Source organism: Magnolia sinica, chromosome 10 (assembly GCF_029962835.1).
Source record: "Magnolia sinica isolate HGM2019 chromosome 10, MsV1, whole genome shotgun sequence".
In the NCBI taxonomy this organism is placed as follows: Eukaryota; Viridiplantae; Streptophyta; class Magnoliopsida; order Magnoliales; family Magnoliaceae; genus Magnolia; species Magnolia sinica.
Genome location: NC_080582.1, coordinates 25063835 through 25135923, shown reverse-complemented (window position 1 = coordinate 25135923; position 72089 = coordinate 25063835). Strand labels below are relative to the sequence as shown.

Below are 72089 nucleotides of genomic sequence, written 5' to 3'. Positions count from 1 at the left end.
CTCATAGGGAGATGAATTGAGAGAAGGAGAAAATCAAATGCAAAACAAACTAAGTAATAAAAACTAATCTGATGATTTGATTTTGGAATTTTTGAATCAATGTAATTCAACTGAATTAAAACAACACCCAAGCTTCAAAGTTCCACACATAGGTTAATGTTCAAAAATCATGATAACTTGGATAACACAACTACGATCTGAGCACTATGGTCAGCCTAATCGGAAAATAAAATAGTTTAAATATTTTAAATAAATGATATAAAAGATTAGAAATAACATGGATTTGCACCATTGATATATATTCTTAAGCACCAATGATTTTAAGAATTTAACATCAATAAGATAATGAAAATCAAAGAAATATAACAGGTTAAGAACATCTCCTATCTAGGAAATCTGATTGATCTAGGGTAAGCCTATCCATCAATGTGGATCTCATATGATGGAAATATATGGATCTCACAAGAGGATAAAAAATAAAACCTAAACAATAGATAACATGCATAAACCATTCTTCTCATCATTAAAACAATCAGTCATCATAACTTAAAGAATTATTAAACCCATGTGTTTCCTTTCTAGCTTGGACTAGAGGGAACTTAGAAAAACATAACTAGAATAAAAAAGAAAGCAACAAGAAGAAATAAATGCAAATAGAAAAGATCTAAAAGGAAAAAATAACTTATAAAATTAAAAACCCTAAATATTGCTCTTAAATGCTTTTAATGATGCCTAGTAATGCCCCAGGAAGCCCTATTTATAAGTAGAGAAGTCTAATTTTCATACAAAGTTGGAAAACTCTAGAAACTGCCTCGAATATACGCAGTTTCCCAAAATAGACCTCTCGCTGCACAGTTGTTTAAAATAGATTTTACGCTACGCAGTTTTCCAAAATAAACTTCAGAGTTTCAAAATACACTTTTTCAAGACGATTTCAGGATTCTTCACTTCAAATCTTCGATTCTCTTCATTCCTCACTTGATTTTCTTAGATCATTGGCATGTGAATTCTTTAATCTTAGTCTCCTAAGATCCATCCCTTGCCTTGGTGATTCTTGAGCATCAAATTCATGCTTTTAACACCCTTTTTCAATCTAAGTACTTAAATTCACCTTGCACACATATATGAGTAAAGTAGAATATTAAGCTGATTCATGTTCATAAAACCAAGATATAAATGAGGGAAATTATATAATATTTGAGTCTTAAGAATATGTCTAAGAGGTGAAGCTTGTAGCATGATGGGATGTTTCTATTGTTTTGATTCATGTTTATGTTGAACTCCATGGATTCTAATTTGATATTTAAGGAATACTTTCAGTTTTTAATGGTTTATTGTGACTCAAATTACAGTAGATCTACAATAACTTTGAGTATCTTCTTTTCCTAATTTGAGATTGTGAAATTAACAAGTCCTATTGATCACTATCGTCCCTTGGGCATGGTAGGGTGATGGAATCCTTCCTAATCTTCACAATTCTCCTACTTTGAGATTATGGGATTGGTAAATCCTGTTGTTTGTCATTGTCTCCTGGGCATAGTTTGGTGATGGAATCCCTGCCAATTATCATAGTTCTCCTTCATTGAGAATTAGGTCAATGGAAGTTCAAATTTGGCTTTATTGATATATCTTCCAATTAGTTAGGATAGGACTCCAATTCCAATTGTGTTACTTGAATCAAGCAAGATGGCTCCCTGATCACTACAAGTGGATCCTTGACACCCTAGTTCCCACCTTTAAATTTTTAGTTTTAATTACTATATTCACAATTACTCTCTCAAATACTTCAGAATTAGTTTCACATATTCTTCTAGTTCTACTTCTAGTTAATTTCAGAAACGTACAAGTTTCAGTCCCTGTGAATTCGACCTCGGTCTTATCGAGATTATTACTACATCACGACCTTACATTTGGGGTTGTGAACAGGGAGAACCCACACTCCTAAGCCAAGAGACAAATGAGGTGTCCAAATGGAAGATATGTAGGCAGACTCCCCCACACAAGGTGTGTAAGCTGATGTAGGATAATGATCAGAAGGCACAAGTACACTCACATCCCCACACTGTAGATGATGTCTACCATGAATCAGGTAAGATTAACTCTATCGGTCCCCTGTGGATCAACATTCATGGAAAATATAGAATGGAGAAGACGAAACTAACTCGACATGGTATATGATCTCAATGCATTGTTGTGAATTGACGGCTCATCCCTTCCGCTACACAAGAATTTGGTCATCATGTTACGATATAAGTATTGATCCACACTTTTCAAGATATGTCCTTTGATAACTTTAATGTGATGCTAATGGGCATGTGATGTGTATTACCAAACTCAAGTATAAACCGTTTTACTAATTCTTTTATATACTTTGATCCACACTTTTTCCAGATATGTCCATGGATAACTTTAATGTGGTGCTCATAGGCATGTGATGTGTATGACCAGACTCAAGTATGAACAATTTTACTAATTCCTTTGTATAATTGGTTTGGCTTACAAAAATGTCATTCTCAAGCTACTTGACTTGTAATCCTAAAAATAAATTCAGTTCTCCCACCATGCTCATTTCAAATTTAGATTGCATCAAGTGGGCAAACTAATGAGCCATTTCCTCATATGTGGAACCAAATATTATTTCATCCACATAAATATATGAAATGAGTGTGGAATCCCCGGTCTTTTGAACAAAGAGTGTTTTGTCCACACTCCCTCTAATGAACTTGTGGTTAATCAAGAATTGAATTAACCATTCATAGCATGCATGTGGGGCTTGTTTGAGACTATAAAGTACTTTCCCCAATTTGTACACTTGATGAGGGTATTTGAGATCAATAAATCCCTTTAATTGTTCTAAGTATACTTCTTCTGCAAGTACACCATTTAAGAATGCACTTTTTTACATCTATCTAAAATAGTTTAAACTATAAAGAACAAGCTATGGATATAAAAATTCAAATAGACTCAAGTCACGATACATGGGGAAAATGTTTCATCAAAATCAATTCCCTCAATCTGAGAGAAGCCCTATGCAACTAGTATAGCTTTTTTTTTCTCAATACATTGCCAGATTCATTGGATTTGTTCTTCTATATCCATTTGTTATATTTGTATTTTGTGGCCTAGGAAATAGCTGTCATACATCATTTCTCTAAAATTGTTGTAGCTCCTCTTACATAGATAATATCCAATATTTATCATGTAGAGCTTTTACAACATTTTCTAGTTCAATCTCAGAGGTGAAGAAGAGATGGCTATTTATGGTTTCAAGTTGCCTTCTAGTTTTCATGCTGGCATTAGAATCTCCAATGATTGGATTGAGAGGATGATCCTTGATAATCGGAAGGTCAACCAATTGAGACACTCGTGGAGAAGCAGGTCTTTTATTAGATTTACCTGTTTCGCTCGGACCCATCTCTTCATCTATATCCATCTCAAGACTAAATTTGTCATGTGGTTGATCATCAACAACCACATTGACTGATTCTTGTATAGCGAAGGTCCTAAGATTGTAAACCCTATATGTTTTTAAAGCGTATCCTATAAATATTCCATTGTCGCTCTTAGGGTTAAATTTTCCTAAAAATTTTTGGTCTCTAAGGATGTAGCATTTACTAGTGAAGACCCTGAAATACTTAACACTCGATGGCTTTTCATGTCATAACTCATATGTTGTTTTATCCAGCCCCTGCTCTTAACTAGGCCCTATTGATAATGTAGTAGACTGTATTAGCAAATTCAGCTTAGAAACTCTTGGATAAGTCTTTACTGTTTAACATTATTGAGGCAATTTCTTGAAGCAACCTATTTTTAATTTGTGTAACTCCATTTTGTTGTGGAGTTTTGGGTGTTGAGAATTCATGTCGAATTCCAAATTCATCATAATTTTTTTTTTAATTGGTCATTCTCAAATTCTCCATTGTAATATTGGGCCCATTGTGATGTTTGTAGGAAATACACTCCATCCGTCCATTTTGGAAGATCATGTTAAGACATGAGACAAAAAATTAGACAGATTTGAAACTTAAGTGGGCCACACAACTAGAAACAATGGAAATGGGTTATTTACCATTCAAACCTTTTTAATCTCCACTGTGATTTTTATATGCAATTCAAAACATTTATAAAGTGACCCAAATGCTCATAAAGTCTTTACCACATGGGAAGGCAAAAGGAATAAAATATTAGCCTGATCTAAAGCATTTGCAACCATGGGGGTACCATGGGCATATGATCTCTACTGTTTTTTGTTGTGTGGCTTACTTGAGCTTTGGAACTACCTCATTTTTAGGCTCATGTCATAAAATGATTTGGCAAAACATGTGAGCAGTGTGGATTTCTCACAAACACCAAAGTGGGCCCCATAATGTTTACCTTATCCAAATCCCTCCTATCATCGTGCCCTAGGCTCCGCACAAAAGGTAGTTAGGGGCAATTTCATCCCAATTTCTTTAAAAAGGTATCGAGGGTCTAACTAGGTCATTTGTTTAAACGTTCCAATATTTGGGGCATTTAGCAATATCACAATGCTAGTTTGGTCAAAATCACTTTATAAAATGGACATTAGAATGTAGTAGTCAGCCATAGTTTGGAAGAGGATTTTGACCAAACTAGCATTCTGGTATTGCCAAACACCCCAAATATTGAAAGGGTTAAACAAATGCCCTAGCTAGCCCCCAAATACCTTTTTTAAAAAAAATGGGATGAAATTGCCCCTAAGTACTTTTTGGGTTAAGCCTAGCACATGACGATGGGAGGGATTCGAATGAGACAAACACTTTAGGGCCCATTATGGTGTTTATGAGAAATCCACACCACTCACATCTTTTTCCAACTCATTTTATGACATGAGCCCAAAAATGATGTAGATCAAAAGTGGGCCACATAATAGAAAACAATGGAGATTGTATGCTCATGGTTGAAACATTCATGGGGCCGTAAAAGCTTCGAATTATGCTAATATTTTATTGTTTCAGTCCATCCCTAGGGTAATGACTTTACGAGCATTTAGGCCACTTTATGAATGGTTTGGATTGCATATAAATATTATAGTGGAGTTTATAAATGATTGAATGGTAGTCAACCACTTTCCACTATTTCTATTCATGTGGCCCACTTGAGTTTCAAAATAGTCTAACTTTTTTTGTCTCATGTCTTAACATGATATTCCAAAATGAATGAATGGAGTGGATTTCCCACAAACATTATGGCCGACCCAACATAGCTTCCGGTGGCAAGAACTGCCTGCAAAAGGCTTTTCTCTCAAAATCTGCGTCAATATGATGTGACATGATGCAGATTAGGTAGCAAGACCTACCTAAAGATGGATGGTCCTGTGAGGCCCACTGTGATATATATGTTATCCACAATGTCCATCCATTTTGAAAGATCATTTTAGGGCATGAGGCATAACAAGGGCTTAACTAGACCACACCACAGAAAGAAGTGAGATTGAAAACTTCTTCGGGGCCATAGAATTTTTGGATATAACTCATTCTTTGCCCCTAATGTCAAATTAAATTCTGAATCGAATGGATGGAGTGGATTTGACACATATCCCATGGTGGATTTACAACCCTTAATACATGACAACCTGGACTCTTAACACATCACAACCTCGACCCTTAACATATTGTAACCATTACATTGTAAGGCAATACATTATAAAATATAAATTATATCTCCTTCATTGTCTTCCACATGACAACCACAACCATCCATCTCTACCTCAAATTCCTTGCAACAATCATCTCTCTCCACGATAACAACCATGGCCATCTTTCTCTATTCACGACCAAAAGTATTTTTCATCTCTAAGAAAATACTATTTTGTAATAAAATAAAATAAAAAATTCATTCAAAATGTTTTCCACCTATTAATGACTTCCATATCTAAGAAATGTGGTCATCAAAGCAAAAAACAACACTCATTTTTAGAGTCGTAAAAGTTATTGGTGATGCCTATGTGCCAGAGAAGTTGATGGTGGTGACCATATGCCAGAAAATGTAGTTGTAGGGTGTGGTGGTGGGTCCCCAAAAGATATGCTTGAAAAGGAAGAAGAAGAGTTATAGGAAAATAACAAAGGAAGAAAAAGAAGGTCCGTACGAGCACTAGCCTTTAAGCAAGGGCAATTTCATCCAAAATTATTTTTAAAATGTGTTAGGGGGCTAGTTAGGGCATTTGTTTGAACCTTCCAAATTTTTTTGTCATTTGGCATTCCCACAATGCTACTTTGGTCAAAATCCCATTCGAAGGCGGATTGCATGTTGTTGTGTGTTGACGTCACCAACTTCGGTGGGCCCACCATGATGTATTTGTTATATCTACACAATCCATCATTTTGCAACATCATTTTAGGGTATGAGCCAAAAAAATTAGGTAGTTTTAAAGCTCAGGTGGACCATACCACAGAAGAGCAGGGAAAATTGACCATCTACCATTGATAACTTCTTGGGGCCATAGAAGTTTTAGATTAAGTTGATATTTGTGTTTTCCCTTCATTAACATCTATGTGACCTTATCATAGGTTGGATGGCAAATAAACATCATGGTGAGGCCTAGGAAGATTTCAATGGTGGACATCATTGCCAAAATTGCGTTTTGTGGTGGGGTACACTTAAGCTTTCGATTTGGCTTTTTTTTTTGGGGGGCCCATTCCCTAAAATAATGTTGTAAAATCATAAGATCAATGTGATATAACACATACATCATGTTGGAGCCCAGAAAACTTGGTGATGCCAACAAACCACTAAGGTTGGCAAACGATGCAATTTGCTTTGACACAAGTGATGATAAGGTCCATTTATTAGATACTTGGGATATTTTTATTGGGATTTCCACTGCCAAAGTAATTTGTATAGACATTTTAATATATAATGCCTTGACTAATCCACATAGAAACAATAAATAAGCGAGGACTTCAGGCCACCACACATGTGGAAAAAGTCATGTGTGAGGGTCATTCTCCTCTTCTCCTCTTACTCTCCAACTCTTTTATTTCTCATTCTCTTACTCATCTACTTCACCTTTTTCTTCTTCGACTCTGTTCATTATTGTAGCATTTTATGAGTAAATTCATCGGAGTAAGAGGATCACGTTATTCATGTGATAACATCTCTTCTCCCTTTCAATCCCTCTCCTAGTTTTAGAAACTGAGAACTCTTCACTCTTAATTAATTTCTTTGCAGGCTCAAGAATTACAGGGCCATGTGACTTGTGCACGGCTTCCAAACTAATCAACGGATTGCTCCACTATGATGATAGATAAACAAAAAATAACGCTAATCCAATAATTAGATGGCAATTTAAATATTTTTTGTGGCAAACATTTCTTTTAATGGTGTATCTCACCTTATGATTGGATCGTCCAGATTTATGGTTCATTTGGTTATCACGATGTGTTCTATATTGGCATGTTTGGCATCATCTGAGTTTTTCATTGTTGGAACTCGGTTCATTTTCTATCACGTGCGGTGTGTGCAGTCATGCTACAATTAATATAGTGGCTCAATTCAAACAGATCAACTTTGACCCTATGTGCTGAAATAAGCAGATACATCTAGTATGAACATATATGACAAGATTCTGAGAAGATCGGTTACCTACTCAGTCACTTGCAGAATTTTATAATGATGAGGCAATAATCAATTGGAGAGTGGGGTTCTTCCTCCAAAGATGAGTTGCATTTTGTCTTTCATAAGAAAGAACTTATTAGAATACCAATGCAATTAAACAAAAGTAAAAAAAAAATCACAATCATACACTTGGAGTGGCTAAAAGAATGCGACTCTTGAAAGAACTATGTGATATTAGATAAAGGACAAATCCAACATATATGCATATATTTGAATTACAATTAAAAAATATAACTAAGAATTACTGCTAATAGATTATCGCTACTCTTAAGATAACTTGAGATAAGGTAAATTGATAGATTTTGTCACGCCTCGTACTTCGAATACAAACTGTGCACCATTAGACCCGAGTTACGATTCATGACTCATACACTAAGTGTATATAAATCCATCTATCATATAGTTATTTAAAGGCATAATTATATGTATTTTAGATTGTCATCACAATAATAATCACACACTTAACCGTCATATTCTATTTAACAATACTTCACTCAAAACATTCAAATTCATATGATGAATTCTCAAAAACAATCTAACTCCACCCATCTGGGACTTAATTTAACTAAAATAATAAATCATCACCTAATAATGTTATAACTATAAACATAATTCAAATCAAATAGTTAACATGAATGAAAACTAAACTTCTTAAAATAAATCTTGAAAATCCCTTTAGTCATCTAATGCCGCGAGCCTGTCTTTCGCTAAGTACGGCTATTAGTCCTGAGTTTCAACCACCAACCCGGCCTCATCTTCTGTCATTTGATTAAGTTGTCATGCATCATCTGTCTTTATACTGTTGTTTAATCCACAAAATTAGATGGTCAGGCTAGTGAGTAAACCCAACACGATTTATTCATAACACAATATACGATAGTACAAACAAAAGGGTATGAATAATGAGTATGAATGAAGAGATGTCATGATATGCATGTCAAGTGGGATGATCGTTCACTTGCTTAGGTTAGATATCCATTAACTTGTAATCGTACAGTTAAAAATCTACATTGGTAGGAATGAGTAACTTGCACCCTATAGACATCCACCTGGGTAGTTATGGGTCATACATTCATCTGTTGTGATTGATGTCTTAAATCTGTTTTCGGTATGCTCGACCGGTCGAGGGAGCTGCTCGACTAGCCGATGCACGCTCGACTCAAAGTCCAGTGAGCACATGTTTTGGGTGTCTGGGATGCTTGACCAGTCGAGGGTTAGGCTCGACCGGTCGAGGGTGACCTTCGACCAGTCAAGGACCTGGCTCGACTAGTCGAGCGTTATGCAACCGATGTGCAGACTGTGTAAATTTGAGGCCGTTTTCGAACTTTTCCAAGGTTGGTGCGTAAGTGGAGTTGCCTAAACTATAAATAGGGGTCCCTATGGCTATTCAAAGGTATTCTAAGGTTTTCTAAAGGGGTTCCAAGGGTTCCTAAAAGGGTTTTAGGGTTTCCAAAGGGTGTAGGAAGGGTGAGATTCGAGATTGTTCGAATCAGGTAAGTCCTCTCTCTTGTAATTTCTATTTCATAGTAGATTTCTGTCACTTTGTACCGTGGTTTTTTCCCACAAGGGTTTTCCACGTTAAATCTTTGTGTTCTCTTGTGTGTTCTTAGTGCCATTGGATTACTATATTAGATCTAGATTTGTGTGATTCTGCAGCTCAAATCCCCAACAAGTGGTATCAAAGAAATCGTTGGGGCACAAATCTGAATCTGAGGGATTAGTAACAATGGAAAGCACTAGGTATGAGATTGAGAAGTACTCAAGGAAAAATAATTTTGAGTTATGGAAGATTAAGATGATCAGTTCCTTAATCAAGCAAGGCGAAGATGGTGCTCTTGAGGAGCGAAAGTCTACTATGACTGATGATGAAAGGAATACTCTTGATAAGAAGGCTTTATCATCGATCCGTTTATGTCTTACGGATGAGGTTCTCTACAAGGTTATGAGGGAGAAAACTGTGGCTAAGTTATGGGCGAAGATAGAGGATGTCTATGAGAAAAAATCCTTTGAAAATCACCTACACTTGAAGAGGCAGTGGTATAACTTCAAGATGACGGAGGGTGGAGATTTGGAGGCTCACATCAGCAACTTTAATAAATTAGTTTGCAAATTACTGGATATGGAGAAAGTGATGAAAGATAAAGAACAAGCATATATGTTGTTGAATTCTCTTCCGGAGTCGTATGAGTCATTTAAGGACAACGTGCTCCACGAATAAAATCTTGAGTGTCGACACCGTTATCTCAGCCCTTCAAGGGAAGCCTATGAGAAAGCTTAATATCGACATAGGGATATCTCCTGAGGCACTGCTTACAAGGGGTAGGAATTCTGAACAAGGTACAGGTTCTTCAGGTTCTAGGTCCAAATCCAAGGGTAAGGGTAAAGGAAAGGTAAAGTGCTAGAATTGTGGGATGGAAGGACATGTGAAGAAGGATTGTGAAAATCCTAAATCTAAGAGAGAAGAATCTAAGGCTTCGTACAGGGAGGCCAATGCTGCCACGTCAGATGGATCGAGTGGATGTGATGGTGATGTTTTGTCTATGTCTACGATCAGACGGCCATACGATGATCGTAAGGATGAGTGGATTTAGACATAGGGACATCTTTTCACATGACTCCTCATCGGAGTTATTTCGCCAGTTACTGGGAGTGTGATGGTGGACAGGTGTTTATGGGGAATGATAGTGCCTAGAATGTTGTGGCTATTGGTACGGTGCGTATCAAGATGTTTGATGGGACAGAGCATACCCTGACAGGGGTGAGGCACGTTCCTAACATGAAAAAGAGCCTGATTTCTCTCAGCGCACTCGAGGCTATAGGGTGTGGGTTCACAAGCATTGATGGTATTCTTAAAGTATCTAAGAGGACACAGGTAATCATGAAAGTGCAACGACTCGATAATGTTTACATGTTAATCATGAGCACTTCAAAAGGTGGAGTTGCAGTGGCTGTAGCGGATTCTCCTCTGCATGTGTGTGGCATGCTGGGCATGGCCACATAAGCGGGCAGGGCATGAAGGCTGAGACGCACGGACAGGGATACAGAGCAGGTGGAGCAGCCACGTGTGAGAAGAATCACACGGCATGATCGTAGGATATCGGTGAGGTACATGGATGACTCCAATATCGGAGGAGGGTCCTTCTATTCTGATGGCTCTAGGTGAGCCTAGTGCTGAGAAGTGGAAGGTAACTATGGGCGATATGATGGACTCGTTGTACCAGATCAACACATGAGATCTAGTGGAACTTCCAGTAGGTCGGGAAGCAATTCGATGCAGGTAGATCTTCAGGAGGATACAGCATAGATACAAAGCGAGCTTGGTAGCGAAGGGTTATGCTCAGAAAGAAGGGATTGGCTTCTCAGAGATATTCACACTGATGGTATAGCAGGTGTCTATTAGATCCGTGATTGGCACTGGTTGGCAAATGTGATCTTGAGTTAGAAGGATGGATGTGGAGTCTGCACTTCTGTATGAAAAATTAGAAAAGTAGATCTACATGAAGCAACCAGAGCGGTTCGAAGTTTAAAGGGGATAAGAAAAAAGTTTGGAGGACGTCGTGGTAGGACCTATCACCTAGGCAATGGTTTGATTCCTTTATGGTGGGTCAAGTATTGTATGTTGATGACATGTATATCGCCAATTATGACATGTTTGATATCAATATACTGAAGACTCAATTAAGTGGGACATTCAGGATGAAGGATCGGGGGGGCTACAAAGATGGTTCTCAACATTGAGACTAGAAGAGGAGTAGGCTTTAGTTATCTCAGGTAGAATACCTTGGGTAGGTATTGATCAAGTATGTGATGGACCAGGCAAAACCGGAGAGCATTCCCTACGCGTCTCTCCTCAAATTTTTCCTCAGGACATGTCCCAAAACAGATGAGGAAAAGTAGGATATATCTCATGAGCCTTATTTGAATACGGTTAGCAGTGTATGTCATGGTTTAGATTAGACCGGTCATTTCACAAGCTATCAGTGTTGTCAGCAAGTAACCGACAAGCAATATTGGATAGCGATGAGATGGTAAGAAGACTACGTCTTTACTTTTAGGAAGACAAGAGCAAAGGTTATTGGGCACGTGGATTCTGATCCGGCAGACATGCTCATGTAGAACCTTCCTGCAGAGAAGTTCAAGTTATGTGCAACATCTCTAGGCTTGGCGATGGCGAAAAAGAAGGACGGAGTATGCACAAGAAGCTATGATGTGGTGCAGAGATAAGAGAAGATGTCAAGAAGCTACATGGCTGAAGATTGAAGACATGGTGAAGATTGTTGTGATTGATATCTTAAATCTGTTTTTGGTATGCTTGACTTGTCTTGACTTGTCGAGTGGGCTGCTCGACTAGTCGAGGCATGCTCGATTCAAAGTCCAGCAAGCACATGTTTTAGGTGTCCGGGATGCTCAACCAATTGAGGATTTGGCTCGACCGATTGAGGACCTGGCTCGATTAGTCGAGGGTTATGCAGCAGGTGCGCGGACTGTGTAAATTTGAGGTGATTTCCGGACTTTTCTAAGGTTTGTGCGTAAGCGGAGTTGCCTAAAATATAAATAGGGGGTCCCTAGGGCTATTCTAAGGTATTCTAAGGCTTTTAAAGGGGTTCCAAGGGTTCCTAAAAGGGTTTTAGGGTTTCCAAAGGGTATAACAAGGGTGAGATTTGAGGTTGTTCGAATCGGGTAAGTCCTCTCTCTTGTAATTTCTATTTCATAGTGGATTTCTGTCGCTTTATGCCGTGGTTTTTTCCTGCAAGGGTTTTCTACGTTAAATCTTTGTGTTCTCTTGTGTGTTCTTGGTGCCATTAGATTGCTATCCTAGATCTAGATCTGCGTGATTCCATCGCTCAAATCCCCAACATCGTCTACTCCATGAGTAGGCTTCCACTTGCATGGCTTATAACAACGAATCTACCAGTCACAACCATCCTGGGAGATCTCCCAAGAATCAAAGGCAAAAGGTGTAGATGCAGTTATCTAGAGCGAGCCTTTAGGAATCAACTCAAGAGTACTATGGATGCATGCATGCTCTATGTCTATGCATTGACATATATAGTCACATATGCATCTCTCAATTTGAGAGGAAACAATGAATCAATGCTTGTAATAAGGCACATGTTCACATATTCAGTTGGAAATCACATTTTAAGAATAAACTTAGCATGATAATACAACATTACGATAAATCATATCATTTATGACAATTATAGAAATAATTACAATCATATCAAACATACATCCACATTATCTATCTAAATTGTACATGTATGATACATGTTGGGATTCACTCACCTATTCGAGATAGCTAAGGTCGAATCATTTAGTCAATTGAACGCTTTGTAAATTTATACCTCAATCCCTATAAAGATGGTTTAACATACTCAAATTCAATCATAACATCCCAAATTCAATCATAACATCCCAACATGTGAGGTCCACCTTTGACCCAAGCAAGATGATTCAACATAAATTCTAAACTTAAAATTTAAAAAGCAACAGGGATTGTCAATTGATGGAGCCTAGTTGAGAACCCCTTATCGATCTTTTGATCGATCGATAAAATTCCAAATTAACTTTTTTAAGTCTCTAAACACCTTTGGCAACCATCGATCGATCGAACCTTGCTCGTTGATCGATCGAGCATGATCGAATTAAATTAGTTTGCTCGTTAGACTAATTGATCATCCTCAATTGAAAGATTTCGATCGATCGATATCTCCCGAAGATACCCTCGATCGATCAGACCTCGAGTTCGATTAGTCGAACAAGCTTACAAATTTTAGAATTTGATTGGTGGAAAAAAAGCTACCTCCTTTAATCGATCGAACATTGATTTCGATCGATCGACCGAATTCGGATAGATTCAATTACACAATCCGATTTTTCAAAAAAAAAAAAAAAAGGATTTTTCTTCTTCTTAGTTTTGATGAATTTCATTGGTTACATAATTGAGTCTACCCCATTCAATTATTTTTCTCATAATCAAATTCTCGAAAAGTAAAAGGATCGTTCAAATGTGAATATCAGATATCTACAATTGATAGTGAAAATCTATTTTTAAAAAATCTTATAAATTATACAATTTCATATATCGCTATAGAAATTCCTCAGTCGATATCACTCTAGAATTTGAGGTTCCAATATGGTATGACTTTAGGATCCTTAGGTTCGAATCTCCCAAATTGACACAATCAATTATCTCAAAGTTGATCTTCTTAATATGCAGTAACAATGCAAAATCCATTTTTCTTATTCAAAAGCTCCTTCATAAATTAAAACTATGAACATAGGGTTAAGCCACCATGTCTATTAGTTAGATATATAGTTTTTATATAGAAATTTAAAGGCTGGTAGAGGTTCTCCTTTTGCAGGGCTTCCTTGTCTCTTCTCTTAGGTTTGAGATTTTCTACAGGAATTTTCTGTAGATCTTCCCTTTAAATAGTGTAGATTTTACCTTTAAATAGAGTGGAAGCCTTTATTCTAGAAGATTCCACAAAGTATTTTTACTAAATAGGCTAAGTGCTTGGTTTTTATTAATAACAAAAAGTCAAATGTTAATTTATTTTAATCGAGGTCTTAAGTGGCATACAAAAATTAGGGTCATTACAAATTTGGTTTGATTATGTTGGGTTGTCTTTTAGATCCATAGATTTCCTCTCTTATTTATAGATCTTTACCATGCGGCTTATTCTTTCAAATGATTCTCTCATTACTCAAGCAGTTATAATAGTCGAAGAGCATCCCTTTAGATCATTCTCTTGTTATGTTTCTTTTTGTGCGACTGTTTCTCTTATGTCAGCTAGACTTTTTGTCTCTCTATCGCCTTCTGCATCTTAGACTGCTCAACTACGTTTTTCTCTATTCACTCATTAAACTTTCAGACTCGGCCACATAATTTCACCGACCATCCAATGACATGTAGCATTGAATTTATGCCGATTATGATTATATAAAAAGTGTTCCAAATATCTTGAAAATCTTTTCATCTACCTATTGTCTCTCGTGAATATGTAACTATCATATTGGCTTTTCCCATAATGAATTGAAATAAGGTACAACATCCATAACATCCATCAGGTTAGAAATAATATTTTGGTAACTTCCACTAAAAAAATCACGTGGTTTCAATCTTCAGGTGAGTTGCAGTGTAAGAAGTGAGCCGATGGTTAAAACAGATTTCTAGCGCCATCCATTGATTTTATATACTGTGGCCCAACTATGGTGTGAAATTGCAATATATACAATATGTTGCCCATCTGATGGAAAGCTCAGATCAAGCACGTGTTCCTGTGTATGTATGAAAAGGGCTCCGGCCCGCTACTCGGAATAGGCCTGTCAACGGGCTGGGCCTATTCAGAATTTTGATTTTGCCATGCCTAAGCCCGGAGCATTGACAACCCTAATTTAGTTCAGCCCATTGATGGCCTGTATGGTTGGGTTTAGGGTTCAACCAAAGCTCGACCGGTTTACTTAAATGGGCACAGCCCATTGATAGCATGGTGCAAACCCGTTTCCAAAGGGGATCAGGCTTTTCGATGGGGGATGATCCCGTGTGGCACATTTCCACCGAACACTAGCAGGGTTACATACTAATCAGGGCCGTCCATCTAGTGAGCCCTACAATAGATGGCATGCATGTATTTGAAAAAATCAGACCTATGAAAGAATTTTGGTTTCCTATGGTTGTGTTTTGAAACTGATCAGATGGGTACAATCATGTGGTGGGCCCGAATAGATGGACGGTCCCAAATGATAAGTGACCCTGCCAAGTGGACAAATAGATGGATGGTTCTTATTTCGAATAGATGGTCTGGATTATTCTGACAAAGTGGGCCTATTAAATGGCTGTGTGAGATCCAATCCGTATCAGTTCATCCCATTACGAAGATTCTTAGTAATTTAATATAAAACGCCAAGCAAATTTTCACGTCCAATCTATCCGGCCCACTGGATGCGGAAAGATGTTCGTCGCCCATTTCCTGACACGTGGTAGATGGGGCTGAGAATCCAGACCGTCTATCAAGCGGGTCCTATCTGTATATGGCTCGCAGTCGATTATCAGACTAAACTGACCGTTAACCATTTCCATTCTATCATCGTTCTCAAGGCCACTGGCCATATGGCTAGGATGGTCCATATCATTTCATGTTCAACCCAGGGACATCTACAGATGGGACCCACTAGATAGATGGTGTGGATCTAGCATTCATGGACAACACATCAGATATTTGGCAAATAAGGCAAAAAAATTGTGAGGGACATAGACCATGGTCCACAATCAGATGAACTTGGTTGAAAAGCAAGTACAAGAAATAGGCCCACTTCCCTCATCACCTTGCAAACTGCTTTGAACTTTAGAGCCGTCGGTTTCATCGAGAGGTGAAGATGGAGGAGAGTTCATCTGTTCGATCACTTCCTTCCCTTCGCATATGATTTTAACTTTGCAGGAACCAGGAGCGTTCTTCTGTACGTATCTTGCTTTTCCACTTCCCTTCCTAAAATAGAAACAACTGAGAGGAATTAAATCTAGTACATATCCACGAGTTTTCAGTATCTGAAAAGTGGGGCATTGGTTCTGTAATCCGGACCATCGATCTGTTGAGCTGAGCTGGAACATTTTGGGGGAAGGCTTTAAGAGAAAATTACGTAAATGCATTTTTCATTTATTTTTGTCTTTGACTAGTGGGATTCTGCGCTCAGAAGTTATGTGGAACCCATTGTGATGTATGTGAGAAATCCACCCGGTCCATCCATATTGACAGCTCATTTTAGTCCAGTGGACCAAAAATGAAGAAGATCCGGCCATACGAGTGGTAAAAGTGGGAATTGAACGACCACCATTGAAACATTCTTAGGGCCAGGTCGACCCCGAGCAGATTTCAACAGTAGGCATTTCCTTCCTCACATTTTTCCTCTTGTGTGGTCCACTTGAATTTTGGATCAGTTGACGTATGATCAATAAGATGAACCGCACTGTTATGATCAAGAAATCTGATTGCCTATTGAGTTAGTAGGCTTGTATCGTACTGAGTAAACTCTTTTGGCCCACCTTGAATGTATGTAGTTTATCCACGCCGTCCATCCGTTTTTCCATCTTATTTTTTGAAGTAAGCCCAAAACTGAAGCATATCCCAGGCTCAAGTGGAACACACCACAGGAAATAGTGGAAATAATGATTTCTACCGTTGAAACCTTCCTAGGGCCCACAGTGATGTTAATTCATCATCCAACATGTTCATTAGATCACACAAACATGGATGAAAGGAAAACAAAAATATCAGCTTGATATAAAACTTATGTGGCCTCCAAAAAACTTTCAACGGTAGACATTCAATTCACATTGCTTCCTGTGGTGTGATCCACTTAAGTTTTGGGTATGCTTCATCTTTGGGTTCAAGCCATCAAATTATTTGGTAAAATGAAAGGACAGAGTGGATAAAATACATAAATCACGGTGGCCCCACAGAGTTTGCTCAATATGCTTAGTGAAATGAGTTAGTACGCAATCAGCTTGCTATCATCAGACGGACCAAAATATGGCTCATCCAAGCATGAGGTAAGCCAAATCATAAATAAATTAATTAATTAATTAATTAATTAATTAATTAATTAATTAATAATAATAATAATATACGCCGCTAAAAATATTCAAATCCATGTGCCACCAATCTAATGGTCGGATTGACTAGAATTTTGTTCATACCATCATCATGGTGGATCTTATGTTAGATAAGTGATGATATAAACTTGTCATATGGGCCCCACAATTCTCTACTTTGTTATTACTTTTCCAAAAAGAAAATTGACAGACAAGCGCAATATATGGGAATTTCCCTGGGAAAAAGCACCTCCAAAAATTTTGGTTTCTTCTTCGAGACCTTATTTATTAAATTACTGAAATATGAGTAATTTATTATAAAAATTTCAAAAATTCATGTAACAAAACCCCATGTAAGAGAAACTAGATGTCAGTGGAAGAGTATGAAGGATCAAACACAACTCGATCTTGTTTTCAAATGACAAAAGAAAACACCACAAAATATATATATATATATATATATATATATAGCGGAATGCTCACCTGCGAACCAGTTCGCATGGACTACCTACGAACTTTTATGAGAACTCTTCATATCTGATGAGTCTCGAAAATCTGAACGGTCCACGTGAAGCAGAACCTAAAAAAACTTGTTGGTACCAATTTTTACTTTGAACCAAAACTTCGGTGGGCCATAAAAAAGCAAACAGCTTCTTCCCTTGATTTGAATTTCTCTTTTCTATGGCCCACCAGAATCTTAGATCAGGGTGAAAATTCACCCCCTAAGGTTTCATGGGCTTCCGCATCTTATGGACCGTTCGGATTCGACACCCATGACACGTGTGCAAAGGTGCGCACGTGCATAGGTGCATAGGTGAGCATGCCTCTATATATATATATATATATATATCAGCAATTTTATGGAAAATTCCTCAGTCCCAAATTTATAAAGAATTATCCCCTCGATATTGCATTTTGAGAAGGAAAGTTACTAAAGTACCGTCATATATTGTTTTATTTTAAAAGTAACAAAGTCAGAAAATTTTGGAGCCTACATGTTAACATCTTACATGTTAAACACATGCACCCAACCATGATAACAGCATGCACCGAAAATCCTTTTTTAATCAATTGTGATGTTTTTTAAGTGGTGTATATTATTTTATATGGTGGGGGTCACTTTATGTTCAAGTAGACTAATTTATTTATTTTTTCTTTTGAACATCGTGGCAGATTATGTTTATTGGGCGAGTTGGATACCATAGAAATATCATTTGGGCTCATATATACATATATTTATATAGTTGTAAAATATCATTGAAGTATCAACTTAGTATATCCATAGCCTACTTTTGTTTACACATTGATAAGAGATAATTATATAAATGCTTTCCCTTTATATATAACTTATCCGGAAGATGGCCCACTATTTAGATGTTTCTGTCCCTTAATTGTAAGGTAGATGTGATGATTTGTAGGTATGCGTACCTGATATTAGATTTGGTTGTCCCCAATACTAGCTTTCGAATGTTGAGAACAGGAATGAGGTCGACAATCGCTTTCTCTATGAGATTGCTCTCGATGAGAACGGTGTCCACTTGTACCTGTCATTTTTTATTATTATCATGGACATCAGTTATATGAACATTAGATGGAGTAGATGGATTGAGTGCACCCATCACCTATAGGACAAATCCAATGAGGTGCACTGATGGGCCCAACTGCCTAATTTTCAACATGATTTGTACCATTCAACTGGTAGTCCATCATGACAATGTGGTAGCCTGAAAATAGCTTTTATCAGATTTCTTCTTCTGACCTCATTGGAACGATAAGTTAGGGACTATTGCTCTACTTTTTCTTCAAGTATTCATTGACGGCATGCTAGTCAAATGATAGAATTTTCCAATGAGATTATTTTCACGCCACGCCATCTCGTCTGCTGACCTCACTAGATGAATGGTCTTAACGGTGCTCACATCATATTGGTGTCCAACTACTCGTGGAAGCCCTCTCCGTCCAGCACCTTTACATGCAGCAGTGTGCCAGTGTAGTGCGTTTGGTGGCCCCCACTGTTTAGAAAATCACGCCGTGTTGGCTGGTTATGCATTTTGCCTCACCCAACTAGTGGACAAGCCTAGTTCGTGAGTGTGGTCATCTTCATTGTGGGGGCCACCTTATGTGGTGCTCCAATGTCCTACAAACTTACAAACTTTCAAGGTATGTTCACATGATATGTCTGAAAGGCCCATATGGGTGGTTGGGAAAGGGTTATTCAATCAATAATATTTCAAGTATTAATTGTGTGGGACCCACTCACTAATACTTGCCCACAAGTGGACCCTATTGGTCCATATCCAACAATATCAGTGGCAACTCTGAACATGCTGTGTCCCAAGATATGGAAATTATTTGATACGCTTGCAGAGTGTGATAGTTGATACACAGGCAATTTGGAAATTATAGACGCACATATGAGCTTAAGTGTGTTGGACAGACATATAAGTAGCATAATTGAAAAACTCAAATTGGGTTGACTCAAAGACTTGATATTTAGTAATTAAATTAGGAATGATATTTCACTATGAAAAAATATTTAGAATTGAATGAGTAGAAAATAGGTTTTTTTTTTAAAAAAAATAAAAAAATAAAAATAAAAATAAAAATAAAAAAAATCATATATGCATGCCGGGAGGTGGTGGACGTTGTTGCCTCATCTCATTCTTTTATCTTTTTATTTAAAAACAAATTGAACTTTGCAAGTAACTCAGTTTGAGTCATTCCGAGTTGCGTCAAGTCAACCAAGTAAAGCAGGTCAATCGACTCAAAAAGCCATGGTGAGTCTAAATCAAGTCAAGCTTGGCTACAAATTTTATAAAGCGTTCTAGATGCATAGCTCAGTGGTATATGCTCTGCATTTCCACCCTAAAATTCTACGTTAGAGTACCCATGTGGAGTGTGTGGGTGTGTGTGTGTATGAAAAAAAAAAAGTAAATAAATAACAAAAAAAATATTTTAAAAAAAAAAACACGAGTTTCATAGAGACTTGATTTCTGGCCGAGTTGAGTTAACTCTGCGAAGTTTTGAGTTAAAAGTTACTAGGTTTTAGAACTACCATAGGCCATTATACAAAAGGTAAGAATGGCTGAGCAATCCTTATATTTGACAAATAGAGTTTGTTTGTTGAATTAAGACCCTTGAATACTTTTCTTTCTTCAATTCAGTGTCCATAAACTAGCCGGTTTTGAAATCAAATCAATGTAACTTGTTTGTTTATCAGCCATCTACTTAGGATTCATGATTCGAACATTTTTACTCAAGCCGCCTGTGCCACACGCATGTAATTTCCTACGCCTACCTATCAAGCATCACACTTTGCCAGAGTATTAAAATTTTTCTCAAAAAAGTTGGGTGGGCCTAGCCTGCATGTCATAAATGGGTTAGACAATGATCACCAACGGTCTATACTTGACATACGTGTGGCCCACCTAATGAACTGACCGTCTTGATTTTTGGGCTAGGGAATGTTGAAAGTGGCCCGAATCGCCTCAACATGTAATTAGTGCTTAGAAATGTTACCTTGGAAGTAGCGCAGAGATTCAACAACTTCTGGAGCATGACTCGCCTCTTGTCTCGTTCTTGGCTCAAGTAACTCTCCACTTGTGCTGGTGTAACTTGGTTCCTGGGCATCTTTCCCACTGCTCACGTATAAAATACATAAATGGTTGAAGGGGAATTGGAAGAGTACATTCTTAGTATAGTACTAATACGTGCAGGTAGGGCAGGTAGTGTGGTCATCTAGACCGTTGATCTGATACCCCCATTGCAGATGGGCAACGCCCAAAAAATATTTAAATTTGGAAGACCTTAACCATAATCCTAGCCATCTAAACTCTATCATTTCACCCATTAAACGTGAATGTTGCAACATTTGGTTCCTCAACTGCTTATTTGAAGGGCACATTCAATGAGTAATTAGGATCACGGTTTTAAATATTGGCCGACACAAAATGCATTGGTCAATATATATCGTGTATTGGTTGTCACTGGAGTTAAATTGGCCCAAAGTGTTTGATTGCAGCCCATGGGGCCCGCCCATGGTGGGTCTAGCATAGTTACAGTGAAAACATCATCATTTGGGTATCTCTTTTTAAACTCTCTTCTCTTGAAATTCAAATTCAAATGAGGAAAATGATTATGATAAAAGAGAGAGGTTAGATTAACAGGGATAAATTCTATTGCATTTGAATTTCTCCAAATTATCTTTACTCCCTTTACAAAGGGGAGGCATTCTCTTATTAAATGCATCCCATTCATGAGATTCTCTATAAAGAAAATCTAGAGATAATAACATCCATTGTTGATTAGGCTCCTTGTAGACAATCTACATAGTTGATCGTGTCTAGTGACTATTCTAACTATAGGATTAGAGATGTGATTAGATTCTTTCTATTAACATCAAGAATTATATCCAAAAGATGAAGTAAATAATAGGTGATCTTAGAAACATGTAGCACATATTGTCAGAAAATTATAAAATTATCGGTATGCATTGTTTCTTGCCAAAGTCGTGGACCCCTAAAGGATCTAAACCATAAAGATTTTATTGCAACATTTCAAGAGTTTTGTGGCCACCTAGTGCGTAAGGTGAAATCAATGACATTCAAGCAAGTCAAGCTAAGGAGATCCTAGAAGAGACCTGCAAGCGAAAGGCTCCCAAGAGGGTATAAAGGTTGCAACAACAATCAAAAGCAGAAGCTCATGACCCCTCCTAATTTTAAGAAAGAAAAATGGAAGGAAAACCAGAAAATGTCTAATTCCATTTGCTTCATCGGTAGAATCATTAGCTATCATGTTTATTAACGTTCTAACAAAAAGACGATTCCACTATACTTTATTTGTTGGCGTTTATTTTGAAATTCTTTTCATTAATACTCAATTTAACAAGTGCATTTTGGATTCAATAGCAACATGATGTACATGAGGAGCAAGCCTATTAAAGACATGCTATGGATTGGCTTTTATCATCTTCATAATCATGTTGAACGCACAATAATCCTCCGTGATACCTATAGGTACCGGGCATGTGCTAGAGTTTAATTTATGTTTGTAGATTATCAGAAAATAAATTTATTTATTTTTTTCAAAACAAGAGTACATGAATGAGAAAGTTTAATTGTGTGTGTGTGTGTGCGCGTGTGCGTGTGTGTGTGTGTGTGATGCATTTCTTGCTTTATTTGTTGAATTTAATTAATCGATTTTATTTGAATCTATAAAATGTTATACGATGTTAGGTCATATTGAAAATGACCATATTACAAGAGTAGCTTGATGGTATACGAGGTTCCTTATACAAATTTAATATGTCATTTTATGAATATTATGTCCAAAATAACTTATAAAAAGCTATTTTCATTTTATTATACAATATATTACAACATTTGTGAACCCTTAAACATATGTTCTAGAAATGAATGTCATTATTTCGTCACTTTCATTAACAATTACTTGCGCTACGAATATGCATATTCTACTTCTTTCATTTCATACATATATGAGGCCTTTAACTATTTTCTAAAACACCAACCTGAAGTTGAAAATCAGCTAGAGAAAATAATTAAAATCCTTAGATCTAATAGAAGTGTTAAATATTGATTTGAAATGTTTAAATCATATTCCAAAACTGTTGGCATCACCCAACCATACATGATGGCTTATATTTTATATGGTTCACTACAATGGGCTATATCTAAGGGCAAAGCAGCGAATAAATGAAGTCACTATCTTCATAAAGAAATTAAAACTTAATGTAGAGAATAAACACTCACCAATTTGATGAAATACACATTAAATCATCTCCCACCTCTTATTCTACTATAAATAACCACACAATCTCCTTTCATATTGTTGTCATCACTACTGTCAGAAAGCATTCGATCTGCCATTGAAACCCCCTTAAGAGAAATCATCTTCCATCTCTTGTCTCACTCCTGCCAATATAAAAATATACATATCTCCCAAACTCTAAAGATAAAGTATCATTCATCTTATACAACATGCCTAGACTTGGAGACAAGTAAAAATATAGTTTACCCTTAGGAAAATGCCCATCACTTAAAGTTAAGATGATGAACTATAACCCTCACAGTCTCCACCTTAATGGCGCATCAATGCTTTGCCATTCTATTAATACATCCCTCTAAAACACATAACAATACCACTAACCTTCTCTCTACTAAAAACATGGATCTTCTGATTTTAACAACTAATCAACTATAATAGAACAAGCTCTTCATGACTAGGTCTTCATAAGCAAAACATCAAACCTCTCTCTCTCTCTCTCTCTCTCTCTCTCTCTCTCTCTGTGTGTGTGTGTGTGTGTGTGTGTGTGTGTGTGTGTGTGTGTATTATTTTCAAGGACTAGCTCGTCATAAGAAAATTGCCTTATGACTATACTGTCATAAGCAAAACATCACATATCTTATCAACCCCTTAATATACAATTTTACAAAAAATCGAGATAAGTTATTAGAAATCTCTTTTTTGGAAGGGATTCGGAGATTAAAAACCCATCAAGCTCTCATATCTTGAATTATCCATTCTTGTTATTTGCACATCCACCTCAAACCTACAATTGAAATCTTTGTCCTTGCTCTTCCACCAAAAATAAAAAATGCCTAAAACCATAAACACTACCATAAAGCTCTAATACTATATTTCAGAAAATGACTCAAGCTCACTATCACTTCATTTGTGTTTATAAGCCATTTTGCAAAGATACTCTTGGAGAAAACTCTTGAAATTATGGACCACACATGGAATATTTCCATCTGGCAATGCAATGATCTGATGGGATTAGGTATATGACCATCAGGGGGGGGGGCACACCATACTGGGTGTTCATAGTTTGTTATGGACATGAAGTATAATAGACAACTCTCAATAGAGTTGTGTTGGGAGATGGCTTCTCTCCTAGTAAAGGGATTGAGGAGATGTAGGCGATTGGAAGAGTTTTACAATGGGCATACTCTTTCCCACAGCCACTCCAGATTCAAATGCATTTGGTCCCCAACTCCATACACATTTTCACGCTCGTTATTCTCCCCATTAGATAATGTGCAGTCATACGTGTACAAGAGGCGGAAGACCAACGTGCAACCAATCCTCTCCATGGTCTCTCTCAACAGCCAGGACAATGGTCAATCAAGGTATGCAATCTAAATGCCTTAATACTCTAGATTAATGTTAGTATAGATTTAGGAATTCATTGTGATTTATACAACATGTGGTATTAGAGCAATATTATGCATTGATTTGGTCATTGTCTTGTATTCTAAGAGATAATTTTCAAACTTGAATGGAGGTTGTCGGATCTCAATGGCAAACAAGCAATTTAGATTGAAATTTCACGTCGTCCTTGGAATCCGACAAGCACCATGTTTAGATGGCATTTGAAATCATATGAAAAATCATTGCAGTGGCTTTTCAAACTCATATAAATCCCGATGATCAAGAGATGGCAGCCATGACCATCATATCCTACACTACCATGGTCACTACCTTGTTTATGTGACCCAACAACCATATCTAACAATTAAATTCGGATGTATTTTCCTGGCAATGTTAATTGGCTTCTCTAGTTGCTCATCCTCATTTTTTAGCATTGCCCAAAGCCATTAACGACGGAACCCATTCCATTTAGATTTAAAAAAATTAAAAATTAAAAGGTGCTGTAAAGGATTATGGTAATGATGCTAATCAACAGTTATTGAAATCCACGACCGATCACTAAAGAAGAAATATGTCTCATCGTCAATAAGCAATTGTGACCTGATGGATTTCCCTCGTCACCAACCTGATGGAAGAAGCTAACTCATAAAGGGGAATATTTGTACCATAGTCGCTGCCGGCAACCATGGCCAACAACGGAATTAACCTTTGTACATCCTCTTCTTCTTCTTCCTCTGCACCCTTCTTCCATTGATGATGGAACCCTTCCTCTATTAGCAACTGTCTTGCAGAAGGATTGTTGTGGTGGTGAGGTCTAGATCTGAGGATTTGCAATGACCAAATGGGTGATGCCAGTGCCGGTGGGAAAGAAGGGCTTAGTTGTGGGGCTAAGGTTTCCACCTGGTAGAAGATGAGGGGTGGCTAGGGTTTCAACCCTTGTTGTGTTTGAGTTTGAGGTTATGGAATTTTGGGAGTTGGTTTTGCCCTATCTAAAAAAAAACATGCGTCTATTTTTTGGGTTCATGAGTGGGTCAAGCAGCGAGTTGGGCCTATTCTAAGACTAATATTGGACCTTTTTTGTCTAATTTTAGGCTTGCAAGCTAGAACTGTTCTAAGGCTATTTTTTACCTATTTTTCGTGCTAGATTTTGGGTATTTTTTGGCATGATTTTGGCTTGTTTGGGAATTATTTATGAACCGGGTTGTGACCATGTTTTGAACCCACTTATAGTACCTTAGTGAGGCCCAATTGTAGGTATGTTTGTGTTTAATTTTAGGCACCTAATTGAGACCCCTTTAAGGACCGATTTATTGTCATTGTCTATTAATTAATATGTACAATCTTGCTTATTTTGGTTAGTATGAGTGGATGGGATATAAACGCCAATTAGTGAGGATCATCCATACATGTGCATTGTCATGATTGACAAATGATAATGTTTAAACTCATCATACTAAAATTAGAAGCGGTTAAACCTATCATGGCATATTTGAATTATTGGCATTAGCCACGTAGGCCTAATCTCATAGATACTAGCCTTAGAGCATTAGATGACATCTATGGGTGTCATGCTCATCTAAAATTTTTAAGATCCATGCATTGCTATTGGCTAGACAGACTACAGATAGTGACTCATATAGTTAAGTTCATTCGTCTCTTTGCATATGAGGCATCGAGAATATCCATTAGGGGCAATTGGATTGGGTGGGGTCCTACTTTCTTAAGCCTAGTAGATACTCTTGGTTATATATTTCACTAAATGGTTGTGGCTAAGAATACCCATTAGATCTTAAATTTAATGGCATTGTGCAACCGCCATGCATTATGAATGTTTGAAGTGCATTTGTCTCGAAACAGGTGATTTTTGACTTAAAGGAGTTCACCATCTGGCTAGAGCCAAATGGGGTGGGGTGGATGACATTAACAACATAGAATCAGATGGTTCATATTACTATAAAGGTGTTGGATTGTTTGGGCGTATGTTTTTTATATTCGACAAATATCATGTTATGAAGATCGCTCGCATGTTGCGATCCTGACTCAAAGGAAGGGGTCATGATGATGCAATAGGTTCACACCAGGATTTGATGATTAGGTCCGTCATCATGGATAATCTAGTCAACTGCCTCATTAATTAGATAAAGTTCAATATAATAAGTGTCTTTTATTTTATGCTCAAGGTTTAATGGGATAACTGTTGCAACCTTGTTTTAGTCATGAATATCATATCCATCCTCTCCCAAATTAAAGGTCTCCATACCCTTAATGGCACTAACTTCTTGGAATTGAAAGAGGCATTAGAATAACTCATAGTTATATCGAATTGGACTTAGCCCTGAACGAAGATCAACTTCTAAAACCAACTAAATCCAACCCTGCCCATGATATTACTAAATATAACAGGTGGGAAGGGATTAATAAGCTAAGTATAAAGATCATTAAACATTCAATTTCTACGTCTTTTCATAGGGGTATATCTGAGAAAGAGAACGTAAAAGAATTCATCGAAGAAATCAAAAAGTGGTTTACTAAATATGAAAAGGTAGATGTTATAACGGTTCTTCTGAACTCGTATGTCTGAAATATAATAGCAATGGAATCAGAGAGCACATCATAAACATGGCTGACCTCGCAACTAAGTTAAGGGCACTTAAGTAAAACATTCTATAAGACCTAGTGGTCTACTTAGTATTGATTTCTCTTCCTTTCTCTTTTAACATTTTAAAGTTCAATTATAACACTCTGAAAGAAAAACGAACATTGACTGAGTTGATATTCCACTATATGCAAGAGGAAAAGAGGCTTGGGAGGGAGCGACCAAAAAGTGTCCATCTCGCGTACTCATCTCATGGCAATAACCCAAAGAGAATAAAGAGAGTTCATATGAATAAAGGTAAGGGTAAATGAAAGATAACAGGCGATGGTGCAAAGTTGAATGACCAAAACCAAGTGGTCGGACCCTGCTACTTTTGCGATAATGAGGGTCACTTAAAGATATAATGTCATAGGAATAAAGCTTGACTCAAGGACAATATGAACAAAAGTAAATATAAATATTATTGTCTGATAGTTTCTGAGGTTTTAATTTATACACATCTATCATAGTGTAGATCAATTTTGGGTCATTCACTTACATCTTATATCTCATGTAGTAGCACCTCATGACCTTGAGACCTAATGACGTAGATCGCTACGTTATCAATGAATGGCTTTTAAGTAGGAGAATCGAAGTTGAAGATTTTATGTTTCTTTCAAATACATAAATTAGTTTGCATTTGAATTTTTTGAAATCTTTGCATTTATTTTTACATTGGCTTGAAAAAAAAATAGTTCATTTGTTTTTTCTTTAAATTCTAATGTTGGATTAAGGCTTTGATACTCTAATTGTTCATGAAATGTGGATGTGAATAACGACAACGTTGTTTACAAACAAGAATAAAAGTGATGGTCATAAATAGGTTTGATCCATAAAAGTGATATGCACAAAGATTTCTAGTCCGGACAGGTAATGTTATCACTTTGAAGAAGATGTAGTTATACTGACATTCAAGACATTAAAGCCAAGAGTCCATGAAAAAAGTTTGACCTAGAAAATGACATAGGAGACATCTGTCTTTAATTTCAGAGAATTCTGATATACACAGCTAATTTCAGAAATCTGATATACACAACATGAGATCCTTTCTCAAAACCACATTTGCCCTTTAATCATTTGATTAATGAGGAAACAGTGGAAGTTGGTCTCAGTGTTGTGATTAAAGGAAAAAAATGTGAGAATACATGATCGATAAATTAAGTGAATAATGAAAGGTAATAAAGATATTCAGCTCATGTGTAGTAGTGCCAGTTGGGTGGAATTGATACGATGAATAAGTTTGGTCTACACTGAATGGCTCATTAGTATAAGGTCCAAGTTTTGTTACATGGCACGAGTGTTATAGCTTGATAAGGTGCAATGTAAGTACTTACAATATCATTCATGTATTAAACGTTACAATATTATGGTATTTTAAATTAAGATAGAGAAAAAAATAGCTCATGCTATGGTTCCTTGAAAGGAAGATGATCTATAATAGTTAAGTATTTATAAATTCCAACTGATAATTGCATCATAAGGTGTACAGGGTTAATGGGAATACAGACACCAAGGTGGCATATGCATTCCAGAATATTATGATTTAATTGATGATTCAAGTTTTGATCTCTATTCATATTGAGCATGCGAAATGAACAAATAAGGTTGGTTATGATTGAGGCTAAGGAATCTCTTGATAAAGATTATTGGAGCTCTTAGAAGTCCGCATGCAGGTTTCACCTGGCATGGGATTTACGTATTCTGCACTCATGTTTTCGATATCCATGTTATTGGGAATATTGGCATATGTGATTACGTCTAGTCCTGCCTTGACAAAGCATGTGATGAATGTCGTGGTCTAGTGTCAGTAGTTCCAACAGACTAGATAAATTTAGGGTACTTAGGACCCATTAAATATCTACTAAAACTTCATGCCCATTAAGGAAATACTAGATATTACATTTCATACTTAAAAAATGCCATGAATGTCCCAAGTAGGAGAATATTGGAATTATGGGACACACATGGCATATGTCCATCTGGAAATGCAATGATAGGATTAGATCAGGTACATGACCATCAGGGTGGGGCCCACACTGTACTAGGTGTACACAGTTTACTATGGGTGTGAAATATAATAGACAACTCTTAATGGACTTGTGTTGGGAGATAGCTTCTCTCCCAGTGAAGAGGTTGAGGAGACATATGCTATTGGAAGAATCCTACAATGGGTAGATTCTTTCCCCACAACCACTTTAGATATAAAGTACATTCGGTTCTTAACTTCATACATGTTTTCACATTAGTGCTTCTCACCATTAGAGAACGTACAGTTGTAGGTGTACAGGAGTTAAAAGACATATGCAACCAATCCTCTCCAAGGTCTCTCTCAACAATCAGGACAATAGCCGATCAAGATACACAATCTAAATGCCTTAATACTCTAGATTAATGCTAGTATAGATCAAGAAATCTGATGTAATTTATACAATAAACTCTCCTTAGAGAAATGTTTTACCACTCTCCTTTTAATCTTGTTGGCATAAGTAAAAGCTATTTTGAACACCAAAAAGAAAATATCCGTCTTTTCATCTTATATAACATAGCCTAACCTGAAGAGATAAGTGAAAGACATTTTTGTGTTGTTGATGTCTCAAATCTTTCAGCAACTGGATCAGTCGATGTCATCGATAGTTGTTCGATGCCATCGATAGCTGCTCGATGCTATCGAGAAAATCTGAAATTTTCATGTTAATTGATGGACACTTTCTGGTGTAATGCTCGATGTCATCAAAGGGGTTCAATGCCATCGATGACATCAAAATCCCATTGAAGTTCCATCGAAATCTAAAAATCCATATTTAGTTTCTATAATGTTTTGGTGTTCTACTCGATGACATCGATGGTGTTTGTCTATCGATGTCATTTAAGTGTCATCAAAGGTGTCATCAAGTGAGCGTAAAATTGCGCACACACGGGATTTGTTTCTGATTTTGATTATGATTCTCATAAAGGTTATAATTATGGGTGTAAATGGGATGTGAAAGGATCAAGAGGTCTTTCTAATTCATTCCAAGGATTTCAAATGCATAGCTTTGCTTGTAAGGGAGATTCAAGACTTGTTCAAATCGGGTAATCTCTATCTCTCGTAATTTTTTGCTTTCATATTGCATTACTGTCGCTTTATTCCATGATTTTTTTCACAAGGGTTTTTCCACATTAAATTCAGTTTGTTTGTGATTGAACTTGGTTGTGCGATTAAAATATTTTTCTTGATTCATCTATGTGTGCTTCTGCAATCCTCCAAGAAGTGATATCGAAGAATAATGTTTAGACACATTAAATCTGAAAGCATAATATCAATGGCTTCTAATCCTAAGTTCGATGTTGAGAAATATTTCGAAAAAAATGTTTTTGAACTATGGAAGGTCAAGATGATTGGTCTCCTAGTTCAATAAGGATCGGATGATATACTCCTTGAGAAGTGACTGAAAACTATGATAGATGATTAATGCAACAAGATGGAAAAGAAAGCGAGAAACTCTATCTAATTGCACTTAATAGATGAGGTCTTGTACAATGTCATGAGAGAAAACTATAGTAAGTACATGAGCGAAATTAGAGGACATCTATACAAAGAAATCTCTTGAGAATTGCTTGTACTTAAAGCTTCAGTTGTTCAATCTAAAGATGGTAGAGGGGGCTGATGTTGAGGCCCACATTAATAACTTTAACAGGATTATTTATAAATTGTTAGATGTGGAAGGAACGATGAAAGATGAGGATCAGGCATGCATCCTATTGAATTCTCTCCCGTCTTCGTATGAGTCATTCAAGATGGATAAGAAAGCGAGAATCTCTATCCAAGGATTAAATGATGCACTCCTAGAGAAGTGACCGAAAACTATGATAGATGATGAATGGAACAAGATGGATAAGAAAGTGAGAACCTCTATCCAAAAATGTTTAATGTATGATGTCATCTATAATGTCATGAGATAGAAAACTATAACAAGTACATGGGTGAAATTAGAAGACATCTATGTAAAGAAATCTCTTGAGAATTGTTTGTACTTAAAGCTTCAGTTGTTCAATCTAGAGATGTCAGAGGGGGCTGATGTTGAGGATCACATTAATAACTTTAACAAGATTATTTGTAAATTGTTTGATGTAGAAGAAATGATGAAAGATGAGAATCAGGCATGCATCTTGTTGAATTCTCTCCCATCTTCGTATGAGTCATTCAAGGACTCATTGTGCACTAGTAGATTGACCATTAACGTCGATACCGTTATTTCAGTCATTCAAGGTAAGGCTATAAGAAAGAAAAGTGATGATGTGTGTGCTTATACTGATGCATTGGTTATGAGGGGACAAAATTTTGAGCGAGACAATGGGTTTTCTCAATCAAGGTCCAAATTCAAGGGCAAGGGAAAAGGAAAGTTGAAGTGTTGGAACTGTGGAATATTTGGGCATATGAAGAAGGATTGCAAAAATCCTAAGATTAAGAAAGTGAACTCAGGGGCTTTTTCCTGGGAGGCCAACATTGCAGAGCCTGATGAAGGTACGAGTGGTTATTATGTGCTGTCAATGTTCATTGCATAACACTTATATGATAATTGTAAGGATGAGTGAATTTTGGATACTAGAGCATCATATCACATGACTCCTCATCGAAATTGGTTCACCAATTATAGAGAGTACAATGGTGGTCAGGTATTTATGGGCAATGATAATGCCTGTAATGTGGTGGGTGTTGGATCAGTGCGCATCAAAATGTTTAATGGCATGGAGCATGTAAGTGCTATAGTTTATATCCCTGTCTGTTGTCAAATTTGTGGTGCCAAAATCACTGTTATATATAGCTTACATAAGTGAAGCTCTCTCAAGGATCAACATTCATAAACAAGCTAAGCTCACAACAAGCACAGCTCACAAGTACAAGGATTAATCTTGAATGCAAGAACTGCTCACAAGACAAGACTCAAGCTGCAAGACTTCAAGAAGAGTACAAGGCAGTTTTTAAAGAACTCAAGACACTTTCAAGATTGAGCTACATCAAGATTTCAACTACATCAAGACTTCAAGGCTCATACTTCAAGGTCACTAGTTCCTAATGTTTCAATGTCCTTACTTCATGGTTGAGGTTTGACTGACCTTAGGTTGACCTTAGAAGTAGGTCATTTTGGATACATAAATCGAATGTTTATTTTACATAAGTTTGGTCTATTCTTCGACTAGTCCTAGGCCTTCTTCGACTAGTCCTAGAGTTGCTTCGACCAGTCTAAGAAATTCCTCGATCAGTCGTGAGTTTGTTACAAATTTCAGATAAAATCTGTTAGGCTTCGACTAGTCCAGAACTGCTTCGACCGATCGAAGGAAAGGTGTCGATCGCATCTTCGACTCGAAAAACTTCGACTCAAAATCCACCGTTGTTTTTTTCTTCGACCCGTCGAAGGAGACCTTCGACTGTCGAAGGTGACCTACGACGATCGAAGGAGACCTTCGACCGGTCGTAGAACGGTCAAAGCTTATCGCGCCCGATTTTTCAAATATCATTATTGCTTCGACTAGTCGAAGAGCTCCTTAGAGTCGAAGACGCGATCCGCTCACCTATAAATAGTGTACTAATCTCGAAGAAATCATCGAATTAATTAATCCATTCAAGCCAATCTTCGTCGAACTTCGAGAGATAATTCGTGCTCCATCTAAGCTAAGTATGCTTATTTAATATTCTCTTTCCTTAGCCTTTATTTAATTGATTTTGTTTTTCGTTATTCCAATCTAATTTGATAAGAGGAATTGTTATTCCCTTTCTTTGGAATCAAAATCAATTAAGGCAAGCCCTACTTGGTTTAATTTAAAATCTATTAGAATTAGAACCATTGTAATTGAGTACTGGACATTGAACTTGGACATTCAATCATCTACTCGACTTAGTTCTACCGGGCTGCTACAGTAGGAGATAATCGTATTTTACATTTAATTGTAAATTCCTTTCTGTTTTGGTTTCTTTCAAGATTTGCCAGAAAAATCTTGTTATATTGGTTATCTGAGGAGAGCCAGGAAAACTCAGAAGTGAGGTTTTTTAATTGTGTAAGCCCACAGACAAAGACACAATTGTAAAGGTTTTGGGTGAACCTGGGAAAACCTATTTTGTTAGTGAACGCTAATATCCCCTGTGTGAGGATATTAGGAGTGGAGTAGCATTCTGTGTGGCTGTTGTTTAACAGTTGGTGAACACACAGGCGAACCACTATAATCCCTTGTGTTGTGGTTGAATGATTTATACTTCTGATCTTTAATTATTCTTTTGTGGGATGTATGTATGGTGGTGAATGTTGTAATCATTTAATTCAAGCATTGTGAGAATTTTGTAATAGTTTAGAATTTATTTTCTGCTATTCCTTTATCAGCTTGATATTCAATTTTCTTTAGAAGTTGTTCCAGCAAGGTTGCCCTGCCATTTTTATGGTGTATGGCTGTCCCTAGAACAATACATTTATGATTACAATTTATTTCAATTCAGTTTGTATTTATTTCTGTATTCCTCTTTAGTTTGAGATTTGATACAAAGATCTTTCTAGAAATAAGGTTGTCCTACCATAAACTCTGGTTTTTGGTTTAAGGTTGTCCTTAGAACAACATATGTATCAACCTCTCAAGATTTGAACTTTGAGGCTATTTTACTTTCTTGCATTGTGATTTATTTTGGCTATCATATTCTTTTTAATTCCGCTGTTATAAGTTTTATTTGGCATTGTCCTATTCACCCCCCTCTAGGACATATAGGTAGGCCTTTTCAAGTGGTATCAAAGCCTAATAACTCTTTTTTAATTCTTGGATTTAATTCCTGAGCTAACGATTTAAGCTATTTAAGATGTCAAATTTTGATAGCCTTTCAGTCACAAGGCCTCCACCCTTTGATGGCTCCGACTATGCCTATTGGAAAGCCAGAATGAGGATCTTCCTCAAATCAATGGATGAAAATGTGTGGCAAGCCACAGTGACTGAATGGAAACCTCCTATCATGGAAGTTACTGGGGTTGATGGTTCAAAATCTATGAAAGTCACACCATATTACCAATGGACCACTCTTCAGAAAAGTGAGAGTAGTGCAAATGCTAAAGCACTAAATGCAATTACTTGCGCACTATCACCGGATGAGTTCAAAAGAATCATTTCCTGTGATACTGCAAAGCAAGCTTGGGATATATTAGAAATGACACACGAGGGTACTACAATTGTCAAAAAATCTAAAGTCCAACTCCTCACAACCAGATTTGAAGAAATTCATATGGAGGAAAATGAAATGTTTATGGACTTTTATACTAGATTGAATGACATTGTAAACTCAATGTGGGGTCTTGGCGATAAAATCCCAGAAAGTAAAGTGTGTGCAAAAATATTACGCTCACTTCCTGAACGGTTTAATTCTAAAGTAACCGCAATCCAGGAACTTCGTGATACGGATAATATGAGGGTAGAAGAACTAGTTGGTTCTCTACAAACCCACGAGTTAAACTTTAAAGCTTCTAAAGGTAAATATATCGCACTAAAATCTTCTAAATGTAATTCAGAAGAAAATTCTGATTCAGAAGATGATATGGCTCTTTTAGCTATGAAATTTTACAAGATTTTCAAAAGCAAGAAAAGGGTTGATTTTCAAAAATCAAATGATAAAAAGAAGTTTAGACCCAAATCTAAAAAATCTTTGAAAGATAGTCAATGTTACAACTGTCAAGAATATGGGCACTTAGCAAATAGATGTCCTAAAAGGGACAAACCCAAGAAGAAGGGTATGTTGGCTACATGGGATGAATCATCTGATTCTGAAGGTTCTTCTGAATCAGAAGATTCTGAAACTGAGTCGGGCAATGAGGTTAAAGCTCGTATGACTTTAGCCAAATTCACATTTTCAGATAATGACTCAACAAGTGAAGAAAATCTGAGTAGTGAACGTGAAAATGAAGATGATCTTCAAGACGCTTACAATGCCCTATATAAGGAAAGTTGTAAAATTGCTGTCAAACTTAAACTTCAAAAAGAAAAGTTTTCTAAACTCAAAAATTATTTTGAATCACTTGTCTTAGAAAAATCACAAATTTCAGATTGTTTTGAAAAATCAAAATGCGATTTGGAATTCAAAAACTCCCTAATTATTGATTTAAAATCTGAAATTGAGAAACTTAAAATTGAAGTATCTTCTCTTCTGAGTCTAAAGGACACATGGAAATATGCCCAAGGTGATCCAAAGTTAGAGAAACTTTTATCTGGATCAAGAAAATGTGGCGATCTATCCGGGTTGGGCTATGATAAAAATCTACCTCCTAAACAAAAGTATACTCCTCCTATGTTTGTTAAAGGAGAGTCCTCAAACTCAAAAGGGAAAAGTACTTATCAAGATTTTTCTAGAAATTCAAAAACTTTTCAAAACCTAGAAGCAGCCATGTCAACTTTAATCAGAAACGAAATCCACTAGCTGAAAAGATAGTTGATTTACTCAAGGAGCTCTTAAAATCTAACTCTATAGGTCATTCCTACAAATATACACAAAAGAAGACCAACTATGTTCCTAAACCCAAAACAGTTATGAAATGGGTTCCTAAAGTTACCTGCTTGGTTGCTCACACTGCTTTCAAAGCAACAAGTCATTCAAAGTGGTACCTAGACAGTGGATGCTCCAGGCATATGACAGGTGACAAAGCTTTATTCACGGATCTGAAAGATATGACTGATGGTTCAGTCACATTTGGTGATGGTAGCAACTGCAAGATTATAGGCCAAGGTACGGTTCAACTTTTTAATCTTCCTGTGTTTAAAAATGTTTTATATGTTGAAGGCTTAAAACATAACTTGCTTAGTATATCTCAAATATGTGATAATAACTATAGTGTTCGGTTTTCTAATCAAAGCTGTGAGATACTAAACAATAAGGGTTCTGTAATATTAACTGGACGTAGAACGTCTGAAAATTGCTATATTATTAGCGAATCCAGCTTATCTAGTCAAACATGTTACATGGTCCATACAGACGAGACTGATTTATGGCACAAACGTCTTGGACATGTACATTATCGAAATTTATATAGATTGAGCAAACGAGAACTTATAAGAGGTTTACCCAAACTTCAGAAATTAGATAAAATATGTGGTGAGTGTCAGATAGGCAAACAAATAAAGAACTCACACAAAAAGGTGAATTCAAATACCACATCAAGACCACTCGAACTTCTCCACATGGATCTGATAGGACCTACAAGAACAGAAAGTCGTGGTGGAAAAAAGTATATCCTGGTAATAGTTTATGACTTTACCAAATTCACTTGGGTTGTCTTCTTAAGGGATAAATCTGAAATCCTTGAAGAAGTAAGAAAAGCTTTCAAAAGGATTCAAACTGAAAAATCTTCTCAAATCAGTAAAATTCGAAGTGATCATGGATCTGAATTTGAGAATAGCAATTTTGAGAAGTTCTGTACCGACCAAGGAATATTACATGAATTCTCTGCTCCCAAAACTCCACAATAAAATGGAATTGTAGAAAGAAAGAATAGGGTGCTTCAAGAAATGGCTAATGTCATGTTGAATAGCATGAAGCTCTCTAAAAATCTTTGGGCTGAAGCAGTCAACACAGCTTGCTATATTATTAACCGAGTCTACACTAGCAAAGATAATAATAAAACGGCTTACGAATTGTGGTTCAATAAAAAGCCTACTGTTAAATAGTTTCGAGTTTTTGGCAGCAAGTGCTATATTTTACGTGATCGTGAAAATTTGGAAAAATTCGATACGAAGAGTGATGAAGGTATTTTTCTAGGATATTCCTTAAACAGTCGAGCTTATAGGGTTCTGAACAAAAGGACTAGTGTGATTCAAGAATCCATTAATGTTGTCATTGATGATCACTTAAACACGCCAATTTCTAATTCAGATAATGATGAAGTACTAATCATTGATAAACCTGATACTTCATCGAATCAGACTGATTCTGAGTTGAGGACTGTTAAAGATCATCCAACCACACAAATTCTTGGAAACCCTCTCACCGGTGTTCGCACCCGTAGACAACTTGAGGATATATGTAATTATGTATGTTTTACATCCCAAATAGAACCATCTAACATAAAAGAAGCTCTTGCTGATGAGAACTGGATTGTTGCGATGCAAGAAGAACTCAACCAATTCGTAAGAAATGATGTTTGGTATCTCGTACCAAGACCTAAAGATAAATACATTATTGGAACAAAATGGATTTTCAAAAATAAGTCTGACGAGTGTGGAAATATAATTAAAAACAAGGCTAGACTAGTGGTACAAGGTTATACTCAAATTGAAGGGATTGATTTCGATGAAACTTTTGCACCAGTAGCACGTCTTGAATCTATCAGACTATTTATATCCATTGCATGTTTTAGAAAGATAAAGATCTATCAGATGGATGTGAAAAGTGCTTTTCTAAATGGCGATTTACATGAAAAAGTCTATGTTGAACAGCCAATGGGTTTTGAAGATTCCAAAAATACTGATTATGTATATCGGCTTAAAAAGGCACTTTATGGATTAAAACAAGCACCTAGGGTATGGTATGAGAAACTAACGAAATTTCTTTTAAGTCATAATTTTCAAATGGGATCTGTTGATAAAACTCTGTTTGTTAAAAAATATAATGATCATATCTTAATGGTACAGATTTATGTTGATGATATCATTTATGGATCAACTTATACTGACTTGACTACTGAGTTTGCAGATTTGATGAAATCACAGTTCGAAATGAGCATGGTTGGAGAATTGACTTATTTCCTTGGATTGCAAGTAAAGCAACAACCTGAAGGAATATTCATTTCTCAATCTAAGTATGCTTTGAATCTAATCAAGAGATTTGAATTTGAGAATGGCAAGAATTTCGATACTCCTATGAGTACTACCCTGAAACTCTCAAAAGACTCTAATGGTAAAAATGTTGACTCAAAACTTTATCGGAGTATGATTGGTAGTTTGTTATATTTAACTGCTAGTAGACCTGATATTTCTCTAAGTGTTGGTATTTGCGCAAGATATCAATCTGATCCAAAAGAATCTCACTTGATTGCTCCAGCGAATTATTAGATATGTCGCAAGACCGTAAATCTCGGTCTCTGGTATCCTCATGAGACCAGTGTCCAATTAGTTGGGTACTTTGACTGGGCTGGTAATCTAGATGATAGAAAATCAACCAGTGGTGGTTGTTTTTATATTGAAAATTGTCTAGTTTCCTAGTTTAGTAAGAAACAAAATTCTATATCACTTTCAACAGCTGAAGCTGAGTATATCGCAGCTGGTAATGCATGTACACAGCTTATTTGGATGCAACGAATGCTAAGTGATTATGGAATTAAACAGGATTCTATGTTATTACATTGTGATAATTCCAATGCGATAAATATTTCAAAAAATTCTATTCAGCATTCTCGTACTAAGCACATTGACATTAGATTTCATTATATAAGGGAATTAGTAGAAGAAAAAGTTAAATCTCTAGAATATATTCCTACCGAAGATCAACGAGCTGACATTTTCACAAAACCTCTCGATAAAAGCAGGTTCAAAAAGATGAAATTTGATCTTGGCATGTGCATTTTAAAATGATTATTTATGCCTACTTGTATTATAGTGCATATATTTGCTAGATTGAATTCTAATTTTTGTATAATTTGCAAGAAATATGAATTTTTGGTCATTCTTCGACCAGTCGTGAGTATACTCGACCAGTCGACCTTTGACCGGTCGTAGATATCCACGACCGGTCGTAGAACTCGGGAATCATTTAAAATTGGGAATTTTTTACTTTCTTCCTCATTTCGTTTTTCTTCTCTAAGGAGCTGTGCTTCGACTTGTCGAACCCACTGTTCATGTTCTTCAAGGTTAGTGTTTCAAATCACGTTTTTCTTGCAAATTTGTGTCTAGATTGTTTACTTTTCAAGCTTTAAGCTTTGTATTTTAGATTTCATTGAGATTTGGGATTTGGATTTTGAAAAATCTGTTTTGAGTAAACCCACTTCTCAATCCTTTGCAACTTCTTAATTCCTTGATATCCTTGTTGCAAATGGCTTCTAGAGGTAGAAAAACTACTTCCCGTGGTCCTTCTTCTTCCTCCAGATCGACCATTATCTCTAAGCGTCATCTTCTTGTTCCCAATCATGACCCATCATATGTTAGGGACATTAGATTACGTAATGTTTTTGTTGAACATCCTGTTGATGTTAATCATATTGCACCTTTTGATATCCTTCCTATGCTTGAAGCTGTAGGTTAGGTTAACTTATTACATTGGGGTGGGCCTGCATACCGGTCCATTGCCCAATCCATGTTTACATGTATTAGTGCTTTCTCACAGGATAATTTAACTTTTAAAATATCTACTAGAGAAGGGCCTTTTGACATTGATCGTCATTTAATTTCAGCCCTTATGGACATTCCTGTGAATGATGAGGGTATTCCTATCCATAACTTAACTGATAAACCCTCAATGTCTGAAAAACGCATGCTCACTAGAGACTTGTGCAACATGAATGTTCAATAGACACAAAAAGGGAATGCGCTTCCCGCAAGGTATTTGTTACCCAAATACAGAATTCTCCATAAAATTTTTGTGTCTAATCTGTATCCTCGTTCGGGTAATAAAACTGAATTGACTTCGTTTATGGTTCGTGTTATCCATGCTATTTCCAATGGTACTCAGATTTGTTTACTATCCTTAATCTGTCATTTCATTCTTCAGTTTAGACTCCATCCTGGTCAAGTGACATTCCTTTTGCCTATTTAATGATTGTATTAGCTACACATATGTTAGTCGATATGCCGATTGATGAGGCACCAATCCATCATCTGATCTTCAACAATACTAATATCAATAAGATGAAGCTGGATCTACTTCCTAAACAAGGTGGTGGTGGTGGTGGTGGTCATGAAGAAGCTGGTGTTGACATTAATATGGATGACATTTTTGAGGAACTGGATTCTGACTCAACAAATGATCCAGATTTTGAACCATCTGATGTTGATGCTCGTCTGAGTGCATTAGAGGATAAAGTTGAGAATATAAATGTAAAGATGGAAAACATGTCTGTTGCTCATGATTTACAATTCAAGTACATGCGCAAATATCGTAAGCGATTGAACAAAGGCATGCACCAACTTGATCCCTCTATTCCTGCTCCGTCATCTGGTTCTAGTTCTGACTAGTTTATATAAGACTTCTGGTCTGTAATAACTTTATAACTTAGCACTTGGTTGATTGATTTTGAGTTGGATACTATCTATGTTTTATGCTGGATATTTATTCTATGTGAAGCTATGCTGAGTATCTCTATCACTGTTTTGCTATACTCTCATAACTCCACATGTTTACTCTCATATATCCCTTTATTTAGTTCTCCTTTATTGTTGTTTCCTTTGTCATATTGTGACAAAAGGGGGGAGAATGGTTTGTTCTTAACGATGTGATTGTGAGAGGAGTAGCATTGGTTATGTTACTCAGGGGGAGTATGTTTGAACTAGTTAAATGAAACTGGTTGAATGTTGAATGTTGAATATTGAATATTGATTTGCAGGTAAGCCAGTTTATATGACCTGGTTCATAACTCTTTAACCAGTTGTTTTACTTTATGTTTATCTTGGTTATGTGTTTTGTCACTAATTTGACAAAGGGGGAGATTGTAAGTGCTATAGTTTATATCCCTGTCTGTTGTCAAATTTGTGGTGCCAAAATCACTGTTATATATAGCTTGCATAAGTGAAGCTCTCTCAAGGATCAACATTCATAAACAAGCTAAGCTCACAACAAGCACAGCTCACAAGTACAAGGATCAATCTTGAATGCAAGAACTGCTCACAAGACAAGACTCAAGCTGCAAGACTTCAAGAAGAGTACAAGGCAGTTTTTAAAGAACTCAAGACACTTTCAAGATTGAGCTACATCAAGATTTCAACTACATCAAGACTTCAAGGCTCATACTTCAAGGTCACTAGTTCCTAATGTTTCAATATCCTTACTTCATGGTTGAGGTTTGACTGACCTTAGGTTGACCTTAGAAGTAGGTCATTTTGGATACATAAATCAAATGTTTATTTTACATAAGTTTGGTCTGTTCTTCGACTAGTCTTAGGCCTTCTTCGACTAGTCCTAGAGTTGCTTCGACTAGTCTAAGAAATTCCTCGATCAGTCGTGAGTTTGTTACAAATTCATACATGTTTTCACATTAGTGCTTCTCACCATTAGAGAACGTACAGTTGTAGGTGTACAGGAGTTAAAAGACATATGCAACCAATCCTCTCCAAGGTCTCTCTCAACAATCAGGACAATAGCCGATCAAGATACACAATCTAAATGCCTTAATACTCTAGATTAATGCTAGTATAGATCAAGAAATCTGATGTAATTTATACAATAAACTCTCCTTAGAGAAATGTTTTACCACTCTCCTTTTAATCTTGTTGGCATAAGTAAAAGCTATTTTGAACACCAAAAAGAAAATATCCGTCTTTTCATCTTATATAACATAGCCTAACCTGAAGAGATAAGTGAAAGACATTTTTGTGTTGTTGATGTCTCAAATCTTTCAGCAACTGGATCAGTCGATGTCATCGATAGTTGTTCGATGCCATCGATAGCTGCTCGATGCTATCGAGAAAATCTGAAATTTTCATGTTAATTGATGGACACTTTTGGTGTAATGCTCGATGTCATCAAAGGGGTTCAATGCCATCGATGACATCAAAATCCCATTGAAGTTCCATCGAAATCTAAAAATCCATATTTAGTTTCTATAATGTTTTGGTGTTCTACTCGATGACATCGATGGTGTTTGTCTATCGATGTCATTTAAGTGTCATCAAAGGTGTCATCAAGTGAGCGTAAAATTGCGCACACGCGGGATTTGTTTCTGATTTTGATTATGATTCTCATAAAGGTTATAATTATGGGTGTAAATGGGATGTGAAAGGATCAAGAGGTCTTTCTAATTCATTCCAAGGATTTCAAATGCATAGCTTTGCTTGTAAGGGAGATTCAAGACTTGTTCAAATCGGGTAATCTCTATCTCTCGTAATTTTTTGCTTTCATATTGCATTACTGTCGCTTTATTCCATGATTTTTTTCACAAGGGTTTTTCCACATTAAATTCAGTTTGTTTGTGATTGAACTTGGTTGTGCGATTAAAATATTTTTCTTGATTCATCTATGTGTGCTTCTGCAATCCTCCAAGAAGTGATATCGAAGAATAATGTTTAGACACATTAAATCTGAAAGCATAATATCAATGGCTTCTAATCCTAAGTTCGATGTTGAGAAATATTTCGAAAAAAATGTTTTTGAACTATGGAAGGTCAAGATGATTGGTCTCCTAGTTCAATAAGGATCGGATGATATACTCCTTGAGAAGTGACTGAAAACTATGATAGATGATTAATGCAACAAGATGGAAAAGAAAGCGAGAAACTCTATCTAATTGCACTTAATAGATGAGGTCTTGTACAATGTCATGAGAGAAAACTATAGTAAGTACATGAGCGAAATTAGAGGACATCTATACAAAGAAATCTCTTGAGAATTGCTTGTACTTAAAGCTTCAGTTGTTCAATCTAAAGATGGTAGAGGGGGCTGATGTTGAGGCCCACATTAATAACTTTAACAGGATTATTTATAAATTGTTAGATGTGGAAGGAACGATGAAAGATGAGGATCAGGCATGCATCCTATTGAATTCTCTCCCGTCTTCGTATGAGTCATTCAAGATGGATAAGAAAGCGAGAATCTCTATCCAAGGATTAAATGATGCACTCCTAGAGAAGTGACCGAAAACTATGATAGATGATGAATGGAACAAGATGGATAAGAAAGTGAGAACCTCTATCCAAAAATGTTTAATGTATGATGTCATCTATAATGTCATGAGATAGAAAACTATAACAAGTACATGGGTGAAATTAGAAGACATCTATGTAAAGAAATCTCTTGAGAATTGTTTGTACTTAAAGCTTCAGTTGTTCAATCTAGAGATGTCAGAGGGGGCTGATGTTGAGGATCACATTAATAACTTTAACAAGATTATTTGTAAATTGTTTGATGTAGAAGAAATGATGAAAGATGAGAATCAGGCATGCATCTTGTTGAATTCTCTCCCATCTTCGTATGAGTCATTCAAGGACTCATTGTGCACTAGTAGATTGACCATTAACGTCGATACCGTTATTTCAGTCATTCAAGGTAAGGCTATAAGAAAGAAAAGTGATGATGTGTGTGCTTATACTGATGCATTGGTTATGAGGGGACAAAATTTTGAGCGAGACAATGGGTTTTCTCAATCAAGGTCCAAATTCAAGGGCAAGGGAAAAGGAAAGTTGAAGTGTTGGAACTGTGGAATATTTGGGCATATGAAGAAGGATTGCAAAAATCCTAAGATTAAGAAAGTGAACTCAGGGGCTTTTTCCTGGGAGGCCAACATTGCAGAGCCTGATGAAGGTACGAGTGGTTATTATGTGCTGTCAATGTTCATTGCATAACACTTATATGATAATTGTAAGGATGAGTGAATTTTGGATACTAGAGCATCATATCACATGACTCCTCATCGAAATTGGTTCACCAATTATAGAGAGTACAATGGTGGTCAGGTATTTATGGGCAATGATAATGCCTGTAATGTGGTGGGTGTTGGATCAGTGCGCATCAAAATGTTTAATGGCATGGAGCATGTAAGTGCTATAGTTCCTAATATGAGAAAGAGTTTGATATCGCTTGAAGCACTCGAGGCGCTTAGGTACAAATTCACCGGGTTTGGCATGTCCTTAAAGTTTCAAAGGGGCACTTGTTGTCATGAAGGCATAGTGAAATGAAAATCTTTACAGGTTGATCGAGAGTACTTCATTGGGTGGAGCTGCAGTGTTTGTAGCGGAATCCACATTTGTGTGTATGTGGCATGTACGATTGGGCCACATGAGTGAGTGAGGAGCAAGCAGGGCATGAATGTACTTTCTGACTATTGTTTAATTTCAACTTTTAAAGGTTTTGATTTAAGTATATATGAACATTGTATATATGGTAAACATTCAAGGTTATCTTTTAAATATGGAAAACATGTATGTAACGGTGTTCTTGATTATGTGCATTCTGATTTATGGGGGCCATCGCCCGTAGTTTCTAGTGGAGAGTCTTCATGGTTTGTCATGTTCATTAATGACTATTCCAGAATGGTATATATTTTTTTATGAAAAATAAATCCGATATTTTTAGTAACTTCAAGCAGTGGAAGGCCATGGTAGAAAAACAGTCAGGGTGAAGATTGAAGGTACTACGGATAGATAATGGCGGAGAATTCACTTATGGAGAATTTAATTGATGTTGTAAAGATGAAGGGATTGTGAGGCAAAACATAGTGCGTCACGCACTAGAGAAAAATGATGTGACCTAGTGTATGAATTGGACTCTCTTGGAAAGGGCCCGATATATGATTAGTAATGATGGGTTAGGCAAGAAACTATGAACTGAGGCCGTTAACACTGGTTGTTACTTGGTCAATTGGTCCCCTTCTACGACTATTGATTACAAGATTCTAGAAGAAGTGTGGAGTGGTCAGTGGGGTAGACTACTTGGGACTATGTGTATTTGGTTGCGATGCTTACTCTAATGTACCATCATTTGAGAGAGATAAGCATGACCAAAGAGCTAAGAAATACATCTTTGTCGGCTATAGTGGTGGTGTGAAGAGGTATAGGATATATGACTGGGTCATGCAGAAAATCATCATTAGTTGTGACATCAAATTTGACGAATGATCATTGTTCCATAAGGATGAGCACGAGGAACTGGAAAAGTTAGTGATTGACGTTCAATTAGACAAATATGAGACATACTGAGACAGAAACGCAGACAGAGGTACAAGAGTAGGTGGAACAGCCACCTGTGAGAAGAAATCCTCTACGAGATCATAGGTTACCGACGAGATACGTGATTGACTCAAATGTCGCATATGCCCTCATTACAGATAAGGGGATCTGTATACTCTTCAGGAGGCTCTTGATGAGCCGAATACCAAAACGTGAAAAGTTGCGATAGATGATGAGATAGACTCCTTATACAAGAATAAGACATGGGAGCTGGTGGAGCTTCTCATCGGTCGAAAAATTATCTGATGCAAGTGAATCTTCAAGAAGAAACATGATAGGTACAAGACAAGGTTGGTAGTAGATGGAAACGCTTAGAGGGAAGGCGTAGACTTCACTAAGATATTCGTGCTAGTTGTGAAGCAAGTATCTATCATATTTATGTTGGTGTTGGTTATCCAATACGATCTCGAGCTAGAGCAGATGGATGTAATGACTGCCTTCCTGCATGTGGAATTAGAAGAACAGATCTACATGACACAATTAGAAGGTTTCGAAATAAAATGGGCAAATAACAAGGTTTGCAGGCTAAAGAGATCGTTGTATGACCTAAAACAATCGCTTAAGAAGTGGTAAAAAAAAGTTCAATTCTTTCATGGTGAGTCAGAGGTTTACCGGGAGTGAATATGATCATTGTATCTATTTCAAGACATTGAGTGATGAAAAATTCATTATCCTGGTTTGGTATGTTGATGATATGTTGATCGCTAGTCATAGCACGTTTGAGATCGATATACTGAAGACTCAGTTATCAGGGACATTTGAGATGAAAGATCTGGGGACTGCAAGAAGGGTTCTTAGCATTGATATTCGCAGAGAGAAGGAGAGGAGCAGGCTTTGGTTATCTCAAGAGGAATACTTCAAGAAGGTACTGATAAACTATAGAATAGACAGGGCAAAGCCGGTAAGCATTTTCCATGTAGCTCATTTTAAAATTTCTTTTGAATAATGTCCTAAAACTGATTATAAAAATCATGATGTCTCGTGTGCTTTATTCGAGCGCAGTTGGTAGCTTGATATATATCATGGTCTATACGAGATCAGATATTTCACACACGGTGGGTGTTGTTAGCAGATACATGTCTAACCCTGGGAAGCAACATTGTGAGGTAGTGAAATGACTACTTTAATACATTCGAGGTACGCAGGACTACGTCTTGACATTTAAGAAATCATTGGTGAAGTTAGTAGGCCATGTAGATTTTGATTACGCTGGCAGTATGGATACTAGAAGGTTGACTTCCGGTTACTCATTTGTTCTAGTGGGTGGAGCAATCAATTGAATATCGAAGTTTTAGTCTATAGTGGCTCTTTCCACGATTGAAGCTGAGTATATGGCAGTGACGGATGCATTCAAGTAAGGTGTTTGGTTGAGAGGGATGATAAATCAGTTGAGGCTTCAGCAGGAGGCTGTGCCAGTTAATTGCAACAGCGAAAACTTGATTAATTTGGTTAAAAACCTTATTTATCACTTACATACTAAACATATTGATGTGTATTACTATTTTATCTGACAAGTACTTGAAGAATGAGGCGCAACTCTAAAGAAAATTCACACGAGTGTGAATCCGGCGGACATGCTCACTAAGGTGGTTCCCACAAAGAAGTTCAAGTTCTATACAATTTCTTTGAACTTGGCGAAGACATATGTGAAAGACGAAGTGTGCACAAGAAGTGATTGTGGAACTATGATACAAGCTGAAATTAGAGATGAGGACAAGAATGTATGAAGAATTAAGATTGAAAACATGGTGGAGATTAATGTTGATGTCTTAAATCTTTCAGTAACAGGGTCTATCAATGCCATCAATGGACCATTCGATGTCATCGACAACAGTTCAATGCCATCGATGGCTGCTTGATGCCATTGAGAAAATTCAAAAATCTCATGTTGATTGTTAGACACTTTTTACCATGGTTTTTTCCGCAAAGATTTTTCCATATTAAATTATGTTGTTTGTAATTGGACTTGGTCATGCCATTAGAGTACTTTGCTTGATTTTTCTCCATGGGCTTTCACCGTTCCCCCAATATTTTGCTCCCGCAAAAATGCACCTCCCAAAGCTAAGGTGTAAGGCGATTACCCAAAACTGATTCCACCCATGTGTGGGGTCAGCCACATGACGCAGGTCCACGCAGCAACGAGATGTGAGCTTTCCATCTAGTTGGATATAATGGTCATATATTATGCATGAAAAGTTGAAGAAGTTTCACTCATCTGGTCCACAATCCGCTTAATAATGGTTTAAGCACTTCTTTTCTAAACCGTCCACGTGCAGGTGTGAAATGACCTGATTCCTAGGTTGGAAGATCCATTGCAGGTGTGAAATGGTCCACAAACCTCTTCACAATTGACTTTGACTTCTAATTTTCTTTTACCACCATCAATTTCATGGGATCAAATGATCCATTAGAATCCAATAATCAGCATGATATTTGGTACACCGTCCATTAAAGTGGGCCACACGATTTGGATTATGTGAGTTGGCATACATCCGTCGGGTGGACAACGTGCCGCACACCCTAGCATAGCCACTAAAAGATTCGCCTTGGTAAATAACAAAAATACCCCTGCCGATAACCCGTCGTGCTACGTTGTCTCCTTCCACACATGCATTTGACCCGGACCACTCGGTTGAAAAAGATAAAACAATTAATACTCCGGCAGAGTGTGATGTATGACCCGCAGGCACTTAAAAATTAGTTAAAAATTGCAGTTTCGAATATAATTAGACATATTAAACCGTCCGTACTATGGTATAGACGTATCGTGAGCCAAAAACTAATGTTTTTTATTATCTCACTATGGTATTGGGGAACATTTATTGGACAGTTAGCAATGGTCCTATTTCCACGAACAATTGTAGAAGAATCATAAGCTAGTCTTGTTCAATCAATCGTATATTAAGATTCATACTTGTAAACAGTAGGTTACATAATCTAGTCGGTTTTATAGGAGTTTATATCTGCCACGTATACAACTTCCGAGTACCTGCGTATCAAGCGTCATACTCATCCTGAGTATGATATAACTCCCATTGAAAGGACTAATATTTTTGAGAAAAACTTGATACTCTGTCAGAATGTGATCTATGATACGCACGCACTTAAAAAGTGCTTAAATTTTGCGACTATGACATTGCTAAAACTGTTCAAATTATGGTTACCCTAGAATAAATTAACATGAACCGAAACTTAGGATTGATTTGACTATCTGAGCATCAGATTAGTGGAAATTTATTTGGACGGCTATGAATGATAAATATCCGATGGCTTACTTCCACGAGGGCCCAATACAAGAGCTCTTTGGGTTATTGGGTCATTTGAAAGTCTAAATAATATGTGAAACCTTCCAGCTTGAGCATTGTACGATGCCTCTTAGACAAGACTCTGGTGATGTTTACCAACGTTTTTCTTACATGTGGCAGACATGGACGGCTATCCACATCGACCAGATTGTGATGCATACTGTCGATCGAGCGATGCTCTAAAATCGCACTGATTGATGAATCCTAACCTTTTCAAATTGTTGTATATCAAATGAATAGTTTAAACTAAAATATAGATGGTCCAGATTCACAATAACTATTGAATTTTAGAATGGATTTGATTTGTTTTTGGGTTACGGTCCATCACAATCGGTTCAGTGATCTGGACGGTCTGGATTGACTTACAATTATGCTATGTGCATAGTCAAGGGTCAGGGGATTGGGTTACATCCCAGTCACCCGGACCAAGAGAAGGAAAGGAGGAATGCTATCAGCAGCACACAAGCCTCTCCTACTGCTGATGTGTCACACGTGCGAATCATCTCATACGTCCATCAGGCACTGGTATTCTTTTGCGTGAAAATCAGGCATATCAAGAGGGGCACACTTGTACATAACACTGGACAACCGGGATCATAGTTCTAAAATTTGCTGATTCGACTCGAAACTCAATTGAGTCAACTCGACTCGGTGAGATTTCGAGCTTAACCAAGGCACCTCAGTTGCTGAGCCGTTCATAAATCTTATTTTACATTATCAGAGTTGATCCAGTGCACTCACAGAACTGTATGTTATAGAGCTCCTGGTGGCATTGGGACACTTAATCCAATCAATCATTCTAGACCATTCATTAGGTTCAGTGCACATTTAATGGACTACCATGCAAATATCATGCCTATTTGACAAATATGAAACATTTGAGTGATGGTCTTTAATAGGGACATCACCATAATTTACACAAAAATAGGTCCGATCAACAAGTTGATTAACTATTTACACAAAATAGGGCCTATCAAGATAATTTATGCAAAAATAGGCCTACCAAGGATTGATTATGATTATATAGAATCACTTCGTCAGTTATAACCATCTCATCCACGGTTCAAAAATGAATGGCTGTAAAGAAAGAAGTCCAACTCAAAGGAGGTGGATTGGATCATCTGATCAGAATGATTTTTGTATGATAACTTTTGAAATGTATTGAACTTAATGGACTGTTAAGATTTGATTGAATAGACTATCCAAGTAAATCGATACAATTAGGAGCACAATAACTTATAGCATTTTAAGAGCAATAGAGTGTTTCTCTTATAGTACATTAATCGGGATCTTCTACTTAACATAAATAGAAATTTTTTGTTTTACCACATTCTAATTGGTCCATATCATTAATGTATGATATTGCTCAATCAAATTGCAACAAACATAAATTTTCTATCTATGGCTAGCAGAGGACTTTATATTCATGTTATAAAAATATGGATCCTCTGCTCATCACAAACATCGGGATTGGTCCAGGTCATCCTTGATATTCTAAGCAATGTTGCGTTTTCTTTTCTTTCTTTTTTTTTCCCCACGCGCACACACACCCCCCACACACTCACGCCATAGTGGAATTTCACCACCCATGGGTACTTGAACCCTTGACTCGGTGTTAAAACTCCTAACATGGCCCAATCACATTACAAAAAACAGGAAGCTGCTCTTTGTGGCAAGTAGAGGATTGGATGCATGTTATACATACAATTAATGTATTTTTATATAATTTGTGGGGAACACAAATGCACAACTCGACTCAGAGTTGAGCTGAGTCGAGTCAACTCCAAGACCCGAACATGAGTCTCTAGTTGACTTTGACTGGGCATTTACTTGCATTCGAGTCTTCGAGTTGACTCGACTCTGAGTCGAGTTGAGTACTCGGGTTTTCGAATTAGGGCCAGGAAAACAAACCATCCCCATTCAATCCACAATCATAACACACCGAGCGAATCGGAGTGAATTCCAAGCTAGTTGAACATCCCAGATATCACACACGTGTAACATGTCAGCATATAGGTCATGTATTTTCGGCACGTGCAGGTGTTACGTGTGCAAATAGCATTACCAGTGGGAAGAAAAGAGGAAGAGAACCAACTTACATGGAGTAGGAATATGGTGCACCTGAGGGAAGACATGAACAAGGTAAACGAACGTTGCCGGAGTAACGTCGTTCTTCAGCGTCCACACGAGCGCGTCCATGCTCGAGCTGCTCTTCCCGACTGCGACGTAGACATCCTCCTCCAAGACTCCTTCCACTGGTGTCGGAATTCGATACCGAGCCTCCAATGGCTCATTCGGATTTTCTTCTTCTATTTCGCTTATTATGCATGGGTTGTTGCTACTAGCAGTTCCAAACTCCATGCCCGAGCCATCATCGTAGTGGCCCGCGCGTTCCATGAATCCGTCACCGTTGGATCTTAACCCACCTCCTCTCCGATGAATTCTACCGCCACGATCTTAGAAATTGTCTTTGAGGACGGTCTTATTTCTGTGGTCGGCCTGCAAGAAAAGGTTAGACGCAGAGAAGAAACAGGCTGGGCATCTTTTATGTTGACTTTGGCAGCACTCATGACCAATTATATCTTATAGGCGTATAGTACAGTTCTTTTTTTAACAAGTGGGGCCCATTTTTAAGTGATCCAAACCGTTGATATTATGAGATCCACGACAGACTATTGATGTACTGAAAATTTACCACAGATCAGAAGGAGGCGGACAAAAAAGGTTAGGAAAGAACATGTCCTTTCATTGTTCAAAAAAGGAAAGGACAATTGTCCTACAACTGGAATCTTCCAATATAATGGATCTTATCAAGACCAGTAATTTTGGGTCCTCCATCAAATCAACGGTTTAGATCAATGAACCTTGGACCTCAATTGTACAAACTGATGGTTCGATTGTATACAATCTTCAATGGGAGCATTGTATAATACTTCTATCTTGTATTTCTTCAAGGCCAAATGCAATGCCTTTGCAGGTACGGAAATGTACACGTGGCATACACGGACCAGATCAAAATCTAGCCTGTACAATCCTATCCTTTTCTGCTAGCATACAAATGTACACTAGAAGACAAAAGTAAAAAAATGATCACACAGTGACAAAAGGTTCATTTATTAGATACTTTTATTGGGATTTCTACCGCAAAATTCCTCATAATTCAAAGAGATACTACCAAAATCAAAATGCTTTCAATTAATTTCTCTATGAAAGCAAGAATGGTGGGCCCATGTGACACGTGTATGACATCATAACCATCTTAACATATGCACTCCTTCGTGATGATCAGACAAAAAATAAAATAAAATACAGCCAATCGAATTATTAAGTGAGTTATACATGAATTTTAATAATTTTGGTAATTTATATTTTCTTTGGTGTGGACCACTTTATGATTGGATCATTCAAGTTTTAGTTATGTATGGTTATCAGAGTGGTTTGCATTTATTGAATGGGTTCCTCGTTATACACATACCAAATAGGCCACAATTATTGGCTTGACTAAGAATTATTTTTTTAATAAAAAAGTATTTTCGTCATCTTCTCCCTTAGAAAATGTATTTCATTAGTCAAGGCACTTTTCGGTAAAATAAGAATTACAGGTCAATTTGAAGGTTAATTCCTATATTGAACTCATTGAAATGACAATGCAGTATATATACAAGAATAAGAAGCGAAACGGATTGGCTACTCCCCCTGACACCAGCCAATGGCTGGTGGTCGGTGCTCTGTGGGCCCCACCATGATGTATGTGTTTCATCCATGCCGTCCATCTATTTTTCTAGATCATTTTATTTCATGAGAAAAAAAATGAGTTATATCACAATCTCAACTGGACCCCATTACAGGAAACAGTGTTGAATGAATTTCGACCATTAAAAACTTTTTGGGGGGCGTAAAAGTTTTGGATCAAGCTGATCTTTGTTTTTTCCCTTCATCTGGGTCTGTATGACCTAATCAACATATTGGATGTCAAATAAACATTACAGTGGGCCTTAGGAGGATTTTAATGGTGGATATCCAATCACTTTTGTTTTCGTATGGTGTGGTCCACCTGAGATATATATTCCTATCATTTTTTGTATCAAGCCCTAAAATGATCTTTAAAAATGAATGAACGGAATGGATGAAGCACATACGTCATGGTGGGGCCCACAGAGCACCGACCAGCAGCAACGGGGCCGGTGGCAGGGGAAGTAGCCAATCCGTTCCCAATAAGGTGGACAATCCATCTCTCCACAGTATACATGGCCACGTGATGATATGATCGGGTCCAGTCGTATTATAGACATGAATGGCTTATGTCTCGAAAATCATACCTTTCATAAGAAATAAAATATCAATAAAGCAATGTGTAAAAATAAAATATCAACGGTCAATACCTACAGGGATAATTGTGAACACCACCACACTAGTTTTCTGAAAGTTGTAAACGCATCTTCTTTGATTTGGATTAATGCAAGTATCACCTATTTGTAACAGGTGTTGGAGGAATCGGAACCAAATGACAGGATAGCCTTGTATTATGTGTTTGTTCTGGCAAATTTTTCAAGATAATGGTATGTCTTTTGGGTCATGGACAAAAAAACACCAACTTTTAAATGTGTTTTTTATAAAGCTATTTGGTTTTTTCACCGTATGTAACAAGAGCGCAGATTTGGTGTTACCCTTGCCGTAGGGCCTACCTTGATGATATGTCCTAAACCCACTCCGTCAATTTGTTTTTCCAGATCATTTTTGTTTGAGGTCTCAAACATTAAGCATATCCAAATCTCGGGTGGACCACACCACAAGAAACAGTGATGATTGAACGGTCACCATTAAAAAAGTCATCCAACCTGTTGATAAGGTCAAACAGAACTGTGTGAAGGGAAAATACAAAGATAGCTTGATCCAAAACTTTTGTGACCTACAAAAAAAACTTTAATGGTTATTCATCACTTTTTTCCAATGGTGTGGTACACCAGAGATTTGTATCTACTTAAGTTATAGGGTAACATCCTTAAATGAGCTAAAAAAATAAGATGGGCGTAAAAACATTCGTCAATATGGGCCCCCACATGGTAGGGGTAACACCTACTAAGCTGTTACCACTAAGAGGGCCCCGTCTGCCGCTCATCTTGCGTACAGTTTGACCTTTGTATTTTGATATTGACCAACAACCTCCAAACGCCAACCCTGCTAACTCGACCAGTGGTTGTGACCTGGTGATGTACGTAGGGCCTACCATTAAGTTTTCAAGAAATCCACCCCGTCCATCGGCTTGGGCAGCTCATGGTAAGACTTCAGCCCAAAATGAAGGTTGATCCAGTGCTCAAGTGAACCACACGGTAGGAAACCGGGGAGGGGGAGGGAAATGCCTACGGTTGAAACGTTCCAGAGTTCCACTGTGTTGTTTATATGCCATCAAAACCGGTCATAAGGTCATTCCCGCTGGGATTAATTGAAGACAAAGATCATAGCCTGATCCAAAACTTATGTGGGCCTAAGATTGCCCTAGTTTCAATGGGAAGTGGTCAATACGAACCGTTTCTTACTGTGTGGCCCACTTGAGTTTTGGATCTGCCTATTTTTTGGCACCTTAAAATGGTCTGGTGGAATTTGCAGATGCGGTGGATTTGTTACGACTATCATGGTGGTTCCCCAGTAGCGGTGGGGCTTAGTTAGGCCTCATTTGGGACCTTGTATTTGGAATGCATTGGAAGCCACGATTGCTCAAGATGATTATGAATTCTAAATTTTGTCTTAGATCTATTTTACTTTTAGGCCCATCCTAACATGATTGGGCAAAACATATGAACTGGGTGATTTCCTCAAAAACATAACAATGCATGCGCCACACAATTGAGTCAAAGGTGAGCATTCAACACCCACTATTCTCACGTGAAGCCCACTTGAGTTTTAGATTGGACACATTTTTTGGGCCCAAATTCCGAAAATAATTTGGCAAAACAAGTAGACAGGCCTCAAGAGAATCCAAATAGAGAGAGAAAAAGTAATATCTCAACAAATTTTGTGCTTATATATCTTCGGGTACATCCTAATTTCAGTCCGTATTTTTCAGAGTTCAACCCTTATACACAAATTTAGACCCGCACACACTTAGTAACAACTCTCAAGACTCAATATAAATTCGCATACTCAATCTACAATCTAACCAACCATTAGAAATACAATCTAGCACTAGACATAAACATCCAACCACCTACTTCACCATCGGACCACGTGATTGTTGTAAACCAATCTTGAGATCACTAAATCCATCTATATACACATCCAACTTAGAATCTTATTAGTGCATTAATTTGTGCACCTTGTTTGTTAATTACATGAGTCAATGCGTCATGTAGTCAGTTGAGACCTTTAAAGCAAAAAACAGAAAACAAAAGAGGATGTGGAGCATCAAGGATCAAAGAATAAGTAAATAATGTGCATTGATGACCCTATCATTGACTCAAAACAACTATTAACCTCTAAATGATCTTGACTTAATAGAAAAACTTTAATTGATCATCCATTAGCCTTAGGAGCCCCATTTGAACATGCTTAGATAAGATATAAAGGTCTCGAGCTATTGTAAACCACACTATTGAAAAACAGCATACTCATAGGGCTGTCAATTGAACCTCTGATCAATCGATGGCACGATCAATCGATTGATGGACTTGCTTGATCGATCGACCAGGGCCAAAATTGTCCAGCAAGTTTCTATCTAGAAATCATTTTGGTCAATTAATCAATAGATTAGTCCAATCGATCTGGGTCCTTGCTCTTGCTCTGGTGGTAGACTCCTAGGAGTTTCAACACCTGGTCAAGGGTTCGAGCACCCATAGGTGGTGAAATCCCACTACTGTGTGAGTGTGTGGTGTGTATGTGTGTGTGTAAGGCCCGTATCATAAACCGTACCATTCTGCAGGCTTCCGCGGTCCTCCCGGTCGAATTTCGACAACCTACAACTTGTAATCGGCATATGCGCGCGACCCTAAGTTGCATCCTGTATATATATGTCGACTCGACTCGAAACTTGTATCCTACTGACCACGTTGTCGCTGCGGTTTCAGCGCTGCATCTCGCGCGCCGATGTGATACCCTAGTAAGGAGTTGTGGGCCCGCGTTTATTGCGAATATCAAAGAAATCTCTACAATACATCACATCAATCCATCAATCAATGTCAAGTACACAACTTTACCTACCCCATCCCTCACCCATTCCCAAAGTCAACTCTCTCTCTCCACTCATACCTTTTCATCCCATCTCTTACACAAATCACTCCACCCATCACTCACACATCACTCACCTATCTCATTTCATCCCATCACTTCTCTCTCTCTCTCTCTCTCTCTCTCTCTCTCTCTCTTTCTCTCTCTCTCTCTCATTCTCAACCCACTCCCCAAGCAACCTAAGAGAAGCTAATGTCCAAGCCTCCCAAGGAGAAGCTAGGTGTGGCCCACTTCCCTACCCCAAAAGCTCTCATCCCCACCATCAAAACTTCATCATCTTCCATCAAAGAAGAAGCTTATGAAATTAGCATTCCAAGGGACCAAGAAGAAGGCCAATAGGTGGGTGATCCACCGTTGATTTTCAATTTAATGGCCTACTTGTGATGGGACTAAATTTGATGTATGTGTTGTAATCATATAAGGGGCCCATAGTGGCGGGGTCCCTCCACTACATCACCTCTCTCTCTCTCTCTCTCTCTCTCTCTCTCTCTCTCTTTGTTCTTGATGATGATGATGATTGTATGGCCCACTTGATCCATGTCGTTCATGAGACGGACCCCAACTTGAAAGCTGATTGGCTGATGTACCTTACATCAGCTATATAGCTGATGTATTGACGTCAGCAAGTTAGTGGGGACCACCATCATATATGTGTTTCATATCCAGGCCATCCGTGCCTGGACAGTCCTATGGGACCCATGCATGAGGTATGAGTTGGATCTGCATCGTCCAGTGATCTGGACGGTAGGGACCACCGTGATGTATTTTTTTTTGTAGCCACACCATCCACATGCTTGGACGGTGGAAGCCACTGTTGATGTATGTATTAAATCCAACTCGTCCATCACGTGTGACCCACCATGCTGATTGACGTTAGCAAGTTCTTGGGTCCCACATGATGTACGTTTTACCAGCAACATCCACACCGTCCATGGCTTGGATGTGGAGCCCAGATGATATGTGTGTTGTATATGCACCATCTAGCAACAGGCGCTGCTAAAGGAAAATTACAAATACCAGATTGATTTAAAATCAGGTGGGCCACCACGTGGACCCACCTTGATGTTTGTGTTATGATCACATCGTCCATCTAAGGGACCCACTAGATGTATGGATTTAATCCACACCGTCCAACAGTTCTTTGGACCCCACTTTGATATATGCATCTTATTTGGACCGTCCAGACATCCAGCGATCCAGACTGTCCGGACCGTCTAGATGGTGCTAACCCATCTGGTGCATGCATTTTATCTGCATCATCCATTCATGGGTCCACCATGGCATGTTTTTCATCCTCCACCGTTCAGATGTTTGGGATGGTGGGCCTGCTGTGGCGCATGTGCCGTCCGCACCGTCCAGATGGCTGGATGGTGGGACCCACCTTTGATGAATATGTTGTATATCCACACTGTCTATCAGGTGGACCACACTACAAAATGTAGTGGAGGATTGAACGGCTACCATTGAAATCTATTTTGGGATCAAAGAAGCTTCAGATCAACATGAAATTTGTTTTTCCTCCTAATTCAGGTCCTTGTGACCTTATGAACAGATTAGATGGAAAATAAGAGTTATGGTGGGCCCTGTAAATTTTAAACAGTGGAAATCATTATCTCCATTGTTATTTGTGGTATGGTCTAGATTATCTTTCGATATGATTCATTTTTTGGGAATGCTCTAAAATGATCTTTAAATAGATGAATGGTGTATATGGCGTGGCCCACTTGATATATATGAGGCCCATTGGCGCGGTCCATTGATGCAGCCCATTTGATATATATGAGGCCCATTGGCGTAGTCCATTGATGCTGCCCACTTGACATATTGAGGCCCATTGGCGCGTCCATTGATGCAGCCCACTGACGTATATGAGGCCCATTGGTGTAGCCCACGTGATATATATGAGGCCCATTGGTGCGGCTCATTTGATGTATATGTGGCCCATTGGTGTGGCCCACGTGATGTGGCCCATGTGATATATATGAGGCCCATTGGTGCGGCCCATTGATGCGGCCCATTTGATGTATATGAGGCCCATTGGTGCGGCCCATTGATACAGCCCACTTGATGTATATGAGGCCTATTGGTGCGGCTCATTGATACGGCCCACTTGATGTACACGAGGCCCATTGGTGCGGCCCATGTGATGCGGCCCATTTGATATATATGAGGCCCATTGTGATGTATTTGAGGCCCATGGGTTAAGGTCCGATGTGATGTATATAAGGACCATGCGTGAGGCCCAATGAGATGTATGTGAGGCCTTTGTGTGAGGTGAAATTTGATGTATATGAGATCCATTGCGGTGTGTGATTCCACCATGATGTATGTAATGATGTTTATGGTAGGTCATGCCTTGGGAGTAATGATAGTTTGACATCCACATTATAAGAGCAATGATGGTTAAATGTCTGCATTGTAACTCTCGCTAGGGCCTATTGTTAGGCCTATACTTGTTGTGTGTAGGCTGTCTAGGCCCATCTTCGTTATGAATAGAGTTCATCACCATATAACATTATTAGTATAGCTCCATGATTCATGCTTATACGCATCATATATATGCTTGATATGAGGAGTGACTGATCATATAATATGCCTTCGGGCAGATTGTTTATGGCCCCCTGATAGGCGGAGTTACCCCACATGAGCGTGTGGTACACGTAGGATTACTGCATGACTGATAGTGTGATTTAGACACCTCACATTTGTATAACATGATTACTGTATGCCCTAGCAACATCAGGGCTATGGCCTCTACAGGCATATCATGGATGAAAGGATCGGATACCGAAAATACTATTACTAGCATCGGGGCGTCATAGATGTCCCTAGGTGAAAATCTCTAAACCCGATGGTACCAAAGGATGACTCTAAAGTCGAAACCAAATGGATACATAAGCGCACGAGAGCTGAATACCAGGAGGACGCGTCTCCCACTGTGTTGTGGTCAGTTAGAAAGGGGTGTGGCCTTACCCGCCCGAGGAGTGGGGGCATTGGTAGGCTGAGTATGACCAGCTCGTAAATGGGTCCGCTATCGACGTGCCGGATAGGTATTGGCAGGCTATTGGCCAGGCGGATAGTGAGGTTTCTTACGCTCACTTGGACTGCGCCCTTGAGAAAGAGTCAGTGTCATTTGGAGTGTACTAAACCCCGGTGATTGTCCAAGATGAGAACTGTACTGATATTTGATGCTCTAGTGATGAGCTGCATTGATATGTGGATTTAGATGAGGACTGGTATGCTTGAGTTGCATCTCGCTTAGCATGCCTTAGTATGACCAACATCATTCACGCCTTGCATCACATGACCTTGATATGGTCGATAGCATTCATACCTTGCATCGCATAGCCTTAGTATGGTTGATAGTTTTCATGGATTCACCAGTATATTTCCCATTACTCTGATATTGCATTCTGAGTACGCTTATATTGTGCACACACTCTCACCACCCACTAAGCTTTCTATAAGCTTATACACTATTGATGCATGCAGGTGACGCCAGGACGCAGCCGTAGCTTAGTCGCAACAGGAGTTAGTAGTCGAGCTTCAGGAGTTTTCGTTATTATTATCATTGTATTTCCCTTCATGCGTATTGTACCTTAAAGTTTTTTTTATCATAGTGGATTTTGTGATGGTGTCTTATGGTTATTGTTCATAGGTTATGCTTATGGTTATGCTATTTACGAAATAAATTCACATTAAAAATCCTTCTTATATGATCCTAGGATCGGAACCTGGTATACATAGTGTCGGGATCCGAGAATGGGGTACTACGGAAGTTTTCAGTGCCAGATTCGGCAGTCAAAAATTTTGTGAGCCCAGTTTCCGAGTTTAAGGTGTGACAGAAGTTGGTATCAGAACATAACTTGGGAATAACTCAGGATAACATCACATATCTGCTATGAGTTCAGGACAATTAAGTCCCGAGTACATAACTTTTCGATTTAATTCCCTAACGTGCGTACATTCAAGAGTTTTCAAGGTTGATAGGCATCCTTGTTCTTTCCTATAGGATATGCCGCCCAGGAAAGTGACCCACTCCACCACCTAAGTCTCCTGCTCTACCATTTGCGACTCCCACTCCACCACCAGAGATCCCTACTCCCCAGCCTAAGGATGTCGTTCCTCCACCTGAGACCTGTGTGGATACGACTGTACCCGTGAGTGCCTCCCAGTTACAGCAGATGTTGTAGGCTGTGATGGCCACCCTTCAAGGGCAAGGCAGGCACCCCATTGTTTCACAAGCCTAGGCAGAGCAAGAGCGCAGGAGCGCCCTTCTTCGAGAGTTCCGACAGCTCGATCCCCCGCATTTCCAGGGCGAGCCAGATCCGACTGCAGTCAAGAGGTGGTGCTTCAATGTGGAGAAGATTTTTGATACGATGGCATGTACGACCCTGTAGTGGGTCCGGTTAGCCGTGTTTCTTCTCCAGGGTGAGGTCCAGTACTAGTGGACCTCTGTTGCCCATGTTGCAGGGCCTGATTTCGTCTGGACATGGAAGGATTTCGTATACCAATTTTACTAGCAGTACTTCCCTGACCACATTCATTGGCAGCGAGCGTTAGAGTTCGAGACCTTGGTGTAGGGAGACATGTCTGTGGCACATATGCGGCTCATTTCGTGGCACTATCGAGGTTCGCGCTATATTTGATTGATGATGAGGAGTGAAAGGCCCGCTGTTTCGAGAACGGCTTGCGTTACGATCTTCGACGCCGTGTTATTGGGCATGAGCTCCCCATTTTTCAGGCGGTAGTACGGAGGGCTCAGATTTATGAGACTAAGTGGGCCGGCACGCAGAGCGATCGAGATCAGAGGAGAGACTGGAAGAGGCAAGCCCCCTCCCGTAGCTCCCAACAGCATCGACAGCCACAAAGGCACAAGAGCTACCCATCCGCCAGAGCACCAGAAGCACTAGTGGCGCCTCCAGCTCCACCTCAAAGGCCTTTATAGGGACTTATTTTAGATGTGGGGGTACAGGACACCACATACATGAGTGCCCCCGCCCTCAGCAGCAGCAACAGCCGAGAGGGCCAAAGCAGCCTCGACCGTAACAGCAATCACAGTAGAAGCAACCTCAACAGCAACAACTGCAGCCACCTTAGCCGCCATGGCCCCAGTAGTAGCCAAGACAGCAGTATAGGACTTCGCAGCGACAGTAGCAGTGGTAGGGACCTCAGAGGGGACAGGCACCTCCCCAGCCAGCTCATGCTAGGTTCTATGCGGCTTAGGAGGACCCGCAGTCCTCCAGAGGAGTCGTTGAGGGTATACTTCTAGTCTCTGTATGCATCGCTCGAGTTTTGTTTGATTCCAGTGCTTCGCATTCTTTTATGTCCGAGAGATTCTGTCATTCGTATGGATTGCTGATAGAGTCTGCTCACGAGGGGTTGACTGTATCGACACCCTTGGGGAAGACTATAATGTTGGGTTGATTTTGCTCGTCTTGCCCCGTTATGGTTGGTGATATCTTTTTGCCTGCTGACCTATTTGTGTTGTCGATGTCCAAGTTTAATGTCATCCTGGGCATGGATTAGCTTGCCGAGTATCACGCTATCTTGGACTGCTCCGCGAAGACAGTTACGTTCTGTATACCAAGCTTGCCATAATTCCAGTTCATTGCCAAGCCAAGAGGAGAATCGTTGTCTTGTTTGATATCCTGTGCACTTAAGGAGCCCGTTGCCTTGTGTATCGACCAGTTGCCAGTTAATTGCAATTTCCCTGACGTGTTCCAGGAGATTCCGGGGTTACCGCCGCACCGGCATATTGAGTTCCAGATTGATCTTGTGCCCAGTACTGTGCCTATCTCAAAGGCCCCGTATCGTATGATATGCAATGGCAGTTAGACAAGTTGCGAGAGTTAGGCTTTATTCGTCAGAGAAGTTCGCCTTAGGGATTGTCAGTACTCTTCGTCAGGAAGAAGGATGGGTCGTTGAGGCTCTGTGTGGATTACCGCGAGCTCAACCGGGTCACGATCAAGAACATGTATCCACTCCCGAGGATCGATGGTTTATTTGATCAGCTGCAGGGTACACATTTCTTTTCAAAGATTGACCTGCGTTCTAGTTATCATCAGATTTGGGTCCGAGAGGAGGACATCCCGAAGACAGCTTTCAGGACGCGTTATGGTCATTTTGAGTTTCAGGTCATGTCCTTCGGACTAACCAATGCGCCCGCAGTATTTATGCAGTTGATGAACGAGGTCTTCCATCCGTATCTCGATCAGTTTGTTGTGGTCTTCATCGATGACATTCTGATCTATTCGAGGACCCGTAAGGAGCACGAGCAGCATCTAGAGATTACATTGCAGACCCTCCATGCCTACCAGCTATATGCGAAGCTGGAGAAGTGTGATATTTGGTATGAGGAGGTGAAGTTCCTCAATCACGTGGTGATGAGGGAGGGTGTCACAGTGGACCTCTCGAAGGTTGAGGCAATGCGTTAGTGGGGCCAGCCCACGAACGCGTCTGAGATCTGAAGTTTCCTTTGTTTGGCAGGCTACTACTGACGTTTCATTGAGGGCTTCTCTCGTATTACAGCCCCGTTGACTAGGTTAACTCGGAAGGGCGCAGAGTTTGTTTGGAGCTGAAGGACTGCCTCACATCAGATCCTGTCCTCACTCTTCCCTCTGGGAGTGATGGATTCGTTGTATTTACCGATATTTTGTGTATTGGCTTGGGTGCTGTCCTAATGCAGCACGAGAAACCAGTGGCTTATGCGTCTCGCCAGCTCAAGGTCCATGAGCCGAACTACCCCACATACTATTTGGAGCTGGCAGCAGTCGTCTTCGTACTAAAGGTGTGGAGGCACTATCTCTATGGGGTTAGGTTAGAGCTTTTCTCCGACCATAAGAGCTTGAAGTACCTATTCTCTCAGTCTGAGTTGAACATGAGGCAAAGGCGTTGGATGGAGCTCCTGAAGGATTATGATTTTGATCTCTAGTACCACCCAAGCAAGGCAAACGTGGTACCGGATGCCTTCAGTCGTCAGCCACGAGGCCTGGGGGCACACATGATGATTCAAGAGTGGAAGATGCTCGTGGATATAGTAAAGTATGACTTCGAGTTTGGTCTACAGTCTTCTATTGTGCAGTTATCGAGCCTGTCGATTTAACCCTCTTTTGTTGCAAGGGTAATCGAGGCTCATCAGACAGACGAGTTGTTACAGGGTTACTGAGCAAAGGCCGCATCCGAAGAGTAAGCAGATTGACAGATTGGTTCAGATGGTGGACTTCGCTTCAAAGGCTAATTATGTATCCCAGATATTCCTGAGTTGCGTAGAGATCTTATGACTGAGGCACATCGATCGCGGTTTTCTATCCACCCTAGATCGAAGAAGATGTATTGAGATATGAGGCAACAATATTTTTTTAGGCTGGGATGAAGCACCAGATCGCCAGTTTTGTAGCCGAGTGTGACACATGCTAGCGTGTCAAGGCCTATCATCAGAGACCCCCTAGTCCATTGCAGTCGTTAAGTGTCCCGACGTGGAAGTGGGAGCACGTGTCGACAGATTTCATTATGGGGCTTGCTAAGGACTCAGCACAGTCATAACGCCATCTGGGTTGTCGTGGATCGTCTAATGAAGTTGGCACATTTTCTTGCGATTCGTACGACTTGGTCTTTGGACCAGCTTGCGAAGTTATTCATCGAAGAGATTGTGAAACTGTATGGCATTTCAGTTTCGATTGTTTCTAACCAAGACCCGAGGTTCATGTTTCAGTTTTTGGGGAGCTTTCAGAGAGCGATGGGGTATGTTTTGCAGTTCAGTACCGCGTATCATCCGCAGACCGATGGCCAAACTGATAGGGTCAATCAAATCTTTGAGGATATGCTTCGGGCTTGTGTGATTGACTTTGGGGGTAACTAGGATGACCATCTATGATTGGCTGAGTTCGCATACAACAACAGCTATCAGGTGACCATTGGCATGGCTCCTTTTAAGACACTTTATGGTAGACTGTGCAGATCTTCGAGTTGTTGGACCGAGGTTAGAGAGCGTCGTCTCGTAGGTCTCGAGCTTGTGCAATAAACATTAGAGCCCATCAATATCATTAGGTAGAGGATGCGCACAGCTCAGAGCTGGCAAAAGAGTTTTGCTGATCGCCGGTGTCGTCCCTTAGAGTTCGTTGTTGGGGACAGAGTGTATTCCAAGGTCTCGCCCATGAAGGGCATGGTTCGATTTGGAGCGAAGGGCAAGCTTGCCCCGAGATTCATTGGACCTTTCGAGATCACTGGGGGCATTGGTGCCATGGTCTATCGGCTTGCCTTGCCATCTCAGTTGTCTGACGTCCACAACATTTTTCATGTATCTATGCTAAGGAAGTGTGGGTCAGACATTATTCCTGTTATTAATTGGCAACCACTGGAGGTTCGTGAGGACACTTCTTACATTGAATAGCTATTTCGTATCCTTGATCGAAAGGAGCAGATCCTCCAAACCAAGGTTATTCCCTTGGTGAAGGTGCAGTGGGGTCACCATTCTGTTGATGAGGCATCATGGGATCTCCAGGTAGAGATTTGAGAGCGTTATCCCCATCTCTTTGTTGATTGATTATATATTGTATCTTATATGCTGTCTCCGATTATTATATGATGATGTCGTATTTCCTCTTTCCTTATGAGTTATCTCTAGTTGTGATGATTGTGTAAATTTCGATGATAAAATTTTTGTTAGGAGGGGAGAGCTTTAAGGCCTGTATCATAGACCGTACCATTCTGTAGGCTTCCACGGTCCTCCTTGTCGAATTTTAACGACCCACGACCTATAATCGACGTTTGCGTGCAACCTTAAGTCGCATCCTATATATCTATGTTGAATCGACTCGAAACTTATATCATAACGACTGTGTCATCGCCATGGTTCCAACATCGCATTTCGCGCGCCAATGCGATACCCTGGTCAGGAGTTGTGGGCCCGCGTTTATTTTAAAGAAAATGCCGCGAGTTGCGAATATTAAGGAAATCTATACAACACATCACATCAATCCATCAATCAATGTCAAGTAAACAACCTTACCTAGCCCATCCCTCTCTCATTTCCAAAGTTAACTCTCTCTCTCTCTCGACCCATACCTTTCCATCTCATCTCTTACACAAACCACTCCACCCATCACTCACACATCACTCACCTATCTCATTTCATCCCATCACTTCTCTCTCTCTCTCTCTCTCTCTCTCTCTCTCTCTCTCTCTCTCTCTCTCTCATTCTCAACCCACTCCCCAAACAACCCAAGAGAAGCCAACGTCCAAGCCTCCCAAGGAGAAGCTAGGTGTGGCCCACTTCCTTACCCTAAAAGCTCTCATCCCCACCATCAAAACTTCATCATCCTCCATCAAAGCAGGAGCTTAGGAGATTAACATTCCAAGGGACCAAGAAGAAGACCAATAGGTGGGTGATCCACCATTGATTTTCAATTTGATGGCCCACTTGTGATGGAACTAAATTTGATGTATGTGTTGTAATCATATGAGGGGCCCATAGTGGCGAGTTCCCTCCACTACACCACCTCTTTCTCTCTCTCTCTTTTTGTTCTTGATGATGATGATGATGATTGTATGGCCCACTTGATCCATGTCGTCCATGAGATGGACCCCACCTTGAAAGCTGATTGGCTGATGTACCTTACATCAGCTATATAGCTGATGTATTGATGTCAGCAAGTTGGTGGGGACCACCATCATATATGTGTTTCATATCCAGGCCATTCGTGCCTAGACGGTCCTGTAGGACCCATGCATGAGGTATGTATTGGATCCGCACCGTCTGGACGGTGGGGACCACCGTGATGTGTTATTTTGTAGCCACACCATCCACATGCTTGGACAGTGGAAGCCAACATTGATGTATGTATTAAATCCAAGCCATCCATCACGTGGGACCCACCATGCTGATTGACATCAGTAAGTTCTTGGGTCCCACATGATGTACGTTTTACTAGCAACATCCACACTATTCATGGCTTGGATGTGGAGCCTAGATGATATGTGTGTTGTATATGCACCATCCAGCAGCAGGCGCTGCTAGATGGAAATTATAAATATCAGATTGATTTAAAATTTGGTGGGCCATTGCATGGACCCACCTTGATGTTTGTGTTATGATCACATCGTCCATCTAAGGGACCCACCAGATGTATGGATTTAATCCACACCATCCAGCGGTTCTGTGGACCGCACTTTAATTTATGCATCTTATCTGGACTCTCCAGACATCTAGCGATCCAGACTGTCCAGACTGTCCATCTAGTGATGACCCATCTGGTGCATGCACTTTATCTACACCGTCCATTCATGGGTCCACCATGGCATGTTTTTCATCCTCCACTGTCCAGATGTTTGGGACGGTGGGCCTGATGTGGCGCATGTGCCATCCAAACCGTCCAATGGCTTGACGGTGGGACCCTCCTTTGATGAATATGTTGTATATCGACACTGTCTATCAGGTGGAACACACTACAAAATGCAGTGGAGGATTGAATGGCTACCATTGAAATATGTTTTGGGATCACAGAAGCTTTAGATTAACATGAAGTTTGTTTTTCCTCCTAATTTAGGTCCTTGAGACCTTATGAACAGATTGGATGGAAAATAAGAGTTATGGTGGGCCTTGTAAAATTTAAACAGTGGAGATCATTATCTCCACTGTTATTTGTGGTATGGTCCAGATGATCTTTCGATATGATTCACTTTTTGGGAATGCTCTAAAATGATCTTTAAATAGATGAATGGTGTAGATGGTGTGGGCCACTTGATATATATGAGGCCCATTGGCACGGTCCATTGATGCTGCCCATTTGATATATATGAGGCCCATTGGCGTGGTCCATTGATGCGGCCCACTTGACATATATGAGGCCCGTTGGCTCGGTCCATTGATGCAGCCCACTTGACGTATATGAGACCCATTGGTGAGACCCATGTGATTTGGCCCACGTGATATATATGAGGCCCATTGGTGCGGCCCATTAATACGGCCCATTTGATGTATATGAGGCCCATTGGTGCGGCCCATTGATACGACCCACTTGATGTATATAAGGCCCATTGGTGTGGCCCATTGATGCAACCCATTTGATGTATATGAGGCCCATTGGTGCGGCTCATTGATGCAGCCCACTTGATGTATATGAGGCCCATTGGTGAGGCCCATGTGATGCGGCCCACTTGATGTATATGAGGCCCATTGTGATGTATTTAAGGCTCATGGGTTAAGGTTCAATGTGATGTATATAAGGACCATGAGTGGGGCCTAATGAGATGTATATGAGGCCTTTGTATGAGGCCGAATGTGATGTATATGAGATCCATTATGGTGTGTGATTCCACCATGATGTATGTAATGATGTTTATGGCAGGCCATGCCTTGGGAGCAATGATGTTTTGATGTCCATATTGTAAGAGCAATAATGGTTAAATGTTCGCATTGTAACTCTCCCTAAGGCCCATTGTTAGGCCAATACTTGTTGTGTGTAAGCTGTTTAAGCCCATCTTCATTATGAATAGAGTTCATCACCATATAACATGCTTAGTATATCCCCATGATTCATGCTTGTACGCATCATATGTATGTTTGATATGAGGAGTGACTGATCATAGCATATGCCTTCAGGTAGATTGTTTATGGGCCCCTTGATAGGTGGAGTTGCCCAACATGAGCGTGCAGGACGCGCAGGATTATTGCATGACTGATAGTGTGATTCATGCACCTCGTATTTATATGACATGATTACTGTACGCCCTAGCGACATCAGGGCTGTGGCCTCCACAAGTATATCGTTGATGGTAGGATTGGACATCGAAAATACTGTTACTAGCATCGGAGTGCCATAGATGTCCTTAGGTGAAAATTTATAAATCCGGTGGTACCAGAGGATGACTCCAATGTTGAGACTGATTGGATACATGAGCGCACGAGGGCCGAATACCAGGAGTCCGCATCTCCCACTATGTTGTGGTCAATTAGAAGACCAGCTCATAAATGGGTCCACTATCAATGTGTTGGATAGGTATTAGCAGGCTATTGGTCAGGCGGATAGTGAGGTTTCTTACGCTCACTTAAACTACACGCTTGAGAAAGGGGCAGTGTCATTTGAAGTGTACTAAACCCCGGTGATTGTCCAGGGTGAGAACTGTACTGATATTTAATGCTCTAATGATGAGCTGCATTGATATGTGGATTCGGATGAGGATTAGTATGCTTGAGCTACATCTCGCATCGCATGCCTTGGTATGGCCAACATCATTCATGTCTTGCATTGCATGGCTTTGATATGACTGATAGCATTCATCCCTTGCATCGCAGAGCCTTGGTATGACTGATAGTTTTCATGAATTCACCAGCATATTCTGCATTACTCTGATATTGCATTCTGAGCACACTTATATTACGCACATACTCTCACCACCCACTAAGCTTTCTATAAGCTTATGCATGATTGATGCGTGTAAGTGACGCCAGACGCAGCCGTATCTTAGTCATAGAAGGAGCGAGCAGTCAAGCTTTAGGAGTTTCTATTATTATTATCATTGTATTTCCCTTCATGCGCATTATACCTTAAAGTTTTTTATCATAGTGGATTTTGTGATGGTGGTTTGTGGTTATTGTTCATGGTTTATGCTTATGGTTATGCTATTTATGAAATAAATTCACGTTGTAAATCCTCCTTATATGATCCCAAGATTAGAACCTGGTATACATAGTGCCGGGATCTGAGAATGGGGTATTACGGAAGCTGTCGGCACTGGATTTGGCGATCGAAAATTTTATGAGTCCGGTTTTTAAGTTTGGGGCGTGATAATGTGCATGTGTTAAAAAAAGTCTAATCGATCAAAGGAGCCCCAAATCGTCCATCAACATATTCACATAATGCTGGATTTATAGCGATCGATTGATGCATTGCCTGATCGATCGAAGGCTCAGATCTATCAATTGCACCTATCAATTTCTGTCCATTTTTTTACCATTGGAACTTGGTTCATATATATAGAACATTCAGTATTTAGACATTTTGATGGGTTTTTGGTGTAATAGAAGGTTAGGTGATTCCATATTCAAATCCCTCATCATAAACCTCTAAACTAATGAGTTGTAAGTCCTCTTCCTTGATATTAACACTCTAAAGAGGATTCCAACCTCTACCTTGAAGATGAGATTGAACTCCACCGTTTTCTAAAGATTATACCCAACTATATAGGTATAGTCTTTGTTTAAACCCTCCAGAAGATTTATCTAGGTGAATCCCCTAGGAATTATACCTTTCATTAGTTGTTGGAGATTCACCCAACCTCCTATCACCTTAATCATCTTAATGTAACGTTATATTAAATGTGTTTGATCTTAGAGCTGATGCATTGGTAATGCATCGACATCAACGATCGGGGAGGGGGGAAACGAAAGTTGATTGAAGTAAGGGAGAGAATCGATCAAGCAACTAGAGATGATGCATCAAAGGGGCTCAATTTGATAAGTAAGTGCCAGTTAGAGAGTCCGTATTCTCTCTCCTTGTGCAAGATTGAGGGTAAGGGTTTGTAACCCAAACTCGATAGGTTTTTATATAAGACCTAACATCTTATGTAGGGCCAAATTCACCGAACACGGGTGTGTATATGTTAGTCTGTGGGAGCCTCTAGATGAATTAAATGTAAGTCCTTAGACTAGGACCGAAGTTGTTGGTTAGCTGATAGAAAACCAACTAAAGTCTCTTGCGGGAGCCTTTGACGGAATTGTACACTAGGTCATGTTAGCGTACTGATTTATGCATAATCATATCCATCATCTCATGGCTCTAAACCAATGAGTTCTAAGTCATCTTCCTTGAGATTAACACTATAATGAGGATTCCAACCTCTACCTTTAAGATGTGCTTGAACTGTTTCATTTTTTAGAGTTTAGACTCAACCTCTATAGGTATACCTTTGTCTAAATCCTAATCTAGGTAAATCCTATAGGAATTACAACTCCCCATTAGTTATAGGAGATTCAACCAACATCCCATCAACTTGGTCACCTAAAAGGAGCACTACATGTAAAGTATTTGATCTTAGAGCTGAAGCCTTGATAAAGCATCAGCATCACAACCGGGAGTGTAAAGGGGAGATGGTTGAAGTATGGGAGAGCATTAATCAAGCTACCTAAGTAAGCACTTCAAAAGGGGCTGAATCCGATAAGTTGTTAAGTGTAAGATTACATATACTCATTTTTCTTGTATAAGATTGAGGGTAAGAGTTTATGACCCAGACTTGACTAGGTTCTTGTGTAGGAACTTGGATCTTGTGTAAGGCATAAACCTAGGTTCTTGTATAGGACTTTGGCTCTTATGTAGGGCCTAAATGCAAGTTCTCGTGTAGGACATTGACTCGTGTAGAACTTAAATCAACTCCCTGTGTAGGCCACCAAACACGGGTGCATTCGTATTAATCTTTGTGCAAGCCTCCGGCGGAAGTAAACGTAGGTTCTTGGATTAAGAATAATGTTGTTAGCTAGTATAAGAAAAACTAACTAAAGTCTCTTACGGGAGCATTCGACGAGAGTGTACATCAGTAGGTTCTTGTGTAGGACCGAAGTTTGTGGTGAGCTTATAGAAAACCATGAAAATTCTCTTGCAGGAGTCGGTCCCTGTGTAGGATTGTAAAGATTAGAGGTTAACCTATCCGTTGCGCTTGTGCTGCACTAATCCACTGCCGAGTCAGCTCGGTCGTCTTCATTGAGTCGAGTTGTGTTGGGTCACGTGGATCTAGTCTAATCTAAGCACCCTATTGGACATAAATTGGGTTAGAAGATTAGAAAGATAGGAGAAGTATATCAGAAGTGTGAGAGAGGGATTAAGGGCGAGTCGAGTCAGTGCCACACAAACTCGACTTGACTCGAGTCACTAACTCACACGGACTCAGTTAAGATAAGTCCAGAACTTGCTGAACTCGATAGAAATGTAGAGAAAAAAGAAATTGAAAGGAGAAAAGGGAAGAAGAAAGAGAGAGAGCGAGAGAGTAGTTTGTTGCACCGACTCGACTTGCTGAGTTACTGGTGAGTCGAGCGGGTCTCGAGTTGAGTTCCGACCAAGTCTATGCCTCGTGGTCATCTAGAATATCGTTGAACTCTGCGACAAGGCATTCACTATTTCTTTAATCATGCCATCATTAGAATCCTCAAAGTGTGCCATGAAAACTTATAGAGAGTTGGGTCATTCAATGAAAAAGGGGCTCACTCTCCATAATGGAATCAAACATATCATGTTGGTGAATTGTATCAATATCACAATGTTTGAAAATTCCCTATATCTCTTGATCATTAAATGGAAACTTAAATGAGATCAACCCTTAGGAAAACGGATTCATAGACTTTTAAGCATACTCCAACTCCTCATTCTCAAATTCAATATGCTCAACAAGTGAGTTGAGATCACTCTCCTCGCATTATATTTCTGCATTGGGCTGAGGTTGGGCTAGAAAAGCATCTTCCTCATCAATGAGGCGTGACTGGATTTTTTAAATGGTGGATGTAAACATTTCTAATGATGTTCTGGTGTCTTATAATGTAGGCATGATGCTTTAGTTAACTTGTTTTTGAGCATCAATGAACCTTTGAACTGGATCCTCTTAGGTTATTTTCGATAGGATCTCACAAGTAGGAGGCCTAAGGGGATAGTCGTTAGGATCTACAATTAATACACCTCTCCAATTTAAGCTATAATGATACCACTAATAAAAATTATACATGTCATATGTGGGTGTACTCCATGGTTGATGATAAATGTTCTCATCCATATAATCATGCATTGTCTTCTTAAACATTGGAACATCATATCATGGTCGGCCTTCGAGTATGGTTCCAATTAATTTACGAGACATAAGGCATTTCTTAACGTAATAATCTGATGGCCCTTCAACCAATATCTCATATCTTAGAAGTTGATTAGAGTGTTCTCATGTCCACTCCGACATGAAAATGATAAAATCCTAATTTTGAACCTAAACCTGGAAATAAAATAAAAATCCTACGGAAATATGCAAGGCAAGTGAAGGGAGTAAGGAAGAATATTACCAAAAGAAAGGAACAAGAATTAGAAATCCTATAAAACCAAAATAAGTGAATAATGTTAGTGATGGTAGAAAATCTAAAACAAAACAAATCTAAAAAAATTGAAATTAGAAAACCTAAAAAAACAAAACCCTTCGAAAAATTAGAAAAATAGAAAAATCTAACCTAAAACAAAAATCAAACCTAGAAAACCTAAACTTAATTGTGTTCGTGTCACTCTCCGACAACGGCACAAAAAACTTGATCGAACTCAAAGGTTGACAACCCCAAGTATTGGGCTACGATGTAGTAATAACTCAGTAAGACTGAAGTCGAATCCTCAAAGAATGGGGAACGCAACCTAGAACTAATCTAAAGGTAAAATGCTATTTGAGTTTTTAATCCAGCGAAATAGAAAATGGTTTTAAAACAATAAATAAAAGACTAAATATCTATGAATCTACTCATAGCAATCATAATATCCAATTTACTAATTCAATGCCTATAACTCAATTGGAATCAAAATCCTACTATCGAATCGGAAGATAATTCTATTAATCTAATCATCAACACCAATAAGAATATGATTTTGATTGAATGATTCTCTCATTAAGCACTCGGATCTCAATGGCGGAGAATCAAAATTGTCTAAAG

The 72089-nt window shown here is 38.8% G+C and overlaps 1 protein-coding gene across 1 annotated transcript; it reads right to left on the bottom strand.

Moving 5' to 3' along the window:
* Positions 1–15881: 15881 nt before the first annotated feature.
* Positions 15882–50753, bottom strand: LOC131258201 (U-box domain-containing protein 37-like). Its single transcript, XM_058259336.1, has 4 exons — positions 50305–50753; positions 20750–20868; positions 18659–18774; positions 15882–16127 (listed from the first exon to the last, which is right to left on the bottom strand). Exons 1-4 carry the CDS (start codon positions 50600–50602, stop codon positions 15911–15913), a joined length of 750 nt encoding a protein of 249 aa, XP_058115319.1. The 5' UTR covers positions 50603–50753; the 3' UTR covers positions 15882–15910.
* Positions 50754–72089: the final 21336 nt, after the last annotated feature.

Excerpts from the sequence above, each read along its gene's own strand:
- LOC131258201 (XM_058259336.1), bottom strand. The coding sequence starts at position 50,602 with ATGGAACGCGCGGGCCACTACGATGATGGCTCGGGCATGGAGTTTGGA. Across the intron at positions 20,869-50,304 it reads GCACCATATTCCTACTCCAT|TGGGAAAGATGCCCAGGAAC; the intron begins GTAAGTTGGTTC and ends ATACGTGAGCAG. Across the intron at positions 16,128-18,658 it reads ACAACCAAATCTAATATCAG|GAAGGGAAGTGGAAAAGCAA; the intron begins GTACGCATACCT and ends TTTCTATTTTAG.